The 68643-nt window shown below is 67.7% G+C and overlaps 4 protein-coding genes across 12 annotated transcripts in view; 1 reads left to right on the forward strand and 3 right to left on the reverse strand.

The window, feature by feature from the left end:
• The first annotated feature begins 20923 nt into the window (after positions 1-20923).
• LRPAP1 (LDL receptor related protein associated protein 1) lies at positions 20924-25493 on the forward strand. Its single transcript, XM_016194162.2, has 8 exons — positions 20924-21122; positions 21812-21956; positions 23307-23431; positions 23788-23908; positions 24112-24273; positions 24806-24888; positions 24996-25172; positions 25264-25493. Exons 1-8 carry the CDS (start codon positions 20961-20963, stop codon positions 25324-25326), a joined length of 1038 nt encoding a protein of 345 aa, XP_016049648.2. The 5' UTR covers positions 20924-20960; the 3' UTR covers positions 25327-25493.
• Positions 25494-27348: 1855 nt separating this feature from the next.
• DOK7 (docking protein 7) lies at positions 27349-37310 on the reverse strand. 4 transcript variants are annotated; one of them, XM_060184279.1, is made up of 7 exons: positions 36701-37310; positions 36564-36609; positions 31429-31659; positions 30604-30793; positions 29208-29331; positions 28519-28610; positions 27349-28208 (listed from the first exon to the last, which is right to left on the reverse strand). In XM_060184279.1, the coding sequence occupies exons 1-7, from the start codon at positions 37026-37028 to the stop codon at positions 27693-27695; spliced, it is 1527 nt and encodes a 508-aa protein (XP_060040262.1). In that variant the 5' UTR covers positions 37029-37310; the 3' UTR covers positions 27349-27692. The 4 variants fall into 4 exon arrangements, with proteins under 4 accessions (XP_060040262.1, XP_060040263.1, XP_060040264.1 ...); XM_060184280.1 differs by having other exon boundaries at positions 30593-30793; positions 36677-36851; XM_060184281.1 differs by having other exon boundaries at positions 30593-30793; positions 36701-36845.
• A 3468-nt stretch (positions 37311-40778) lies between these two features.
• On the reverse strand, positions 40779-56701 carry HGFAC (HGF activator). The gene is given in 14 exon segments (XM_060184276.1): positions 40779-40990; positions 41455-41603; positions 41740-41880; positions 41960-42099; positions 43501-43750; positions 43919-44004; positions 44177-44255; positions 44258-44347; positions 44809-44919; positions 44990-45121; positions 50738-50860; positions 50989-51068; positions 56079-56175; positions 56278-56701. Coding segments are annotated over 14 exon segments (2076 nt in total). The 3' UTR covers positions 40779-40816.
• Positions 56702-58003: 1302 nt separating this feature from the next.
• Positions 58004-68643, reverse strand: part of RGS12 (regulator of G protein signaling 12) — a 34849-nt gene continuing 24209 nt past the window's right edge. Inside the window, exons 13-17 of one of the 6 annotated variants that reach the window (XM_060184270.1) lie at positions 68540-68643; positions 68348-68427; positions 68082-68235; positions 67230-67559; positions 58004-58244 (exon numbers count right to left, since the gene is read on the reverse strand). The exon at positions 68540-68643 is cut by the window's right edge and continues 8 nt beyond it. In XM_060184270.1, the coding sequence (XP_060040253.1) occupies positions 58072-58244; positions 67230-67559; positions 68082-68235; positions 68348-68427; positions 68540-68643 (841 nt within the window). In that variant the 3' untranslated portion in view covers positions 58004-58071. Of the gene's footprint in view, positions 58245-66552; positions 67560-68081; positions 68236-68347; positions 68428-68539 lie in introns of those variants that run through there. The other 5 variants (XM_060184271.1, XM_060184272.1, XM_060184275.1 and 2 more) reach the window with 5 other exon arrangements.

Raw genomic sequence — 68643 nt, forward strand, 5'->3', positions numbered from 1 at the left:
CACCTGGGGGGAGTCTGATCACCCGGCACCTGGGGGGAGTCTGATCACCCGGCACCTGGGGGAGTCTGATCACTGAGCACCTGGGGGGAGTCTGATCACCCGGCACCTGGGGGGAGTCTGATCACCCGGCACCTGGGGGGAGTCTGATCACCCGGCACCTGGGGGGAGTCTGATCACCCAGCACCTGGGGGGAGTCTGATCACCCAGCACCTGGGGGGAGTCTGATCACCCAGCACCTGGGGGGAGTCTGATCACCCGGCACCTGGGGGGGGGAGTCTGATCACTGAGCACCTGGGGGGAGTCTGATCACTGAGCACCTGGGGGGAGTCTGATCACCCAGCACCTGGGGGGAGTCTGATCCCCTGGCACCTGGGGGAGTCTGATCACTGAGCACCTGGGGGAGTCTGATCACCCAGCACCTGGGGGGAGTCTGATCACCCAGCACCTGGGGGGAGTCTGATCACCCAGCACCTGGGGGGAGTCTGATCACCTGGCACCTGGGGGGAGTCTGATCACCCGGCACCTGGGGGGGGGAGTCTGATCACTGAGCACCTGGGGGGAGTCTGATCACTGAGCACCTGGGGGGAGTCTGATCACCCAGCACCTGGGGGGAGTCTGATCACCCGGCACCTGGGGGGAGTCTGATCCCCTGGCACCTGGGGGAGTCTGATCACTGAGCACCTGGGGGAGTCTGATCACCCAGCACCTGGGGGGAGTCTGATCACCCAGCACCTGGGGGGAGTCTGATCACCCAGCACCTGGGGGGAGTCTGATCACCTGGCACCTGGGGGGAGTCTGATCACCCGGCACCTGGGGGGGGGAGTCTGATCACTGAGCACCTGGGGGGAGTCTGATCACTGAGCACCTGGGGGGAGTCTGATCACCCAGCACCTGGGGGGAGTCTGATCACCCGGCACCTGGGGGGAGTCTGATCCCCTGGCACCTGGGGGAGTCTGATCACTGAGCACCTGGGGGGAGTCTGATCACTGAGCACCTGGGGGGAGTCTGATCACCCAGCACCTGGGGGGAGTCTGATCACCCGGCACCTGGGGGGAGTCTGATCCCCTGGCACCTGGGGGAGTCTGATCACTGAGCACCTGGGGGAGTCTGATCACCCAGCACCTGGGGGGAGTCTGATCACCCAGCACTTGGGGGGAGTCTGATCACCCAGCACCTGGGGGGAGTCTGATCACCTGGCACCTGGGGGGAGTCTGATCACCCGGCACCTGGGGGGGGGAGTCTGATCACTGAGCACCTGGGGGGAGTCTGATCACTGAGCACCTGGGGGGAGTCTGATCACCCAGCACCTGGGGGGAGTCTGATCACCCGGCACCTGGGGGGAGTCTGATCCCCTGGCACCTGGGGGAGTCTGATCACTGAGCACCTGGGGGAGTCTGATCACCCAGCACCTGGGGGGAGTCTGATCACCCAGCACCTGGGGGGAGTCTGATCACCCAGCACCTGGGGGGAGTCTGATCACCTGGCACCTGGGGGGAGTCTGATCACCCGGCACCTGGGGGGGGGAGTCTGATCACTGAGCACCTGGGGGGAGTCTGATCACTGAGCACCTGGGGGGAGTCTGATCACCCAGCACCTGGGGGGAGTCTGATCACCCGGCACCTGGGGGGAGTCTGATCCCCTGGCACCTGGGGGAGTCTGATCACTGAGCACCTGGGGGAGTCTGATCACCCAGCACCTGGGGGGAGTCTGATCACCCGGCACCTGGGGGGAGTCTGATCCCCTGGCACCTGGGGGAGTCTGATCACTGAGCACCTGGGGGAGTCTGATCACCCAGCACCTGGGGGGAGTCTGATCACCCGGCACCTGGGGGAGTCTGATCACTGAGCACCTGGGGGGAGTCTGATCACTGAGCACCTGGGGGGAGTCTGATCACCCAGCACCTGGGGGGAGTCTGATCACCCGGCACCTGGGGGGAGTCTGATCCCCTGGCACCTGGGGGAGTCTGATCACTGAGCACCTGGGGGAGTCTGATCACCCAGCACCTGGGGGGAGTCTGATCACCCGGCACCTGGGGGGAGTCTGATCCCCTGGCACCTGGGGGAGTCTGATCACTGAGCACCTGGGGGAGTCTGATCAACCAGCACCTGGGGGGAGTCTGATCACCTGGCACCTGGGGGGAGTCTGATCACCCAGCACCTGGGGGGAGTCTGATCACCGGGCACCTGGGGGGAGTCTGATCACCCGGCACCTGGGGGAGTCTGATCACTGAGCACCTGGGGGGAGTCTGATCACCTGGCACCTGGGGGGAGTCTGATCCCCTGGCACCTGGGGGAGTCTGATCACTGAGCACCTGGGGGAGTCTGATCACCCAGCACCTGGGGGGAGTCTGATCACCTGGCACCTGGGGGGAGTCTGATCACCCAGCACCTGGGGGGAGTCTGATCACCGGGCACCTGGGGGGAGTCTGATCACCCGGCACCTGGGGGAGTCTGATCACTGAGCACCTGGGGGGAGTCTGATCACCTGGCACCTGGGGGGAGTCTGATCACCCAGCACCTGGGGGGAGTCTGATCACCCAGCACCTGGGGGGAGTCTGATCACCCAGCACCTGGGGGGAGTCTGATCACTGAGCACCTGGGGGGAGTCTGATCACCCGGCACCTGGGGGGAGTCTGATCACCCGGCACCTGGGGGGAGTCTGATCACCCGGCACCTGGGGGGAGTCTGATCACCCAGCACCTGGGGGGAGTCTGATCATCCAGCACCTGGGGGGAGTCTGATCACCCGGCACCGGGGGGAGTCTGATCACCCGGCACCGAGGGGAGTCTGATCACCCAGCACCTGGGGGGAGTCTGATCACCCGGCACCTGGGGGGAGTCTGATCACCTGGCACCTGGGGGGAGTCTGATCACCCGGCACCTGGGGGGAGTCTGATCACCTGGCACCTGGGGGGAGTCTGATCACCCGGCACCTGGGGGGGGGAGTCTGATCACTGAGCACCTGGGGGAGTCTGATCACCCGGCACCTAGGGGGGGGAGTCTGATCACTGAGCACCTGGGGGAGTCTGATCACCCGGCACCTGGGGGAGTCTGATCACCCGGCACCTGGGGGGAGTCTGATCACCCAGCACCTGGGGGGAGTCAGATCACCGGGCACCTGGTGGGAGTCTGATCACCTGGCACCTGGGGGAGTCTGATCACCGAGCACCTGGGGGGAGTCTGATCACCCAGCACCTGGGGGGAGTCTGATCACACGGCACCTGGGGGAGTCTGATCACTGAGCACCTGGGGGGAGTCTGATCACCCGGCACCTGGGGGGAGTCAGATCACCCGGCACCTGGGGGGAGTCTGATCACCCAGCACCTGGGGGGAGTCTGATCACCCAGCACCTGGGGGGAGTCTGATCACCCGGCACCTGGGGGGAGTCTGATCACCCGGCACCTGGGGGGAGTCTGATCACCCAGCACCTGGGGGGAGTCTGATCACCTGGCACCAGGGGGGAGTCTGATCACCCGGCACCTGGGGGGGGGAGTCTGATCACTGAGCACCTGGGGGGAGTCTGATCACTGAGCACCTGGGGGGAGTCTGATCACTGAGCACCTGGGGGAGTCTGATCACCCGGCACCTGGGGGGAGTCTGATCACCCAGCACCTGGGGGGAGTCTGATCACCCAGCACCTGGGGGGAGTCTGATCACCTGGCACCTGGGGGGAGTCTGATCACCCGGCACCTGGGGGGGGGAGTCTGATCACTGAGCACCTGGGGGGAGTCTGATCACTGAGCACCTGGGGGGAGTCTGATCACTGAGCACCTGGGGGAGTCTGATCACCCGGCACCTGGGGGGAGTCTGATCACCCAGCACCTGGGGGGAGTCTGATCACCGGGCACCTGGGGGGAGTCTGATCACCCAGCACCTGGGGGGTACTGATCACCTGGCACCTGGGGGGAGTCTGATCACCGGGCACCTAGGGGGGGGAGTCTGATCACTGAGCACCTGGGGGAGTCTGATCACCTGGCACCTGGGGGGAGTCTGATCACCCAGCACCTGGGGGGAGTCTGATCACCCGGCACCTGGGGGGAGTCTGATCACCCGGCACCTGGGGGAGTCTGATCACTGAGCACCTGGGGGGAGTCTGATCACCCGGCACCTGGGGGGAGTCTGATCACCCGGCACCTGGGGGGAGTCTGATCACCCGGCACCTGGGGGGAGTCTGATCACCCAGCACCTGGGGGGAGTCTGATCACCCAGCACCTGGGGGGAGTCTGATCACCCAGCACCTGGGGGGAGTCTGATCACCCGGCACCTGGGGGGAGTCTGATCACCTGGCACCTGGGGGGAGTCTGATCACCCGGCACCTGGGGGGGGGAGTCTGATCACTGAGCACCTGGGGGGAGTCTGATCACTGAGCACCTGGGGGGAGTCTGATCACCCAGCACTTGGGGGGAGTCTGATCACCCGGCACCTGGGGGAGTCTGATCCCCTGGCACCTGGGGGAGTCTGATCACTGAGCACCTGGGGGAGTCTGATCACCCAGCACCTGGGGGGAGTCTGATCACCCAGCACCTGGGGGGAGTCTGATCACCCAGCACCTGGGGGGAGTCTGATCACCTGGCACCTGGGGGGAGTCTGATCACCCGGCACCTGGGGGGGGGAGTCTGATCACTGAGCACCTGGGGGGAGTCTGATCACTGAGCACCTGGGGGGAGTCTGATCACCCAGCACCTGGGGGGAGTCTGATCACCCGGCACCTGGGGGGAGTCTGATCCCCTGGCACCTGGGGGAGTCTGATCACTGAGCACCTGGGGGAGTCTGATCACCCAGCACCTGGGGGGAGTCTGATCACCCAGCACCTGGGGGGAGTCTGATCACCCAGCACCTGGGGGGAGTCTGATCACCTGGCACCTGGGGGGAGTCTGATCACCCGGCACCTGGGGGGGGGAGTCTGATCACTGAGCACCTGGGGGGAGTCTGATCACTGAGCACCTGGGGGGAGTCTGATCACCCAGCACCTGGGGGGAGTCTGATCACCCGGCACCTGGGGGGAGTCTGATCCCCTGGCACCTGGGGGAGTCTGATCACTGAGCACCTGGGGGAGTCTGATCACCCAGCACCTGGGGGGAGTCTGATCACCCGGCACCTGGGGGGAGTCTGATCCCCTGGCACCTGGGGGAGTCTGATCACTGAGCACCTGGGGGAGTCTGATCACCCAGCACCTGGGGGGAGTCTGATCACCCGGCACCTGGGGGAGTCTGATCACTGAGCACCTGGGGGGAGTCTGATCACTGAGCACCTGGGGGGAGTCTGATCACCCAGCACCTGGGGGAGTCTGATCACCAGGCACCTGGGGGGAGTCTGATCACCCAGCACCTGGGGGGAGTCTGATCACCCAGCACCTGGGGGGAGTCTGATCACCCAGCACCTGGGGGGTACTGATCACCTGGCACCTGGGGGGAGTCTGATCACCGGGCACCTAGGGGGGGGAGTCTGATCACTGAGCACCTGGGGGAGTCTGATCACCTGGCACCTGGGGGGAGTCTGATCACCCAGCACCTGGGGGGAGTCTGATCACCCGGCACCTGGGGGGAGTCTGATCACCCGGCACCTGGGGGAGTCTGATCACTGAGCACCTGGGGGGAGTCTGATCACCCGGCACCTGGGGGGAGTCTGATCACCCGGCACCTGGGGGGAGTCTGATCACCCGGCACCTGGGGGGAGTCTGATCACCCGGCACCTGGGGGGAGTCTGATCACCCAGCACCTGGGGGGAGTCTGATCACCCAGCACCTGGGGGGAGTCTGATCACCCGGCACCTGGGGGGAGTCTGATCACCAGGCACCTGGGGGGAGTCTGATCACCCAGCACCTGGGGGGAGTCTGATCACCTGGCACCAGGGGGGAGTCTGATCACCCGGCACCTGGGGGGGGGAGTCTGATCACTGAGCACCTGGGGGGAGTCTGATCACTGAGCACCTGGGGGGAGTCTGATCACTGAGCACCTGGGGGAGTCTGATCACCCGGCACCTGGGGGGAGTCTGATCACCCAGCACCTGGGGGGAGTCTGATCACCCAGCACCTGGGGGGAGTCTGATCACCTGGCACCTGGGGGGAGTCTGATCACCCGGCACCTGGGGGGGGAGTCTGATCACTGAGCACCTGGGGGGAGTCTGATCACTGAGCACCTGGGGGGAGTCTGATCACTGAGCACCTGGGGGAGTCTGATCACCCGGCACCTGGGGGGAGTCTGATCACCCAGCACCTGGGGGGAGTCTGATCACCCGGCACCTGGGGGGAGTCTGATCACCCAGCACCTGGGGGGTACTGATCACCTGGCACCTGGGGGGAGTCTGATCACCGGGCACCTAGGGGGGGAGTCTGATCACTGAGCACCTGGGGGAGTCTGATCACCTGGCACCTGGGGGGAGTCTGATCACCCAGCACCTGGGGGGAGTCTGATCACCCGGCACCTGGGGGGAGTCTGATCACCCGGCACCTGGGGGAGTCTGATCACTGAGCACCTGGGGGGAGTCTGATCACCCTGCACCTGGGGGGAGTCTGATCACCCGGCACCTGGGGGGAGTCTGATCACCCGGCACCTGGGGGGAGTCTGATCACCCAGCACCTGGGGGGAGTCTGATCACCCAGCACCTGGGGGGAGTCTGATCACCTGGCACCTGGGGGGAGTCTGATCACCCGGCACCTGGGGGAGTCTGATCACCAGGCACCTGGGGGGAGTCTGATCACCCAGCACCTGGGGGGAGTCTGATCACCCAGCACCTGGGGGGAGTCTGATCACCTGGCACCTGGGGGGAGTCTGATCACCCGGCACCTGGGGGGGGGAGTCTGATCACTGAGCACCTGGGGGGAGTCTGATCACTGAGCACCTGGGGGGAGTCTGATCACTGAGCACCTGGGGGAGTCTGATCACCCGGCACCTGGGGGGAGTCTGATCACCCAGCACCTGGGGGGAGTCTGATCACCCGGCACCTGGGGGGAGTCTGATCCCCTGGCACCTGGGGGAGTCTGATCACTGAGCACCTGGGGGAGTCTGATCACCCAGCACCTGGGGGGAGTCTGATCACCCAGCACCTGGGGGGAGTCTGATCACCCAGCACCTGGGGGGAGTCTGATCACCTGGCACCTGGGGGGAGTCTGATCACCCGGCACCTGGGGGGGGGAGTCTGATCACTGAGCACCTGGGGGGAGTCTGATCACTGAGCACCTGGGGGGAGTCTGATCACCCAGCACCTGGGGGGAGTCTGATCACCCGGCACCTGGGGCGAGTCTGATCCCCTGGCACCTGGGGGAGTCTGATCACTGAGCACCTGGGGGGAGTCTGATCACTGAGCACCTGGGGGGAGTCTGATCACCCAGCACCTGGGGGGAGTCTGATCACCCGGCACCTGGGGGGAGTCTGATCCCCTGGCACCTGGGGGAGTCTGATCACTGAGCACCTGGGGGAGTCTGATCACCCAGCACCTGGGGGGAGTCTGATCACCCAGCACCTGGGGGGAGTCTGATCACCCAGCACCTGGGGGGAGTCTGATCACCTGGCACCTGGGGGGAGTCTGATCACCGGGCACCTGGGGGGGGGAGTCTGATCACTGAGCACGTGGGGGGAGTCTGATCACTGAGCACCTGGGGGGAGTCTGATCAACCAGCACCTGGGGGGAGTCTGATCACCCGGCACCTGGGGGGAGTCTGATCCCCTGGCACCTGGGGGAGTCTGATCACTGAGCACCTGGGGGAGTCTGATCACCCAGCACCTGGGGGGAGTCTGATCACCCAGCACCTGGGGGGAGTCTGATCACCCAGCACCTGGGGGGAGTCTGATCACCTGGCACCTGGGGGGAGTCTGATCACCCGGCACCTGGGGGGGGGAGTCTGATCACTGAGCACCTGGGGGGAGTCTGATCACTGAGCACCTGGGGGGAGTCTGATCACCCAGCACCTGGGGGGAGTCTGATCACCCGGCACCTGGGGGGAGTCTGATCCCCTGGCACCTGGGGGAGTCTGATCACTGAGCACCTGGGGGAGTCTGATCACCCAGCACCTGGGGGGAGTCTGATCACCCGGCACCTGGGGGGAGTCTGATCCCCTGGCACCTGGGGGAGTCTGATCACTGAGCACCTGGGGGAGTCTGATCACCCAGCACCTGGGGGGAGTCTGATCACCCGGCACCTGGGGGAGTCTGATCACTGAGCACCTGGGGGGAGTCTGATCACTGAGCACCTGGGGGGAGTCTGATCACCCAGCACCTGGGGGGAGTCTGATCACCCGGCACCTGGGGGGAGTCTGATCCCCTGGCACCTGGGGGAGTCTGATCACTGAGCACCTGGGGGAGTCTGATCACCCAGCACCTGGGGGGAGTCTGATCACCCGGCACCTGGGGGGAGTCTGATCCCCTGGCACCTGGGGGAGTCTGATCACTGAGCACCTGGGGGAGTCTGATCAACCAGCACCTGGGGGGAGTCTGATCACCTGGCACCTGGGGGGAGTCTGATCACCCAGCACCTGGGGGGAGTCTGATCACCGGGCACCTGGGGGGAGTCTGATCACCCGGCACCTGGGGGAGTCTGATCACTGAGCACCTGGGGGGAGTCTGATCACCTGGCACCTGGGGGGAGTCTGATCCCCTGGCACCTGGGGGAGTCTGATCACTGAGCACCTGGGGGAGTCTGATCACCCAGCACCTGGGGGGAGTCTGATCACCCGGCACCTGGGGGGAGTCTGATCCCCTGGCACCTGGGGGAGTCTGATCACTGAGCACCTGGGGGAGTCTGATCACCCAGCACCTGGGGGGAGTCTGATCACCTGGCACCTGGGGGGAGTCTGATCACCCAGCACCTGGGGGGAGTCTGATCACCGGGCACCTGGGGGGAGTCTGATCACCCGGCACCTGGGGGAGTCTGATCACTGAGCACCTGGGGGGAGTCTGATCACCTGGCACCTGGGGGGAGTCTGATCACCCAGCACCTGGGGGGAGTCTGATCACCCAGCACCTGGGGGGAGTCTGATCACCCAGCACCTGGGGGGAGTCTGATCACTGAGCACCTGGGGGGAGTCTGATCACCCGGCACCTGGGGGGAGTCTGATCACCCGGCACCTGGGGGGAGTCTGATCACCCGGCACCTGGGGGGAGTCTGATCACCCAGCACCTGGGGGGAGTCTGATCACCCAGCACCTGGGGGGAGTCTGATCACCCGGCACCGGGGGGAGTCTGATCACCCAGCACCTGGGGGGAGTCTGATCACCCGGCACCTGGGGGGAGTCTGATCACCTGGCACCTGGGGGGAGTCTGATCACCCGGCACCTGGGGGGAGTCTGATCACCTGGCACCTGGGGGGAGTCTGATCACCCGGCACCTGGGGGGGGAGTCTGATCACTGAGCACCTGGGGGAGTCTGATCACCCGGCACCTAGGGGGGGGAGTCTGATCACTGAGCACCTGGGGGAGTCTGATCACCCGGCACCTGGGGGAGTCTGATCACCCGGCACCTGGGGGGAGTCTGATCACCCAGCACCTGGGGGGAGTCTGATCACCGGGCACCTGGTGGGAGTCTGATCACCTGGCACCTGGGGGAGTCTGATCACCGAGCACCTGGGGGGAGTCTGATCACCCAGCACCTGGGGGGAGTCTGATCACACGGCACCTGGGGGAGTCTGATCACTGAGCACCTGGGGGGAGTCTGATCACCCGGCACCTGGGGGGAGTCTGATCACCCGGCACCTGGGGGGAGTCTGATCACCCAGCACCTGGGGGGAGTCTGATCACCCAGCACCTGGGGGGAGTCTGATCACCCGGCACCTGGGGGGAGTCTGATCACCCGGCACCTGGGGGGAGTCTGATCACCCAGCACCTGGGGGGAGTCTGATCACCTGGCACCAGGGGGGAGTCTGATCACCCGGCACCTGGGGGGGGGAGTCTGATCACTGAGCACCTGGGGGGAGTCTGATCACTGAGCACCTGGGGGGAGTCTGATCACTGAGCACCTGGGGGAGTCTGATCACCCGGCACCTGGGGGGAGTCTGATCACCCAGCACCTGGGGGGAGTCTGATCACCCAGCACCTGGGGGGAGTCTGATCACCTGGCACCTGGGGGGAGTCTGATCACCCGGCACCTGGGGGGGGGAGTCTGATCACTGAGCACCTGGGGGGAGTCTGATCACTGAGCACCTGGGGGGAGTCTGATCACTGAGCACCTGGGGGAGTCTGATCACCGGGCACCTGGCGGGAGTCTGATCACCCAGCACCTGGGGGGAGTCTGATCACCGGGCACCTGGGGGGAGTCTGATCACCCAGCACCTGGGGGGTACTGATCACCTGGCACCTGGGGGGAGTCTGATCACCGGGCACCTAGGGGGGGGAGTCTGATCACTGAGCACCTGGGGGAGTCTGATCACCTGGCACCTGGGGGGAGTCTGATCACCCAGCACCTGGGGGGAGTCTGATCACCCGGCACCTGGGGGGAGTCTGATCACCCGGCACCTGGGGGAGTCTGATCACTGAGCACCTGGGGGGAGTCTGATCACCCGGCACCTGGGGGGAGTCTGATCACCCGGCACCTGGGGGGAGTCTGATCACCCGGCACCTGGGGGGAGTCTGATCACCCAGCACCTGGGGGGAGTCTGATCACCCAGCACCTGGGGGGAGTCTGATCACCCAGCACCTGGGGGGAGTCTGATCACCCGGCACCTGGGGGGAGTCTGATCACCTGGCACCTGGGGGGAGTCTGATCACCCGGCACCTGGGGGGGGGAGTCTGATCACTGAGCACCTGGGGGGAGTCTGATCACTGAGCACCTGGGGGGAGTCTGATCACCCAGCACCTGGGGGGAGTCTGATCACCCGGCACCTGGGGGAGTCTGATCCCCTGGCACCTGGGGGAGTCTGATCACTGAGCACCTGGGGGAGTCTGATCACCCAGCACCTGGGGGGAGTCTGATCACCCAGCACCTGGGGGGAGTCTGATCACCCAGCACCTGGGGGGAGTCTGATCACCTGGCACCTGGGGGGAGTCTGATCACCCGGCACCTGGGGGGGGGAGTCTGATCACTGAGCACCTGGGGGGAGTCTGATCACTGAGCACCTGGGGGGAGTCTGATCACCCAGCACCTGGGGGGAGTCTGATCACCCGGCACCTGGGGGGAGTCTGATCCCCTGGCACCTGGGGGAGTCTGATCACTGAGCACCTGGGGGAGTCTGATCACCCAGCACCTGGGGGGAGTCTGATCACCCAGCACCTGGGGGGAGTCTGATCACCCAGCACCTGGGGGGAGTCTGATCACCTGGCACCTGGGGGGAGTCTGATCACCCGGCACCTGGGGGGGGGAGTCTGATCACTGAGCACCTGGGGGGAGTCTGATCACTGAGCACCTGGGGGGAGTCTGATCACCCAGCACCTGGGGGGAGTCTGATCACCCGGCACCTGGGGGGAGTCTGATCCCCTGGCACCTGGGGGAGTCTGATCACTGAGCACCTGGGGGAGTCTGATCACCCAGCACCTGGGGGGAGTCTGATCACCCGGCACCTGGGGGGAGTCTGATCCCCTGGCACCTGGGGGAGTCTGATCACTGAGCACCTGGGGGAGTCTGATCACCCAGCACCTGGGGGGAGTCTGATCACCCGGCACCTGGGGGAGTCTGATCACTGAGCACCTGGGGGGAGTCTGATCACTGAGCACCTGGGGGGAGTCTGATCACCCAGCACCTGGGGGAGTCTGATCACCAGGCACCTGGGGGGAGTCTGATCACCCAGCACCTGGGGGGAGTCTGATCACCCAGCACCTGGGGGGAGTCTGATCACCCAGCACCTGGGGGGTACTGATCACCTGGCACCTGGGGGGAGTCTGATCACCGGGCACCTAGGGGGGGGAGTCTGATCACTGAGCACCTGGGGGAGTCTGATCACCTGGCACCTGGGGGGAGTCTGATCACCCAGCACCTGGGGGGAGTCTGATCACCCGGCACCTGGGGGGAGTCTGATCACCCGGCACCTGGGGGAGTCTGATCACTGAGCACCTGGGGGGAGTCTGATCACCCGGCACCTGGGGGGAGTCTGATCACCCGGCACCTGGGGGGAGTCTGATCACCCGGCACCTGGGGGGAGTCTGATCACCCAGCACCTGGGGGGAGTCTGATCACCCAGCACCTGGGGGGAGTCTGATCACCCAGCACCTGGGGGGAGTCTGATCACCTGGCACCTGGGGGGAGTCTGATCACCCGGCACCTGGGGGGGGGAGTCTGATCACTGAGCACCTGGGGGGAGTCTGATCACTGAGCACCTGGGGGGAGTCTGATCACCCAGCACCTGGGGGGAGTCTGATCACCCGGCACCTGGGGGGAGTCTGATCCCCTGGCACCTGGGGGAGTCTGATCACTGAGCACCTGGGGGAGTCTGATCACCCAGCACCTGGGGGGAGTCTGATCACCCAGCACCTGGGGGGAGTCTGATCACCCAGCACCTGGGGGGAGTCTGATCACCTGGCACCTGGGGGGAGTCTGATCACCCGGCACCTGGGGGGGGGGAGTCTGATCACTGAGCACCTGGGGGGAGTCTGATCACTGAGCACCTGGGGGGAGTCTGATCACCCAGCACCTGGGGGGAGTCTGATCACCCGGCACCTGGGGGGAGTCTGATCCCCTGGCACCTGGGGGAGTCTGATCACTGAGCACCTGGGGGAGTCTGATCACCCAGCACCTGGGGGGAGTCTGATCACCCAGCACCTGGGGGGAGTCTGATCACCCAGCACCTGGGGGGAGTCTGATCACCTGGCACCTGGGGGGAGTCTGATCACCCGGCACCTGGGGGGGGGAGTCTGATCACTGAGCACCTGGGGGGAGTCTGATCACTGAGCACCTGGGGGGAGTCTGATCACCCAGCACCTGGGGGGAGTCTGATCACCCGGCACCTGGGGGGAGTCTGATCCCCTGGCACCTGGGGGAGTCTGATCACTGAGCACCTGGGGGAGTCTGATCACCCAGCACCTGGGGGGAGTCTGATCACCCGGCACCTGGGGGGAGTCTGATCCCCTGGCACCTGGGGGAGTCTGATCACTGAGCACCTGGGGGAGTCTGATCACCCAGCACCTGGGGGGAGTCTGATCACCCGGCACCTGGGGGAGTCTGATCACTGAGCACCTGGGGGGAGTCTGATCACTGAGCACCTGGGGGGAGTCTGATCACCCGGCACCTGGGGGGAGTCTGATCACCTGGCACCTGGGGGGAGTCTGATCACCCAGCACCTGGGGGGAGTCTGATCACCGGGCACCTGGGGGGAGTCTGATCACCCAGCACCTGGGGGAGTCTGATCACTGAGCACCTGGGGGGAGTCTGATCACCTGGCACCTGGGGGGAGTCTGATCCCCTGGCACCTGGGGGAGTCTGATCACTGAGCACCTGGGGGAGTCTGATCACCCAGCACCTGGGGGGAGTCTGATCACCCGGCACCTGGGGGGAGTCTGATCCCCTGGCACCTGGGGGAGTCTGATCACTGAGCACCTGGGGGAGTCTGATCACCCAGCACCTGGGGGGAGTCTGATCACCTGGCACCTGGGGGGAGTCTGATCACCCAGCACCTGGGGGGAGTCTGATCACCCGGCACCTGGGGGAGTCTGATCACTGAGCACCTGGGGGGAGTCTGATCACCTGGCACCTGGGGGGAGTCTGATCACCCAGCACCTGGGGGGAGTCTGATCACCCAGCACCTGGGGGGAGTCTGATCACCCAGCACCTGGGGGGAGTCTGATCACCCAGCACCTGGGGGAGTCTGATCACCCGACACCTTGGGGGAGTCTGATCACCCAGCACCTGGGGGGTACTGATCACCTGGCACCTGGGGGGAGTCTGATCACCCGGCACCTGGGGGGGGGAGTCTGATCACTGAGCACCTGGGGGGAGTCTGATCACTGAGCACCTGGGGGGAGTCTGATCACTGAGCACCTGGGGGAGTCTGATCACCCGGCACCTGGGGGGAGTCTGATCACCAGGCACCTGGGGGGAGTCTGATCACCCAGCACCTGGGGGGAGTCTGATCACCCAGCACCTGGGAGGAGTCTGATCACCCAGCACCTGGGGGGAGTCTGATCACCTGGCACCTGGGGGGAGTCTGATCACCCGGCACCTGGGGGGGGGAGTCTGATCACTGAGCACCTGGGGGGAGTCTGATCACTGAGCACCTGGGGGGAGTCTGATCACTGAGCACCTGGGGGAGTCTGATCACCCGGCACCTGGGGGGAGTCTGATCACCCAGCACCTGGGGGGAGTCTGATCACCCGGCACCTGGGGGGAGTCTGATCACCCAGCACCTGGGGGGTACTGATCACCTGGCACCTGGGGGGAGTCTGATCACCCGGCACCTAGGGGGGGGAGTCTGATCACTGAGCACCTGGGGGAGTCTGATCACCCGGCACCTGGGGGGAGTCTGATCACCCGGCACCTGGGGGGAGTCTGATCACCCGGCACCTGGGGGGAGTCTGATCACCCGGCACCTGGGGGAGTCTGATCACTGAGCACCTGGGGGGAGTCTGATCACCCGGCACCTGGGGGGAGTCTGATCACCCGGCACCTGGGGGGAGTCTGATCACCTGGCACCTGGGGGGAGTCTGATCACCCAGCACCTGGGGGGAGTCTGATCACCCAGCACCTGGGGGGAGTCTGATCACCCGGCACCTGGGGGGAGTCTGATCACCCAGCACCTGGGGGGAGTCTGATCACCCAGCACCTGGGGGGAGTCTGATCACCTGGCACCTGGGGGGAGTCTGATCACCCGGCACCTGGGGGGGGGAGTCTGATCACTGAGCACCTGGGGGGAGTCTGATCACTGAGCACCTGGGGGGAGTCTGATCACCCAGCAACTGGGGGGAGTCTGATCACCCGGCACCTGGGGGGAGTCTGATCCCCTGGCACCTGGGGGAGTCTGATCACTGAGCACCTGGGGGAGTCTGATCACCCAGCACCTGGGGGGAGTCTGATCACCCGGCACCTGGGGGGAGTCTGATCCCCTGGCACCTGGGGGAGTCTGATCACTGAGCACCTGGGGGAGTCTGATCACCCAGCACCTGGGGGGAGTCTGATCACCCGGCACCTGGGGGGAGTCTGATCCCCCGGCACCTGGGGGAGTCTGATCACTGAGCACCTGGGGGGAGTCTGATCACTGAGCACCTGGGGGGAGTCTGATCACCCAGCACCTGGGGGGAGTCTGATCACCAGGCACCTGGGGGGAGTCTGATCCCCCGGCACCTGGGGGAGTCTGATCACTGAGCACCTGGGGGGAGTCTGATCACTGAGCACCTGGGGGGAGTCTGATCACCCGGCACCTGGGGGGAGTCTGATCACCCAGCACCTGGGGGGAGTCTGATCACCCAGCACCTGGGGGGAGTCTGATCACCCAGCACCTGGGGGGAGTCTGATCACCCAGCACCTGGGGGGAGTCTGATCACCCGGCACCTGGGGGGAGTCTGATCACCCAGCACCTGGGGGGTACTGATCACCTGGCACCTGGTGGGAGTCTGATCACCCGGCACCTAGGGGGGCGAGTCTGATCACTGAGCACCTGGGGGAGTCTGATCACCCGGCACCTGGGGGGAGTCTGATCACCCAGCACCTGGGGGGAGTCTGATCACCCAGCACCTGGGGGGAGTCTGATCACCTGGCACCTGGGGGAGTCTGATCACTGAGCACCTGGGGGGAGTCTGATCACCCGGCACCTGGGGGGAGTCTGATCACCCGGCACCTGGGGGAGTCTGATCACTGAGCACCTGGGGGGAGTCTGATCACCCGGCACCTGGGGGGAGTCTGATCACCCGGCACCTGGGGGGAGTCTGATCACCCGGCACCTGGGGGGAGTCTGATCACCCGGCACCTGGGGGGAGTCTGATCACCCGGCACCTGGGGGGAGTCTGATCACCCGGCACCTGGGGGGAGTCTGATCACCCAGCACCTGGGGGGAGTCTGATCACCTGGCACCTGGGGGGAGTCTGATCACCCGGCACCTGGGGGGGGGAGTCTGATCACTGAGCACCTGGGGGGAGTCTGATCACTGAGCACCTGGGGGGAGTCTGATCACTGAGCACCTGGGGGAGTCTGATCACCCGGCACCTGGGGGGAGTCTGATCACCCAGCACCTGGGGGGAGTCTGATCACCCAGCACCTGGGGGGAGTCTGATCACCCAGCACCTGGGGGGAGTCTGATCACCCAGCACCTGGGGGGAGTCTGATCACCCGGCACCTGGGGGGAGTCTGATCACCCAGCACCTGGGGGGTACTGATCACCTGGCACCTGGGGGGAGTCTGATCACCGGGCACCTAGGGGGGGGAGTCTGATCACTGAGCACCTGGGGGAGTCTGATCACCCGGCACCTGGGGGGAGTCTGATCACCCAGCACCTGGGGGGAGTCTGATCACCCGGCACCTGGGGGGAGTCTGATCACCGGGCACCTGGGGGAGTCTGATCACTGAGCACCTGGGGGGAGTCTGATCACCCAGCACCTGGGGGGAGTCTGATCACCCGGCACCTGGAGGGAGTCTGATCACCTGGCACCTGGGGGGAGTCTGATCACCCGGCACCTGGGGGGGGGGGGAGTCTGATCACTGAGCACCTGGGGGGAGTCTGATCACCCGGCACCTGGGGGGAGTCTGATCACTGAGCACCTGGGGGGAGTCTGATCACCCAGCACCTGGGGGGAGTCTGATCACCCGGCACCTGGGGGGAGTCTGATCCCCCGGCACCTGGGGGAGTCTGATCACTGAGCACCTGGGGGAGTCTGATCACCCGGCACCTGGGGGGAGTCTGATCACCCGGCACCTGGGGGAGTCTGATCACTGAGCACCTGGGGGGAGTCTGATCACCCAGCACCTGGGGGGAGTCTGATCACCCGGCACCTGGGGGGAGTCTGATCACCCGGCACCTGGGGGGAGTCTGATCACCCAGCACCTGGGGGGAGTCTGATCACCCAGCACCTGGGGGGAGTCTGATCACCTGGCACCTGGGGGGAGTCTGATCACCCGGCACCTGGGGGGGGGAGTCTGATCACTGAGCACCTGGGGGGAGTCTGATCACTGAGCACCTGGGGGGAGTCTGATCACCCAGCACCTGGGGGGAGTCTGATCACCCGGCACCTGGGGGGAGTCTGATCCCCTGGCACCTGGGGGAGTCTGATCACTGAGCACCTGGGGGAGTCTGATCACCCAGCACCTGGGGGGAGTCTGATCACCCGGCACCTGGGGGGAGTCTGATCCCCCGGCACCTGGGGGAGTCTGATCACTGAGCACCTGGGGGAGTCTGATCACTGAGCACCTGGGGGGAGTCTGATCACCCAGCACCTGGGGGGAGTCTGATCACCCGGCACCTGGGGGGAGTCTGATCCCCTGGCACCTGGGGGAGTCTGATCACTGAGCACCTGGGGGAGTCTGATCACCCAGCACCTGGGGGGAGTCTGATCACCTGGCACCTGGGGGAGTCTGATCACTGAGCACCTGGGGGGAGTCTGATCACTGAGCACCTGGGGGGAGTCTGATCACCCAGCACCTGGGGGGGGGAGTCTGATCACTGAGCACCTGGGGGGAGTCTGATCACCCGGCACCTGGGGGGAGTCTGATCCCCCGGCACCTGGGGGAGTCTGATCACTGAGCACCTGGGGGGAGTCTGATCACCCGGCACCTGGGGGGAGTCTGATCACCCAGCACCTGGGGGGAGTCTGATCACCCAGCACCTGGGGGGAGTCTGATCACCTGGCACCTGGGGGGAGTCTGATCACCCGGCACCTGGGGGGGGGAGTCTGATCACTGAGCACCTGGGGGGAGTCTGATCACTGAGCACCTGGGGGGAGTCTGATCACCCAGCACCTGGGGGGAGTCTGATCACCCGGCACCTGGGGGGAGTCTGATCCCCTGGCACCTGGGGGAGTCTGATCACTGAGCACCTGGGGGAGTCTGATCACCCAGCACCTGGGGGGAGTCTGATCCCCCGGCACCTGGGGGGAGTCTGATCCCCCGGCACCTGGGGGAGTCTGATCACTGAGCACCTGGGGGAGTCTGATCACTGAGCACCTGGGGGGAGTCTGATCACCCAGCACCTGGGGGGAGTCTGATCACCCGGCACCTGGGGGGAGTCTGATCCCCTGGCACCTGGGGGAGTCTGATCACTGAGCACCTGGGGGAGTCTGATCACCCAGCACCTGGGGGGAGTCTGATCACCTGGCACCTGGGGGAGTCTGATCACTGAGCACCTGGGGGGAGTCTGATCACTGAGCACCTGGGGGGAGTCTGATCACCCAGCACCTGGGGGGGGGAGTCTGATCACTGAGCACCTGGGGGGAGTCTGATCACCCGGCACCTGGGGGGAGTCTGATCCCCCGGCACCTGGGGGAGTCTGATCACTGAGCACCTGGGGGGAGTCTGATCACTGAGCACCTGGGGGGAGTCTGATCACCCAGCACCTGGGGGGAGTCTGATCACCCAGCACCTGGGGGGAGTCTGATCACCCAGCACCTGGGGGGAGTCTGATCACCCGGCACCTGGGGGGAGTCTGATCACCCAGCACCTGGGGGGTACTGATCACCTGGCACCTGGGGGGAGTCTGATCCCCCGGCACCTGGGGGAGTCTGATCACTGAGCACCTGGGGGGAGTCTGATCACCCGGCACCTGGGGGGAGTCTGATCACCCAGCACCTGGGGGGAGTCTGATCACCCAGCACCTGGGGGGAGTCTGATCACCTGGCACCTGGGGGGAGTCTGATCACCCGGCACCTGGGGGGGGGAGTCTGATCACTGAGCACCTGGGGGGAGTCTGATCACTGAGCACCTGGGGGGAGTCTGATCACCCAGCACCTGGGGGGAGTCTGATCACCCGGCACCTGGGGGGAGTCTGATCCCCTGGCACCTGGGGGAGTCTGATCACTGAGCACCTGGGGGAGTCTGATCACCCAGCACCTGGGGGGAGTCTGATCCCCCGGCACCTGGGGGGAGTCTGATCCCCCGGCACCTGGGGGAGTCTGATCACTGAGCACCTGGGGGAGTCTGATCACTGAGCACCTGGGGGGAGTCTGATCACCCAGCACCTGGGGGGAGTCTGATCACCCGGCACCTGGGGGGAGTCTGATCCCCTGGCACCTGGGGGAGTCTGATCACTGAGCACCTGGGGGAGTCTGATCACCCAGCACCTGGGGGGAGTCTGATCACCTGGCACCTGGGGGAGTCTGATCACTGAGCACCTGGGGGGAGTCTGATCACTGAGCACCTGGGGGGAGTCTGATCACCCAGCACCTGGGGGGGGGAGTCTGATCACTGAGCACCTGGGGGGAGTCTGATCACCCGGCACCTGGGGGGAGTCTGATCCCCCGGCACCTGGGGGAGTCTGATCACTGAGCACCTGGGGGGAGTCTGATCACTGAGCACCTGGGGGGAGTCTGATCACCCAGCACCTGGGGGGAGTCTGATCACCCAGCACCTGGGGGGAGTCTGATCACCCAGCACCTGGGGGGAGTCTGATCACCCGGCACCTGGGGGGAGTCTGATCACCCAGCACCTGGGGGGTACTGATCACCTGGCACCTGGGGGGAGTCTGATCACCCGGCACCTAGGGGGGGGAGTCTGATCACTGAGCACCTGGGGGAGTCTGATCACCCGGCACCTGGGGGGAGTCTGATCACCCGGCACCTGGGGGGAGTCTGATCACCCGGCACCTGGGGGGAGTCTGATCACTGAGCACCTGGGGGGAGTCTGATCACCCAGCACCTGGGGGGAGTCTGATCACCCGGCACCTGGGGGGAGTCTGATCACCCAGCACCTGGGGGGAGTCTGATCACCCAGCACCTGGGGGAGTCTGATCACCCGGCACCTGGGGGGAGTCTGATCCCCCGGCACCTGGGGGAGTCTGATCACTGAGCACCTGGGGGAGTCTGATCACCCAGCACCTGGGGGGAGTCTGATCACCCGGCACCTGGGGGGAGTCTGATCACCCGGCACCTGGGGGGAGTCTGATCACCCGGCACCTGGGGGGAGTCTGATCACCCGGCACCTGGGGGAGTCTGATCACCCAGCACCTGGGGGGAGTCTGATCACCCAGCACCTGGGGGGAGTCTGATCACCTGGCACCTGGGGGAGTCTGATCACTGAGCACCTGGGGGGAGTCTGATCACCCGGCACCTGGGGGGAGTCTGATCACCCGGCACCTGGGGGAGTCTGATCACTGAGCACCTGGGGGGAGTCTGATCACCCGGCACCTGGGGGGAGTCTGATCACCCGGCACCTGGGGGGAGTCTGATCACCCGGCACCTGGGGGGAGTCTGATCACCCGGCACCTGGGGGGAGTCTGATCACCGGGCACCTGGGGGGAGTCTGATCACCCGGCACCTGGGGGGAGTCTGATCACCCAGCACCTGGGGGAGTCTGATCACTGAGCACCTGGGGGGAGTCTGATCACCCAGCACCTGGGGGGAGTCTGATCACCCGGCACCTGGGGGGAGTCTGATCACCTGGCACCTGGGGGGAGTCTGATCACCCGGCACCTGGGGGGGGGGGAGTCTGATCACTGAGCACCTGGGGGGAGTCTGATCACTGAGCACCTGGGGGAGTCTGATCACCCAGCATCTGGGGGGAGTCTGATCACCCGGCACCTGGGAGTGAATTGGGCACCCAGTTCCCCCCTTCTCTGCAGAGGAGGCGGCGGCAGGTGAGGGCACAGCAGACGGCGACAGGGAGCCCTGAGCCCGGGACGAGGATGGCAGCTCCGCCAGGCGACGGGGCGGCCGGGAAGCCGCAGCCGAGGAGTCTGGGGGCGGCCCGCACGCGGCCAGCAACCCCGCGTCCAGGCTCGCGGCGTCCCCGGGCTCCCGCGCGGTCGCCTAGGAAACGAGGCCCCGCCCGGCGCGCTGCCTGCCGGGACTTGTAGTCCTCCGCGTCCGGAGCCGGTTGCGCGGCCGGGGCGTGGACTCCACTTCCCAGGAGTCTACGCGGCGCGGGCGGAGACGTCACTTCCCAGCAGGCCGCGCGACCGGAGCGGCGGCAAGATGGCGGCGCCGGCGCTGCTGCTCCTGCTGTTCCTGCGGCTGCTCGGACCCGGGCCCGCGGCGGCCCACGGCGGCAAGTACTCGCGGGAGAAGAACGAGCCCGCGCCCGCCGTGGAGTTCCGCATGGAGAAGCTGAGCCAGCTGTGGGAGAAGGCGCAGCGGGTGAGGCCGGGCTCGGGGCCCCCGCGGGGCGGGGCGGGGCGGGGCGTCGCCTCACCAGGACCCCAAGGCCGGCTTCACCTTGCCGCGCGGGCAGGGGGACGGGGGTCAGCCGTGGGGTCAGGGGTCAGCCGTGGGACCGGGGGTCGGCCGTGGGTCGGCAGTGGGGTCAGAGGTGGGGCCGGGGGTCGGCCGTGGGGTCGAGGGTCAGCCGTGGGGTCGGGGGTCAGCCGGGGGTCAGCCGTGGGGTCGGGGGTCAGCCGTGGGGTCGGGGGTCGGCCGTGAGGTCGGGGGTCAGCCGTGGGGTCGGGGGTCGGCCGTGGGGTCGGGGGTCAGCCGTGGGGTCGGGTGCCGCCCCAGGAAAGACGGCATGGCTGCCACTGCGTCCGCCCTGCTGCGGGGGGCTTCGGACTCTGGCCCCGCGCCCAGCCAGGCCTGGGGCGCGTCTGTGCGTCTGGGGGCGTCTGTGCGTCTGGGGGCGTCTGTGCGTCCGGGGGCGTCTGTGCGTCCGGGGGCGTCTGTGCGTCCGGGGGCGTCTGTGCGTCCGGGGGCGTCTGTGCGTCCGGGGGCGTCTGTGCGTCCGGGGGCGTCTGTGCGTCCGGGGGCGTCTGTGCGTCCGGGGGCGTCTGTGCGTCCGGGGGCGTCTGTGCGCCCCGCACTCACGGCCGCCCCCGCCTGACCCGCCCCTGCAGCTGCAGCTGCCGTCTGCAAGGCTGTGGGAGCTCCACGCCGACCTGAAGCTGCAGGAGCGCGACGAGTTCCGCGGCAAGAGGCTCCAGGCGGAGGGCCGTGACCTGGACGGACAGGAGGAGGCCAGGCTCAGCCGCCAGCTCCACGGTGCGGACACGTGCTCTGCTCTGCTCTGCGCTGTCCCTCTGTCCCTCTGTCCCTCTGTCCCTCCTGCTCATCCTCCGACTTCCCTCCCCGTCATCCCTCCTCTCCTACTCACACTCTCACACACTCACACTCTCACACAGTAACAAACACACACACTCACAGTAACACACTCTCACATACACACACTCACATACACACTCACACTCACAGTAACACACAGTAACTCACTCACACACAGTAACACACTCGTTTACACACTCACACTCATACACAGACTCACACACACTCTCACACAGACTCACACACACTCACACACACACACACACACACACACACACTCACACACACACACACACACACTCACTCACACACACTCACACACACACACTCACACACACTCACACTCACACACACACACTCACACACACACTCACACACACACACTCACACACACACACACACTCACACACACACTCACACACACACACACTCACACACACACTCACACACACACACTCAGACACATACACTCACACACACACACTCACACACACACTCAGACACATACACTCACACACACTCAAACTCACACACACACTCAAACTCACACACACACTCACACACACACTCATACACACACATTCACACATACACTCACACACACACACTCAAACTCACACACTCAAACTCACACACACACTCACACTCACACACACACACACTCACACTCATACACTCACACACACACTCACACTCACATGCTCACACACACACAGAGACACAGACATTAACACTCGATCACACAAAGTCGCACACATTCACACACAGTAGCACACATGCACTGACACACACTAACACACGCACTAACACACACTCACACGGACTAACACATACACACACTCACGCATTGATACACTCACACTAACACACACACGCACTAACACACTCACACATACACACACTGACACGCACTAACACACTCACACTAACACACACGCCAGAGCCCCTCCCAAACTGCCGCCCCTGGAGCACAAGGCAGGTGTGCGGCCGGGAGAGCTTACTGCACCCTGCCCTCTGCCCTCTCCAACATGGGCATGTGGCCCTGCTCTCAAGGGTGCCCGTCCCCTCAGGAAGCTGTGCTGAGACCCCTCCTCCAGTCCTGAGACCCCCTCCCCAGTCCTGAGACCCCTCCCTCCAGTCCTGAGACCCCCTCCCCCAGTCCTGAGACCCCCTCCCCAGCCCTGAGACCCCCTCCCCCAGTCCTGAGACCCCTCCCCCAGTCCTGAGACCCCCTCCCCAGCCCTGAGACCCCTCCCCCCAGTCCTGAGACCCCTCCCGTCTGCCCTCTAGTTTTGGTGGCCAAGTACGGGCTAGACGGCCGGAAAGATGCCGGTGGGGAGAGCAGCAATGCCATTGATGACACCTCCCTGGACACCGACCTGGAGGACCCTCGTCTGGAGAAGCTGTGGCACAAGGTAACGGCCCCCGCGGCCACCCTGCACGTCTGTGTCCAGCCCCCGAGGGCTCCCCACACGGCTGTGTCCAGCCCCCGCGGCCACCCTGCACGTCTGTGTCCAGCCCCCGAGGGCTCCCCACACGGCTGTGTCCAGCCCCCGCGGCCACCCTGCACGTCGGTGTCCAGCCCCCGAGGGCTCCCCACATGTCTGTGTCCAGCCCACGCGGCCACCCCGCACATCTGTGTCCGGCCCCCGCGGCCACCCCGCACATCTGTCCAGTCCCCGAGGGCTCCCCGCACGTCTGTGTCCGGCCCCCGAGGGCTCCCCGCTGGGCGCTGGACCCGGTCCCCATGGCGGCTGACCCCCGCCCCCAGGCGAAGACGTCAGGCAAGTTCTCGAGCGAGGAGCTGGCCAGGCTGTGGCGGGAGTTCGTGCACCACAGGGACAAGGCCCGCGAGTACAGCGCTCTGCTGGACGCACTGAGCAGGACAGAAGGTGCCGGGGCTTCCTGGGGTGCCGGGGACGTGGCCGCCGTGTATTTAGTGAGAGGTGCAGATGGACACCAGAGCTCGGCAGGGTGGTGGTGCTGGGGCTCGAACCCAGGGCCTCGGAGCCTCAGACGGGAGCCTGTTGCGGCCCCTGTGCCGTCTCGGGCCCACCGGGAGGGACCGTCACATGCTAACCGCCCCCGTCCCCAGAAATGCACGAGAACCTGGTCGGCCCGCTGGACGGTGGGCTGCCGGAGGAGGAGGCGCTGAGGAGCCGCCACGCCGACCTCAAGGACCGTCTGCGCTCCCTGAACCAGGGCTTCGACCGGTTGCACAAAGTCAGCCACCAGGGCTACGGCGCCCAGCCCGACGGTGAATGCAGACGGGGGGCAGGGGGAACGGGACACGGGGATCCGGCCATGGAGAGGGGACGGGTACACGGGGGACAGGCCGGGGGGATGGGGACATGGGGACAGGCCTGGGGGGTCGGGGATATGGGGTGCAGGCAGGGGGGACGGGTACACAGGGGACAGGCCTGGGTGGGATGGGTACATGGGGGACAGGCCTGGGGGGGTGGGGACATGGGTACAGGCCTGGGGGGACGGGGAAATGGGGTGCAGGCAGGGGGACGGGTACACGGGGGATAGGCTTGGGGGGGTATGGGGACATGGGTACAGGTTGGGGGGGCGGGGACACGGGACAGGCCTGGTGGGGGACAGGGACATGGGGTATCTTCCGGGGGGGGGGGACAGGGCGTCGGCTCCAGCCCTCTGGTGAGTGCTGGACCCGGTGGTGGGTCGAGTTCAGGATACGGGGGACAGGCCTGGGGGGTCAGGGACAAGGGGGACAGGCCTGGTGGGTCGGCTGCGGCCCCGCGGCACAGACGCCTCCCTTCGTCCCACAGAGTTTGAGGAGCCCCGTGTCCTGGAGCTGTGGGAGATGGCCCAGGCTGCCAACTTCACCCCGAAGGAGCTGGAGGCGTTCCGGGTACGGCCGGGTCCACCCCACCCCGGTTCCGGCTGGGGCTCGGGGTCGGAGCTGGGCTCCGAGGTCGGGCGCGGGGTGTGGGCGGTGACGGGCGTGGCGTCCTGCAGGAGGAGTTGAGGCACTTCGAGGCCAGGGTGGACAAGCACAGCCACTACCAGAAGCAGCTGCAGCTGTCGCTGGAGAAGCTGCAGCACGCAGAGGGGCTGGGGGACCGCGGGCACGTCAGCCGCAGCCGGGAGCGCCACGCCCAGCTGCAGGAGAAGACCAGGGAGCTGGGCTACAAGGTGGGCACCCTCACGGGGCGGCACTCGGCATGGGCTGGGGGCCCAGTGGGCAACCCTCAGGTCCATCTCTCCGTCTGTCCGTCTCCCCCAGGTGAAGAAACACCTGCAGGACCTATCGGGACGCGTCTCCCGGACGCGCCACCAGGAGCTCTGAGCCGGCGGACCCCGCCGGAACCCTGCACGGAGGCCGCGCCTCTGCCGGTCAGCAGCCTGAGCCCGCCGGCCCTGTGGACTCGAGCGGGGCCCCCGGCACCCAGCGTCCCTGTCGGCCACGCCCCGTGCGCAGGGCCCCCAATACACCCAGGCTCGGCGCCCGTCGCGTCCCATGTCCCGTCTCCTTTGCTGGGATCTGCCTGCCTGCGTGTGTCCGCCCATCTCTGCCCTGCTGGCCTGGGCTCTGCCCTCTGGGCGAGAGTCTGGGGGATGGCGCTGCCAGCCAAAGCTGGAGAGAAGGCGCCCTGCCGCACCTCGCCGTGCCCGTCCGGAGAGCGCGAGCCCGCTGCGGGAGGCCTGGGCAGGTCTCCGGGGAAGCTCAGTGCCAGCACAGAGCAGCATCTGGTCACCTCGTGGGGCCCCGGCAAAGAAGCCTGCCTGGCTCTGCCCACGCTGGGGTGGCTCCGGGCAGGACGGTCACGCCGCCCTCGGGGTCACTGTGGGGGTGGCAGCTTGACTCACCACACTGGCACTGAACGCCTGACCACAGCTCATGGGGGGCTGGGGCTGGACCCCGGCGATGGAGGGGTGCCAGGGCCTCCGGGACACGGGGAAGTGGCAGAGAGCCCAGCAGCAGAGGCCTCCCCCTGCAGACGGCAGGCCCTGAGCCCCCGACACCTGCCCCTAGGTGACCTGAGCGGCCCTGCTGCAGGAAGGGGCGCGTCCATCCCCACTCACCCGCCCTGTCCTGAGAGCCCAGATGCTGACCCCAGGGTGAGGCCGTCCCCAAGATGAGGGTGGACTGGGGTCACCCTTTGCTCGGGAGTGAGGTGCAGGGACCGTCCTCAGAACTGGCCCTACCCCTGCCGTGCAGGGCCACACCCACTGTCCTGGCGTGCTTAGTGGGCCATCCTGCTGCGGACTGAGGAGGGTGGCTTGGGAAGGCTTGAATCCACCTGGCTCAGGACCCGGTGGCTGGCACAGGTATGTCTGGGGTCAGGGGCATGAACCCCAGTCCCTGAGCCCGGGACCTGCCTGGCCTTTGATCTCTGGCACACAAGGCCTCTGTGCCCCCATGGGACCCTGCCCAGTCAACCCTGGAGGTGAAGCACCTGGCGGCCGCCCCCACCGTATCCCCTCCCGGGACGGGGCAGGGGTCCCTCTGGGCATCTCTCCTGGCAATGGGCAGGAGGCCAGGAGCACATGGGGGTGTTGGCAGGGGCTGTGTGGCCAGCCGGACCCCAGCCCAGCAGCGAGGGACCCCGTTCCATTCCCAGCACCCCGGGCTGCAGCAGGGCACTGGGGCATCTACAGGCGGGACCCACCTCCCTCCGCATGTGGCCCTCGTAACTTTTTGGTTTTGTTAAAGGAGAAATTGAGGGAGGGGTGGTGGCACACCTGGTTGAGCTATTGTCTTACGGCGCAAAAGGACCCGGGTTTGAGCCCCCTGAACCCCACCTGCAGCGGGGAGCAGGTCTGCAGGTGTCTCTCCGTCTCCCCTCACTCTGGCTGTCTCTATCCAATAAAGTTTTAAAAAAAAATTGAGGGAGTCGGGCGGTAGCACAGTGGGTTAAGAGCACATGGCACAAAGCGCAAGGACCGGTGTCAGGATCCCGGTTCGAGCCCCCGGCTCCCCACCTGCAGGGGAGTCGCTTCACAGGCGGTGAAGCAGGTCTGCAGGTGTCTGTCTTTCTCTCCCCTCTCTGTCTTCCCCTCCTCTCTCCATTTCTCTCTGTCCTATCCAATAACGAATGACAATAATAACTACAACAATAAAGGGCAACAAAAGGGAATAAATGAAATAAAAGATCTTTTAAAAGGAATTGAGACGGGAGGGTGAGACAAGGAGAGAGACACCCACATCCAGCTTCAGCACTCCTGAATCTTTGCCCCAGGGAACAGGGGCTTGAACCTGGGTCTTTGTGTGCATGTGGCTCTACTGGGTGTGCTGAGCCAAGGGTCCCGGGTTCAAGTGCTGCCCCAGGCTCCCAGGAGGGGCTGAGGATGGAGGAGGATGAGCTCATAAGAAAACGGGGCTTTATTTCCAGGCTAAGGACATGATACAAACAGACCCCACGTGTGCAGGGTGGCCCAGGCCTCCAGCCAACGGGGGGGGGGGGGGGGGGGGAGGGGGGGACGGGACGGACAGACGGACGGTCTCTGCACCACCCCGCCTTCCGGCTCAGCCAGGCGGCCATGGGGGCCCTGCTGCCCGCTCCCTGTTCCCAGCCAAGGGTCCTGGGCCTGCTTCCTGGACGGTGGCCAGCCCCTGCAGGGCTGCTGGGCAGGGGCTGTGGAGCCAGTGCCACACCCCCACGGGCCGGTCCTGTCTGCAGGCGCCACCAGCTGCCGCTCAGGGTGGGGGGTTCACCTTGAGCCCCCCGCAGACTGGGCAGGCCAAGGAGGGGGCGGGGGGGTCGCCCGAGTCCCGGGGCTGGTGGCAGGACACGTCCTCACCCGCCGGGGGGTCCCTGGGCAGCTGGCGCAGGCTGCGGGGCGTGTCATAGTGTGGCCGGGGTGCGCCGGGCACCTGGTACTCGGAGGCGGGCGGGCAGGCGCACGGGGCGGGCGGGCGGGCGCACTCCTCGGCCCCGCGCCACACGTCCAGGCTGCTCCCCGCGCAGGACGAGCAGCTGCCGGTGGCGATGCCGCTGTCGGAGGAGCCCTGCCGCCCGGCCTCCTGCAGCTGCCGCGGGGGCCGGGGGGGCCGGGGCGGGGGGCGCGATGGGCCGGCAGCCTCCCCCGGGGCCTGGGCACCCAGCCCCTCCTGCGATGTGGCGGCCGAGGAGGACGACGCCTCCGGCCAGGCCCCGAGCCGGCTGCCGGCGCTGACGTCCGAGTGGCTGGCCTCCGAGGACGAGCTGGACAGGCTGCGGTCGTCCCCTGGACGGAGGGCTGCAGTCACCCAGAGCGGGGCTGGGGTGACCCAGGGCGGGGCCCCAGGGACGGGAGGGTCTCCCCGGGTGAGACGTCGGGGGGCTGAGACTTGGGGACCCTCCTGGCGCCGAGGGACTGAGACCCAGCGACGACCCCGCCCAGGGCAGCACCCCACGCTCACCCGTCAGCTACGCACCCCTCCCCATCCCCACACCTGTGCTGCCCATCCCGCAGCCCCCTCCACGTCCTGTCTCTATCCCCCATCCATCCCAGTCCCAGATCCCCGTGTCCATCCCCGTCCCTGCCCCGTCCCCACCTGGGCAGCCCGTTGCCCCCTGGGCCAGCAGGCTGAGTCTCTTCTCCAGCTGCAGCATCTCCAGGTCCTCTGTGGCAGCCGGTGCCCCCGGGCTCGGGTCTGCAGAGAAGCAGGAGAACAGGGCCTTGGCCACGGGCACCCTGGACAGCCAGGTGGACGCTGACCTGTGACCCCAGAACCAGCCTCCCCCAAGGGACTGTGCCCAACCTCTGGATGCACCTCAGGAACCAAGCCAGGCCTGGCCCCTGCACCCCCTACCCCGCCCACAGCACTCCCACCTACTCCATGCACCCCTACCCCGCCCCCTGCACTCCCACCTGCTCCATGCACCGCTGCCCCGCATCCCCTGCACCCCCATACCCCGCCCCCTGCAACCCTCCTGCCCCCCCACCCGCACCCCCAGCCAGCCTGGGAAGCTAAGCCTGCCCTGCACTCCTGGCTATCTGCCCCCCCAGGTCTGGGGACAACCCTCAGGTCACTCGGTCCCCATGTGGTGGTGACAGGACTGCCCCCGCACACAGAGCTCCCCCCCCCCCGCCCGACAGGACAGCCAGACGCCAGCAGGGGCCGTTGCCCCACCCTGCAGAGCCCCCGTGGCCCGCGTCCAGCTACACAGACATCCCTCGTCCAGCTCTGGGCTCCCGCGGACGCCCAGCCGCCCGCACAGGGTCCCCCCCCCACCCCGGCACTCACCTGGCAGCACCGGCCGCAGCCCAAAGGGGCCCCGGGAGGGGGAGACGCCGCGCACGATGCAGTCCACCAGGAAGCTGATGTGCTCGCCCTCCGCCGTGGACAGGAAGAAGACCCCAGCCCCTGGGCACGGACAACGGGGCCACCGCTCAGCCGCCCACAGGCCACGACCCAGAGCAGTGACGGCCCTGCCGAGGGCCACGCCGCTGAGCGCCCAGGATCCCAGACGCCCCCAGGGCCCCCCCAGAGTGGCAGGAGCTGGGGACCCCCAGGCCAGGGCAGCAGTGGGGGGACAAGCATCCCCAGGGCAGGGGGCTCCCCTCCCCCTGGAGCAGACAAACGGGGAGGGGGCTGCTGGAAAGAGGAGTTCACACCCCAAAGGCTGCTGGCACCCCACCTCCACCCCCCGGCCGTGGGGTCCCAAGCACAGGGACCACCTCCAAGTCCCCAGCAGGACGGACAGCACCCCAGTGCCCCAGGGATGGACCAAGGGCTGGGTGTGGTGGAGGGGGGCTCGCTGTGAGGCAGGGCTTCTGCCGTGGTGGGGGTGGGCGGGAGGGTCTAGGATGGAGGAGGAATTTGGGCAGGGGGCCTCGGAGTCTGAGGAGGGGGAGGTCCTGGGGGGCTGGGTTGGGGAGACCTCTGGAGGCACCTGTGGCCAGGGGCATTGGGGTCCGGGGGGCTGTGGGGAGAGGTGTTGGGAAAGGATCTGGTGGGGGGTCTCAAGCTGGGGGTTGAGGGTTCCTGCCCTGGGCAGGAAGGTGGGATGGGGTGGGGGACTCAAGGAAGGCCCTGACGGGGGGGGGGTCTCCTGCAGGTGGGGTCTCCTGCAGGTGGGGTCTCTGGCATTGGGGGCTCAGGGGCGGCTGTGACGGTGGTTGGGGGTGGGTTGTGCCCTTCCCGGGTGCTGGGCCCTCAGGGTGAGTCAGCAAGCCCTTGTCACGGTGCCCAGGGCTCTGGCCAAGGCCTCTCTCGGGACAGCGGGCGGCGGTCAGGCCGGCCGGCGCCGGCTGGCGTCAGGGCTCAGGAATCTCCGGCCCTCTGCCCGGCGGGCGGCGGTGTCCCGGGCACCCCGAGGCCGGACGCTCATGCCCGCTGCCCGCAGAGACGACGCCCAGCACGGGTCCCCAGCCACGTCGGCTGCCACACCTGACGGGGCTTCGCGGGGTCACTGCCTGGGCCCCGGACCCCCGGCCGGTCCCTGGGCAGAGCCGTCACCCGTCCCAGTGTGGGGGCCGGGGCACCCGACCCTTGACCCCGATCCTCGACCCTGACCCCAGGCCTCGACCCCAGCCCTGGCTGTGAACTCTAGCCTTGACCCCCGACCCCCAGGCCTGACAGCATCCCCTGCCCCCGCCCGCCCGCCCGCCCCGCCTGTACTCACAGTAGCCGCACCTGGTGCCGCCCTCGAAGATGAAGCCGCCCGGCACAGCCCCGAACCGCCGCAGGTCGGGCAGCCGCCACCGGCCGCTCACCACAGGAGGCACGTGCCTGGCCACGGCCAGCAGGTCGTTGCACAGGTGCAGGGTGGCGGGGCCGCCGTCCAGCCGGGTGCCGGGGGCCACCGTCACGGGGAACCTGTGCACTGAGGGGCCGGGGAGGCAGGGGTGAGGCCGGGGACGGGGCGAGGGGCTCGCACGGGGGCGCTGCGGCAGGGCGGGCTCCCCCAGCCCGGGCCTCACCCCACAGGCCCTACCCTCCTCGGCCTCGCCCCTCCCCAGCCTGAACCCCCCCCCCCCCGCCACGTGCTGGGACCCTTCCCCTCCCCTCCCCTGGCACTCCTCCACTTCCCCAGCACCCCTGTCCCCCGGCCCCGGACCCTCCACTCCCCTCTCACAGCCCTTTCCCGCACCCACTCACCCTCCCCGCACCCACTCACCCCTCCCTGAGTCCCACTCCTCCCCAATAACCCTCCCCGCACCTCACTCACCCTCCCAACGCCCAACTCACCCCTCCCCACTCCCCACCCCTCCCTGCACCACACTCACACTTCCCGCGCCCCACTCACCCTCCCGACGCCCCACTCACCCCTCTCCAATAACCCTCCCCACACCCCACTCAACTCTCCGACACCCCACTCACCCCTCCCCACACCCCATTCACCCCTCCCCGCGCCCCACTCAGCTTCCCAATGCCCCACTCACCCCGCACCCCACTCACCCTCCATGCACCCATTCACCCTCCCCGCGCCCCACTCACCCCCCCTCGCGCCCCACTCACCCTCTCCGAGCGCCTGGCGCAGGCGGGCGTCCCAGGCGCACATGGCTTCGCGGCTGTCGAAGCCCAGCAGCACGGCCTGCGCGGGGCAGAGCAGGGCCAGCGTGTGCGCCAGCCCGTCGTACGGCAGCCCCGGCTCCAGGCCGCACAGCTGCTCCAGCGTCAGGCTGCTGAGCTCCCGCAGGCCGCGGGCACGTTCCGCGCGGTCCTTGTAGGCCAGGAGCAGCAGGCAGTCTGCGGGCACAGATGCCGCCGGCGTGACGCCCCCCGCGGACAGCCGCCTCACCCCTGCAGCCACACAGACCCCCAACCTCTACAGCCACCTCACCCCTGCAGCCACACAGACCCCCACCTCTACAGCCACCTCACCCCTGCAGCCACACAGACCCCCACCTCTACAGCCACCTCACCCCTGCAGCCACACAGACCCCCACCTCTACACCCACCTCACCCCTGCAGCCACACAAACTCCCAACCTCTACACCCACCTCACCCCTGCAGCCACACAGACCCCCACCTCTACAGCCACCTCACCCTCAACCCTGCAGCCACACAGACCCCCAACCTCTACAGCCACCTCACCCCTGCAGCCACACAGACCCCCACCTCTACAGCCACCTCACCCCTGCAGCCACACAGACCCCCCACCTCTACAGCCACCTCACCCCTGCAGCCACACAGACTCCCAACCTCTACACCCACCTCACCCTCACCCCTGCAGCCACACAGACCCCCAACCTCTACACACCACTCTCACCCCTGCAGCCAGCCAACCTCTACACACCCACCCTTACCCCTGCACCCACCCTCACCCTGCAGCCAGACAGCCAACCTCCCCTCTAAACACCACCCACACCCTGCAGCCACACAGCCAACCTCCCCTCTACACACTCACTCTCACCCAACACCCACCCTCCCATACACCCAGACACGCCAACCTCACCTCTACACACCCACACCTCACCCCTACACCCACTCTCACCCCTACACACCCACCCTCACCCCTACACACCCACCCTCACCCCTACACCCAGACCTGCCAACCTCACCTCTACACCCACACATCACCCCTACACCCACCCTCACCCCTACACCCAGACACGCCAACCTCACCTCTACACACCCACACTCACCCCTACACCCACCCTCACCCCTACACACCCACCATCACCCCTACACACCCAGACAATGTACCCTCAACCCTACACCCAGACATGTCCACTCTCACCTCTACACATCCACCCTCACCCCTACAAGCCCAGACACACCCACCCTCACCCCATACCACCAGACACGAACCCTCACCCCTACATACCCAGAGACGCTCACCCTCACCCCTACACACCCAGAGACGCCTACCCTCACTCCTACATCTCCAGACACTCACACTTTGACCCCTACATGCCCATCATCACCCTTACATGCCCAGACACACCCACCCTCACCCCTACACTCCCAGACACACCCACCCTCACCCCTATATGCCGCTCCAGACACAACCACCCCTCCCCTGCCCCAGCACCCTACAGTCTGCCCTCCCTCACCTCCCTCTGAAGAAGTGAGACCTTATCATTAGCACAACAAACAGCAGTCAGGGAGCACAGAATAGAGCACATGGGTGAGGACCCGGGTTCAACCCCCCCCATCCCCACCTGCAGGGGGAAGCTTCACAGGCGGTGAGGCAGGGCTGCAGGCGTCGCTGTCTCTCTCTCCCTCTCCTCCTCCCTCTTGATTTCTGGCTGTCTCTCTCCAGTAAGTAAAGATAATGAAAACAACCAAACTTTGTTTTTATCTTCTGTCATTTCTAAACACTGTTATTTCAACTTAACCACTATTGCCCTTCTCCTCACTGTGTCGCCTCCTGTGTTGCCTCCTGGGTCATCGCTGGGCCTTGGCGTCTGCACGAGCCCACACACCACCAGCAGCAACTGTTTTTCTGTTTCAGAATCAGAGACATTCACCACTTGTGAAGCTTTCCCCCTGCAAGTGGGGACCAGGGCTTGAACCCAGGTCCTTGAACACTGTAACACCTGCGCTCAACCAGGTGCGCCACTGCCTGGTCCCCTTGAGTATTAACTTTAAATTTATTCACATAGATGGGGGGATGGGTATCACCCTGGCACAAGGGACACTGGGGATCAAACCTGGGGCCTCGTGATTCCCAATTCAGCACTTCACTGCCAACTCTAGGGCTCAAAAAAAAAAAAAAAACCGCCCTGGGGCGGGTTAAGCGCACGTGGCGCAAAGCCCAAGGACCGGCGTAAGGATCCCGGTTCAAGCCCCCGGCTCCCCACCTGCAGGGGAGTCGCTTCCCAGGCGGTGAAGCAGGTCTGCAGGTGTCTGTCTTTCTCTCCCCCCTCTGTCTTCCCCTCCTCTCTCCATTTCTCTCTGTCCTCTCCAACAATGACGACATCAATAACAATAATAATAACCATAACAACAAACAACAAGGGCAACAAAAGGGAAAATAAATAAATATGTATTTAAAAAAATAGAAAAGAAAATAGCCCTGAGGGGCTTGAGGAACCAGCCTCCTGCGCTCCCGGTCTGGGGTCGGGGAGGGCGGCAAGGCACCTGCAGGGCCGGCTCAAAGGTGGGGCGAAACGGACATCAAGTCAGAGGGATCCAGGGTGCCCTTCCCTGCCCCCCGTCACCCCAAGGGTCTCCAGCCGTGGGTGTCCCCAAGGCCCTGGTGGGAGGCCCTCTCCTCCACCCACTCCCCTGCCAGGAACCCAGTGTCATGGACAGACACTCCCAGTGACCCCTCTACTGGCCCCCAAAGGTCCCTGGAGAGGAATGGGGCCTCTGCACGGGAGCCTGGGCACGGACAAGGGGGGACCCAGCCCAGATTGGGGGGGCGAGGCAGGATGTGGACACACCCACAGGGCAGGCCTGGCTGCCACCCAGGCCGAGAAGGTGCCCCCACACACCAGAAGCACAGCCACCCGGCGTCCGGAAGTCTGGGCGCCCCACACGTGCGGACAGCGCCCACAGCCCACTTCCGCAGGACCCCGCTGGGCGCCATGCGACCACCTGCTCCCAGACAGCTGCACCAGGCAGCCACGCCCGGCCTCCCAGCGGCGCCCGGCCCAGAGCCCCAGCTGGCCAGGTGGGGAGCAGGGGCCTCTTCCTGGAGCTCGACCCTGGACGGCGGAGCCCAAGGCCACTGGGGGCCACCAGGCATGCGCAGCCACCCCCCCAGGCCTGAGCACAGCACCCCCATCCTGGCTTCCGGGGGGCTCCCTGCGGCCCGGGCAAGGCCGGGCCATGCTGGACCAGGCCCAGCCTGACCCCCTGCCCTGAGGGCTGGTCCCGTCCCCAAAGCGGGGTCTCCCCCATGGGGCCGGCGCCCCTGAGTGCCCGCCCGCCTGCCCGCTGCTGCCGGCTTCTCTGGTTACAGCGCCCGCCTTGGTGTCGCTGGCTATTTCTGGTGAGCTGGCCCTGCGCCCTCCCCGCGGACAGCCCAGGGCCAGGCCCTCCCCCCCAGGGGCCTCCAGTCCATGTTGCACCCCAGCCCCTCACCCCTCTCAGCTTGCACCGGGCCCCACACTCAGCACCCAATTCCTGAGCCCCGTGCTCTGAGCCCCCAACACCATGCCCAGCCCTCCCTGGGCTCCATTCACCTAGCTACCAGCACCCCAGCCAGGCCCCCTCCAGGCCCCGTCACGCACCTACTCCCAGGTCTCAGTCCCAGCCCCCAGCTCAGCCCCCAGGCCGCATGCAGCCAGCACCCCGGCCTGCAGTCCCAGCATGGCTCCCCTCACCACCACCGGCTCCCCGACCTCCAAGACAACACCGCCAGATAGCTTTTCCATCCTCCTCCTGTGTCCCCAGCCCCTCGAACCCTGGCCCGAGGCCACTGGTCCCCAGGCTCCTGGCACCCCTGCACCAGCATCAGCACCCCAAACCCTGCGTGCTCCACTGACGCTTCACCCACAGACCCCAACCACTTCTGAAGCCCGACCACAGTGCCCCGTGGCCGCCGCCCCACACCCCAGCCCCTCGGCTCAGCCCCTGCCCCCAAGCACAACCCTGGTCACCCTTCCTCCTGCTCACTCTATCCTCAGCCCACGCCCCTGCATCCCAGGTCCCTGGGCTCCTGACCCACTGACCATGACCCCCCAAGTCCCCGTAACCCAGGCACCTGACCCCAGGCCCCGGCCCCCAACCCCAAGCCCCTGACCCCAGGCCCCTGCAACCCCAGGTCCCTGACCACCAGCCCTCAACCCCAGGCCCCTGAACCTCAGGCCCTGGCACCCCCAGGTCCCCAACCCCATGCATCTGACCCCAGGCCCCTGCACCCCCAGGTCCCTGACCAACAACCCCCAACCCCAGGATCCTGACCCCACAGCCCCCAACCCCAGGATCCTGACCCCACAGCCCCCAACCCCAGGATCCTAACCCCACAGCCCCCAACCCCAGGCCCCTGACCAACAGCCCCCAACCCCAGGCCCCTGACCAACAGCCCTCAAGCCCAGGATCCTGACCCCAAGGCCCCTGACCCTCAGGCCCCCGACCCCAGCACCCCCAGGTCCCTGACCAACAGCCCCCAACCCCAGGATCCTGACCCCACAGCCCCCAACCCCAGGTCCCTGACCAACAGCTCCCAACCCCAGGATCCTGACCCCACAGCCCCCAACCCCAGGCCCCTGACCAACAGCTCCCAACCCCAGGATCCTGACCCCTCAGCCCCCAACCCCAGGCCCCTGACCAACAGCTCCCAACCCCAGGATCCTGACCCCTCAGCCCCCAACCCCAGGCCCCTGACCAACAGCCCCCAACCCCAGGATCCTGACCCCAACAGCCCCCAACCCCAGGATCCTGACCCCAACAGCTCCCAACCCCAGGATCCTGACCCCAACAGCTCCCAACCCCAGGATCCTGACCCCTCAGCCCCCAACCCCAGGCCCCTGACCAACAGCCCCCAACCCCAGGCCCCTGACCCCACAGCCCCCGACCCCAGGCCCCTGCACCCCCAGGATCCTGACCCCCGGCCCTCAACCCCAGGATCCTGACCCTCAGGCCCTGACACCCCCAGGTCCCCAACCCCAAGCCCCTGACCACCGATCCCCAGCCCCCAACCCCAGACCACAGCCCCCAGCCCCGGCCCCCCCGCACCCCCACCCGCACCCGCTCACCTGCCACTGGCGACGGCCTGCGCAGCACCAGCCACCTGGTCTTCCACTGCGGGGACAAGCCGGTGAGCCCCGCCCCGCCCGCCCCGCCCCGGGCGCCCCCGCCCAGCGCCCACCTTCTTGCCGTCCCGCAGCTTGACCTGTCCCTCCACCAGCGCCGCCTCGCTCATCTTGCCGCCGCCCTGGCCGACCGGTCACTTTCACCACAGCGCCGCCCGGGCGGCCTCGGGGCGGGTCGGGGGGGCGGGGCCGGGCCGGGGTCCGCAGCCCGCGGGGCGGGGGGCCGGGGGCGGGGGGCGGGGGGCTGGCACCCCGGGGGCCCCCAGATCCCGCCGGCGGGCGGTGAGCACCTTGGAGGGCCCCCGCCCCCGTCCCACACCCGGCCTCGGACCCTGGGCCGCCCCGGGTGGAGGGTGAGGTGGGCGCCGGCCCCCCGGGGGAGGAGGTCCAGGGGCGGGCAGGGGCCATCTCCCCACTCCGCGGTCCCTCTCGGACAACCTGGCCTGGCCCGCTGGCACCTGTCCCCACCCCCGGGCTGTCACCAGACACCCTGGCAGCGGGCTGACCCTGGGGTGACCCCACGCCACACTCCGGCCTCCCCCCAGATGGAGGGGCTCAGCAGGCTCTGTGGGCAGGGACCCCCGAGCCCCCCAGCCTGAACCCCCGTCCCCACACACCTGTCCCCACCTGTGGGGGCCTCCTACACCCAGGCATGGGGACCCCAAAGCGCCCCGCCCTCAGGGTGCTTCCCCCGGGAGGAGGGGGTGTCCTGTCCACGGAGCCCGGCCCCTGGTGGGCGCTGGCCCTCGGAGACTCTGGGGGGACGGACCTCTGCTCGGTCACCTGCAGGTGGGCACAGACGGAGCCCACCCTTCCCCAGACCTCCCCACCCCACCCCCACCCCGCGCGGGGGCCTGGGGACCTGGGGCTTCGGGCCTCTGGCTGGTGACAGGCTTCCTGTGCTGTCACCCTGCTGTGTGGCCGGGCAGGGTCCCAGCAGCCTGAAGGAAGCGGCTCTGCCCCGCCCCCGCGTCACCTGTGCCCCAGCCGCCTCCTGGAGCAGCTGGCGGCCAGAGTCCCATTCATGCTCCCTCGCCACCGGCTGTCCTGGAGGGAGCGGCCGTGCCCACCACTCCCCACACTCCTGGCCTCTGTCCCGGCTCCCCCACGCCGCGTGCACCTGCTCCAGCCGCCCAAGGCCACGGCCGGCCAGACGGACCACGTGCCACCCCGGTGGGGGGACAGGGTGACCCTGGCCTGCCCGGCCCAGCCTCGGTCCTGCTCCCACCCCGGCCTGTCCTCAGGGTCCCACGTGGGTCCCAGCACCCATCCGGACACCGCACGGCGGGTCACCACCACGGTCACAGGGACACCGGGACACTGCTGCTGCCAGGGGACTCCATAGCCTCAAGGCGCCGTGTCCTCCCGCTCCCTGCCACCGCAGCTGCCATAGCGGCCTGCTGCCAGCCGGTCCCCACCACCCCCAAGCCCCCCAAAGTGGACCCACCCCTCACAGGCCTCTTGGCCTCAGGAGACCATGCGTGTGGCCCAGGGCTCTGCAGACACCCGCAGACGCGCACTAGGCCTCTCCGCCTCCCCGCCTCCCCGAAGCCCTGGTTTGGGGGCTGTGGGGGGAGCGCTGGCGCCCAGTGCCTCCCCCATCCTCTGTGACACGCACGTGGAGGCTGGGCGGTGCCGTCAAGACTCAGGGGCTGCCCTGTGCTCACAGCTGCGTTATTCACAACAGCCGCAGAGTGGAGGCGGCCTCCACGCCCAGCAGCAGATGGCTGGGTAGAGAAGTCACAGGGTCGGGGCCGGCGGGGGTGCACCCGGCTGAGCGCACGTGTCACAAGGCACAAGGACCCGGGTTGAAGCCCCCGGTCCCCACCTGCAGGGGGAAAGCTTCACGCGTGGTGAAGCAGGGCTGCAGGTGTCTCTTTGTCTCTCTATCACTGTTCCCACTCGATTTCTGGCTGTCTTTATCTAGTAAATAAATTTTAAAAGCATTAAAAGGCAGGAGTACAGCATAAGGGTGATGCAAAGAGACTCTCGTGCCTGAGGCTCTCTAGTCCCAGGTTTAATCCCCTGCACCACCATAAGTCAGAGCTGAGCAGTGCTCTGGTAATAATAATAATAATAATAGGGAGTCAGGCGGTAGCGCAGTGGGTTAAGCGTACTTGGTGCAAAGCACAAGGACCAGCATAAGGATCCGGGTTCGAGCCCCCGGCTCCCCACCTGCAGGGGAGTCGCTTCACAGGCGGTGAAGCAGGTCTGCAGGTGTCTGTCTTTCTCTCCCCCTCTCTGTCTTCCCCTCCTCTCTCCATTTCTCTCTGTCTATCCAACAACAACGACATCAGTAACAACAACAACAACAACTACTACAAGGGTAACAAAAGGGAAAATAAATAAATAAAATTTAAAACAAAATTAAAATCATCATCATGATAATATTTAAAAAGAGAGAGAAGTTACGGGATAAGGGGCTGAGTGTTGGTGCACCTGGTTGAGCACATGTTACAGCGCCCTGAGTTCGAGCCCCCAGTCCCCACCTGCAAGGGGGAAGCTTCATGAGTGAAGCAGGGCTGCAGGTGTCTCTCCGCTTCTCGATTTCTGGCTGTGTATATCTAATAAGTAAATAAATACAATTAAAAGAGAGATGTTATGGGGTATATTCACATATATTCCATGAAATACTACTCTACCATCAAAAAAGAGAATATTGTGTCCTTTGGGACAAAATGGATGGAACTGGAGATGCTGCTGATACTTAGAAAAATAAAGAGACGAGGGCTGGGCGGTGGCTGAGCACACGTCACAGCGTGCAAGGCCCCGAGTTCAAGCCCCCGTCCCCTCCTGCAGGGGGAAAGCTTCTCAGCTGAAGGAGCAGGGCTGCAGGTGTCTCTCTGTCTCTCCCTTTCCTCTCGATTTCTGATTCTACCCAATAAATGAATACAGATAATTTTAAAAAGCATTAAAAAAAGGGAGAGAAAAGGCGTCTTGTTAGCGCAGTAGGTACCGCGTCAGTCTCATAAAAAAAGAGAGAAATGGAGAGATGAAAGGTGCCCGACAGAGGGCTCCGGTCAGTGGAGCTGGAGGCCTGGCACGCAGTCTGCAAAGAGCCGGCCGCCTGGGAGCCTTGCGAGAACTTGGCGGTTTCTCTGGGAGGTGGCAGGGTGGGGCACAGAGCTGGGATGGCGGGCGGGCGGGCAGGCGGAGCCAACCTCACCAGCACGATTCAGCACGGACGAAACATGAACAGGCCTCAGCCGCCACCCGCTGGAATCAGGAGGGGGGTCTCTGGGGAGATGACCAGCCTCAGCCCCCTCCCCCTCCTGCCACCCGCCACCCCCCCCCGAGTCCCTGCCCTCTGAAAGGTGCCAGCTCGGAGAGGGAACAGCTCTAGTGCTGCCCGTGCCCCAGCCCAGCCCCGCCGGTGGACAGTGAGAGCCGTCACCCCACAGCCGGCCACCCCCGGCTACCCCCGGCCACCCCCGGCCCCGGAGGACACTCCGGCCTGGCCCAGCAGCCACGCACGGGGCCGAGCTGCCTCCAGGCCTGAGTGCCGAGGTCATGTGTGACAGAGGGCTCTGAGAGGCAGGGGTGGGAGTCACGTGTCCCTGGGCGGCAGGGGGAGTGTGTGACCGGTGGCCCTCGGGGAGGGTGTCGTCGCCAAGCCTGTGAGCTGAGCCAGAAGCCAGCCCTGCAGAGAAGATGCCCACAGGCGCCACCCCAAGGCCACCCTGGGACAGCGTTGCACAGAGCCAGGGCAGGAGCCTCAGAGCTGCGGCCGGAGGCGGAAGGCAGCTGGACCCCCACACACACACACACATAGACACCCAACCCCGGCTGAGAGAGCCCAGTAGGTAGAGCGATGACTGCCCAGCCCCACCCAGCCCCTGCCCACTCAGACTCAGCTCTGAAAGGTCACTCTGGACCAAGACTCCGGGTCAGGGGCCCTCGGGGGAGAGCATGGGTGGGGGACTGGATCCTGGGTGTCCGGAGGCAGAGGGGGGGCTCGGCCTGGTGGGGTCAGGGTGGGGCCGGGCCAGGGGTGGGGAACGGCTGACACTCACGTGTCACCACCAGGGTGCAGGGCCGGGCGCTGAGTGGGGGCTGGGGAGGCGCAGACCCCACCCGGACCCCAGGGACCCTGCAAGCTGCCCCGGCTGGGGGTCCCAGGAGTGGGAGGGGGTGCGGCGGGAAGGAGGACGGCAGGGAGGCTGCTGGGGCGCATCTGTAATTGGGGTACGGGAGGCTCAGGACGGGCGCCTGGGAGGACGGATCTTGTCGGTGATCCAGTCCACGTAGTGGTCCACGCGGGTGTAGACGCCAGGCCTGTTGAGTCTCCCGCAGCCGTCGCCCCAGCTGATGATGCCATACAGGTAGGCCACCCCGTCCTTCTCGCAGGCTAGGGGTCCGCCCGAGTCCCCCTGGGGGCGGCAGCGTCAGCACCAGGCTCACAGGACCCCGAGGGGCAGAGCCCAGAGAGACACGCCGCACCCACCCCAGGACCGGTGACTAAGGGTCTCCCGAGGACTGTGACCTCACTGTCCCTTCCCCACAGCCCCCGGAGCACCCCAGCCAGCACCCCCACGCCCCCAGGTGGACGTGACCCCCTGGTCGTGATAAGCGCCCCTCTTCCAGGCAGCCCTCCAGGATTCTCTCTGCACCTGCTGCTGGCATCGGGAGCCCTAGAGACGCTGGGCTCCGTCTGGTGCAAACAGCTCCCCTAACAGCTCAGGTGTGGGGTGTGTGGTGGCCGTGGGTCGCTTGGCCACAGGCAGGGCTGTCTAGGCTGTGTGCGCCCCACCCCCACCCCAGCCCAGCCTCAGTCTCCTCAGGAGGCCGCCCAGCTAGGCCCCCAGAACCCTGAGTGCGGCCACCCGGGCCCCACCTGGCAGGCGTCTGCCTTGCAGTCGAAGTAGCCGGCGCAGAGCATGTTGGGGCTGAGGTCTGCCCCGTACACCTCGGGGCTGCTGCACTTGTGGTCTGCCACCAGGGGCACCAGCGTCTCCCGCAGGCTGGGCGCGTAGCCACTCTGCCCTGGGGTGGCACCGCCAGCGGGTCACTGCCCTCCCTGCCGCCCTCCCTGCCGCCCTCTGCCCTCCCTGCTGCCCTCTGCCCTCCCTGCCGCCCTCCCCACCCCCCTCTGCCCTCCCCCTGCCCCCCAGCCCCTCACCCTCGGCCTGGTGGCCCCAGCCGGCGATCAGACACTTGTGCCCGGCGGGGAAGGGGCTGGCGCGCTCGGGCAGGCAGATGGGCTGCACAAACTGGGAGCGCACGGCGCAGCGGTCACCCTTCTTCTTCAACCGGATCAGGACTGGGCGGGAGGGAGAGTTACCCGGGGGGCAGGTGGGGCCCCGGGTGCGGTCGGGGGTCGGGGGCGGGTGCTCGCTCACCCAGGTCGTGGTCGCTGGGGCTGAACACGGAGTAGCGCGGGTAGGGGACGTACTTCTCCACCGCGAACGTCTGGGTCACGGCCGTGGTCCGGTTGAAGAAGTGCTGACCCAGCACCACCGACACGCGCTCCCGGGCCGGGCTGTGCGGGCGGCCGGGCGGCGTCCAAACGCGCAGGAGCAGCCGGGGTCGCCCGGGGCCCCCCGCCCGCCCTGCCCTGCCAGGGACCCCCGCCCGGGACCCCCACCCCCGCCCCGTCCCGATACCCCTGCGTGGCGGGTGACAGCCCTGGGTACTGGGTGCTGAGTCCCGGGCTCTAAGCCCAGAGCTGGGCCCTGGGTGCTGAGAGCTGGGCCCTGGGTGCTAGGCCCTGGGTACTGAGTCCCGGGCTCTAAGCACTGATGCTGAGCACTGGGACCTGTGCTCTGGGCCTTGGGTGCTGAGAGCTGGACACTGGGTGCTGGGCCCTGGGTACTAAGTCCCGGGCTCTAAGCACTGATGCTGAGCACTCGGACCCGCGCTCTGGGCCCTGGGTGCTGAGAGCTGGACACTGGGTGCTGGGCCCTGGGTACTGAGTCCCGGGCTCTAAGCACTGATGCTGAGCACTCGGACCCGTGCTCTGGGCCCTGGGTGCTGAGAGCTGGACACTGGGTGCTGGGCCCTGGGCGCTGAGAGCTGGACACTGGGTGCTGGGCCCTGGGCGCTGAGAGCTGGACACTGGGTGCTGGGCCCTGGGTGCTGAGAGCTGGACACTGGGTGCTGGGCCCTGGGCGCTGAGAGCTGGACACTGGGTGCTGGGCCCTGGGCGCTGAGAGCTGGACACTGGGTGCTGGGCCCTGGATGCTGAGAGCTGGACACTGGGTGCTGGGCCCTGGGTACTGAGTCCCGGGCTCTAAGCACTGATGCTGAGCACTGGGACCCGTGCTCTGGGCCCTGGGCGCTGAGAGCTGGACACTGGGTGCTGGGCCCTGGGCGCTGAGAGCTGGACACTGGGTGCTGGGCCCTGGGCGCTGAGAGCTGGACACTGGGTGCTGGGCCCTGGGCGCTGAGAGCTGGACACTGGGTGCTGGGCCCTGGGTGCTGAGAGCTGGACACTGGGTGCTGGGCCCTGGGTACTGAGTCCCGGGCTCTAAGCACTGATGCTGAGCACTGGGACCCGCGCTCTGGGCCCTGGGCGCTGAGAGCTGGACACTGGGTGCTGGGCCCTGGGTACTGAGTTCGGGCTCTAAGCACTGATGCTGAGCACTGGGACCCGTGCTCTGGGCCCTGGGTGCTGAGAGCTGGACACTGGGTGCTGGGCCCTGGGTGCTGAGAGCTGGACACTGGGTGCTGGGCCCTGGGTGCTGAGAGCTGGGCCCTGGGTGCTAGGCCCTGGGTGCTGAGAGCTGGGCCCTGGGTGCTAGGCCCTGGGTACTGAGTCCCGGGCTCTGAGCACTGATGCTGAGCACTCGGACCCGCGCTCTGGGCCCTGGGTGCTGGGCCCTGGGTACCGAGTCCCGGCTGTAAGCACTGAAGTGAGCCCTGGGTGCGGACCCTCCCTCACCTGGCGGAGAAGCAGTGGGCCGCAGACAGCACCCAGCAGGTGTGCACCAGGCTGCCGGCGCAGAAGCCGTCCCCGATGTAGATGGCGGCCAGCCAGGGGTGGGAGCCGGGCAGCGCGGCCGAGCCCCCCAGGATGCGGGGCCGCAGGAAGAGCCTCTTCTTGTGCCGCCGGCCGCAGGTGGGGCGCGCGGGGCGGGAACCGGGCTCCGGGGGCGGCACCCGGGGTGCGGGCTGCGTCCTGCCGAGGGGCTCTGGGCGGCCGGGGGTCACTCCCGCGCTCCCCCCTGGCTCGGGCGGGGCTGGATCCCGCGCGGGGCACCCTCGCACCCAGCTCCCAGCACCCACCCACCTGGGGAGCCCTGGCCCGTGTCCACCCGTCCTCGGACCCCGCCCGCGTGGGGAGGAGCCCAGGTCCGCACCGCAGGCCTCCAGGACGCAGTATTCCCAGGACAGGACCCCCGCCCGGACCACGTAGCACCAAGGCCGCTCGTCCTCATCGGGGTTGCTGGGGTGCGGGGCGGGGGCTCAGCCGGGCGGGACTCCGCCGCCGCCCGCACCCGGGACTCCGCCGTCTCCCGCACCCGGGACTCCGCCGCCGCCCGCACCCGGGACTCCGCCGCCTCCCGCACCCGGGACTCCGCCGCCGCCCGCACCCCGCCCGCACCCGGGGCCCCGACCGGCAGTAGTTGTGGGCGCCCAGCCCCAGCAGGGCGGCGTCGGCCACCGCGTCCGCGTGCAGCTCCTGGTCCAGCAGCTCGAGTCCCAGGCCAGGCAGCTCAGCCCCGCAGCCGCACCTGCCACGCCGCGGAAGTCCGCGCCCGAGCCCCGGAAGCAGCGCTGCGCGGGGTCTGCGGGTGCCCGGGTCAGGCGACCACACCCCTTCGCGTGACCCCCGCACCCCTTCTCGGGACCCCCGCACCCCTTCCCAGGACCCCGCATCCCTTCCGGGGACACCGCACCCCTTCCTGGACCCCGCACCAGAGACCGGCCCGGGACCCTGCACCCCTTCCCGGGACCCTGCACCCCTTCCCGGGACCCCGCACCCAGAGACCCGCCCGGGACCCCGCACCCCTTCCCGGGACCCCGCATCCCTTCCGGGGACACCGCACCCCTTCCCGGGACCCCGCACCCAGAGACCGGCCCGGGACCCTGCACCCCTTCCCGGGACCCCACACCCATTCCCGGGACCCTGCACCCCTTCCCAGGACCCCGCACCAAGAGACCCACCCAGGACCCCGCACCCAGAGACCCGCCCGGGACCCCGCTTCTCACCCCGCCCCGTGGCCCCATACTCGGCGCCCGGACTCACTGATGTTGCAGACGCGGCCGGCCAGGCCCGGGGGGCAGGAGCACACGGGAGTCCCGGAGGCCACTTCCAGGTGGCAGGTGCCGCCATTGAGGCAGGGGCTGCGCAGGCACTCTGGGGAGGGGGCGTCAGGCCGGGGGTCTGTCTCCTCCGCCGCCGGCCCGCCCGCCGCGCCCGCACCTACCTGTGTGGCGCGTGTCCTCGCAGGTCACCTGGCCCCCTACGCACAGGCACTGCTCCACCCGGCCCCCGCGAGCGCGCGTCCAGCGTGCCCCGTCCTCCAGGTGCTCCCAGCGCGTCTCGTCGAAGCAATTCTCTGGGGAGGGGCAGGGTGACACCGCGACACGCAGACCAGCCCCACCAGGGACCCCCAGCGCCCCAGGCCCCCACAGATCTCAGTCCTCCCCACAGACCCCAGTCCTCCCCACACGCCCCAGTCCTCCCCACACGCCCCAGTCCTCCCCACAGACCCAAGTCCTCCCCACAGACCCCAGTCCTCCCCACACACCCCAGTCCTCCCCACAGACCCCAGTCCTCCCCACAGGCCCCAGTCCTCCACACACGCCCCAGTCCTCCCCACAGACCCCAGTCCTCCCCACACACCCCAGTCGTCCCCACAGTCCCCAGTCCTCCCCACAGTCCCCAGTCCTCCCAAGGCCCCAGTCCTCCCCACAGTCCCCAGTCCTCCCCACAGTCCCCAGTCCTCCCACAGGCCCCAGTCCTCCACACACGCCCCAGTCCTCCCCACAGGCCCCAGTCCTCCACACACGCCCCAGTCCTCCCCACAGTCCCCAGTCCTCCCCACAGTCCCCAGTCCTCCCACAGGCCCCAGTCCTCCACACACGCCCCAGTCCTCCCCACAGGCCCCAGTCCTCCACACACGCCCCAGTCCTCCCCACACGCCCGTCCTCCCCACAGACCCCAGTCCTCCACACACGCCCCAGTCCTCCCCACAGACCCCAGTCCTCCCCACAGACCCCAGTCCTCCCCACACACCCCAGTCCTCCACACACGCCCCAGTCCTCCCCACAGGCCCCAGTCCTCCCCACAGGCCCCAGTCCTCCCCACACGCCCCAGTCCTTCCCACAGGCCCCAGTCCTCCCCACACGCCCCAGTCCTCCCCACAGGCCCCAGTCCTCCCCACACGCCCCAGTCCTCCCCACACGCCCCAGTCCTCCCCACACGCCCCAGTCCTCCCCACACGCCCCAGTCCTCCCCACACGCCCCAGTCCTCCCCACACGCCCCAGTCCTCCCCACAGACCCCAGTCCTCCCCACACGCCCCAGTCCTCCCCACACGCCCCAGTCCTCCCCACAGACCCCAGTCCTCCCCACAGACCCCAGTCCTCCCCACAGGCCCCAGTCCTCCCCACAGGCCCCAGTCCTCCCCACAGGCCCCAGTCCTCCCCACAGGCCCCAGTCCTCCCCACAGATCCCAGTCCTCCCCACAGACCCCAGTCCTCCCCACAGACCCCAGTCCTCCCCACAGTCCCCAGTCCTCCCCACAGACCCCAGTCCTCCCCACAGACCCCAGTCCTCCCCACACACCCCAGTCCTCCACACACGCCCCAGTCCTCCCCAAACGCCCCACTCCTCCCCACACGCCCCAGTCCTCCACACACGCCCCAGTCCTCCCCACAGGCCCCAGTCCTCCACACAGGCCCCAGTCCTCCCCACAGACCCCAGTCCTCCCCACAGACCCCAGTCCTCCCCACACGCCCCAGTCCTCCACACACGCCCCAGTCCTCCCCACACGCCCCAGTCCTCCCCACAGACCCCAGTCCTCCCCACAGACCCCAGTCCTCCCCACACACCCCAGTCCTCCACACACGCCCCAGTCCTCCCCACACGCCCCAGTCCTCCCCACAGTCCCCAGTCCTCCCCACAGACCCCAGTCCTCCCCACAGACCCCAGTCCTCCACACACGCCCCAGTCCTCCCCACACGCCCGTCCTCCCACAGACCCCAGTCCTCCACACACGCCCCAGTCCTCCCCACAGGCCCTTGTCCTCCCCACAGGCCCCAGTCCTCCCCACAGACCCCAGTCCTCCCCACAGACCCCAGTCCTCCCCACACGCCCCAGTCCTCCCCACACGCCCCAGTCCTCCCCACACGCCCCAGTCCTCCCCACAGACCCCAGTCCTCCCCACAGAAATCAGTCCTCCCCACAGGCCCCAGTCCTCCCCACAGGCCCCAGTCCTCCCCACAGGCCGCAGTCCTCCCCACAGATCCCAGTCCTCCCCACAGACCCCAGTCCTCCCCACAGACCCCAGTCCTCCCCACAGTCCCCAGTCCTCCCCACAGACCCCAGTCCTCCCCACAGACCCCAGTCCTCCCCACACGCCCCAGTCCTCCACACACGCCCCAGTCCTCCCCAAACGCCCCACTCCTCCCCACACGCCCCAGTCCTCCACACACGCCCCAGTCCTCCCCACACGCCCCAGTCCTCCCCACACGCCCCAGTCCTCCCCACAGACCCCAGTCCTCCCCACAGACCCCAGTCCTCCCCACACACCCCAGTCCTCCACACATGCCCCAGTCCTCCCCACACGCCCCAGTCCTCCCCACAGTCCCCAGTCCTCCCCACAGACCCCAGTCCTCCCCACAGACCCCAGTCCTCCCCACACGCCCCAGTCCTCCCCACACGCCCCAGTCCTCCCCACAGGCCCCAGTCCTCCCCACACGCCCCAGTCCTCCCCACAGACCCCAGTCCTCCCCACACGCCCCAGTCCTCCCCACACGCCCCAGTCCTCCCCACAGACCCCAGTCCTCCCCACAGACCCCAGTCCTCCCCACACACCCCAGTCCTCCCCACACACCCCAGTCCTCCACACACGCCCCAGTCCTCCCCACACGCCCCAGTCCTCCCCACACGCCCCAGTCCTCCCCACAGACCCCAGTCCTCCCCACAGACCCCAGTCCTCCCCACACACCCCAGTCCTCCACACACGCCCCAGTCCTCCCCACACGCCCCAGTCCTCCCCACAGTCCCCAGTCCTCCCCACAGACCCCAGTCCTCCCCACAGACCCCAGTCCTCCACACACGCCCCAGTCCTCCCCACACGCCCGTCCTCCCCACAGACCCCAGTCCTCCCCACAGACCCCAGTCCTCCCCACAGACCCCAGTCCTCCCCACACGCCCCAGTCCTCCCCACACGCCCCAGTCCTCCCCACAGGCCCCAGTCCTCCCCACAAGCCCAAGTCCTCCCCACACACCCCAGTCCTCCACACACGCCCCAGTCCTCCCCACAGACCCCAGTCCTCCCCACACGCCCCAGTCCTCCCCACACGCCCCAGTCCTCCCCACAGTCCCCAGTCCTCCCCACAGACCCCAGTCCTCCCCACAGACCCCAGTCCTCCCCACACACCCCAGTCCTCCACACACGCCCCAGTCCTCCCCAAACGCCCCACTCCTCCCCACACGCCCCAGTCCTCCACACACGCCCCAGTCCTCCCCACAGGCCCCAGTCCTCCACACAGGCCCCAGTCCTCCCCACAGACCCCAGTCCTCCCCACAGACCCCAGTCCTCCCCACACGCCCCAGTCCTCCACACACGCCCCAGTCCTCCCCACACGCCCCAGTCCTCCCCACAGACCCCAGTCCTCCCCACAGACCCCAGTCCTCCCCACACACCCCAGTCCTCCACACACGCCCCAGTCCTCCCCACACGCCCCAGTCCTCCCCACAGTCCCCAGTCCTCCCCACAGACCCCAGTCCTCCCCACAGACCCCAGTCCTCCACACACGCCCCAGTCCTCCCCACACGCCCGTCCTCCCACAGACCCCAGTCCTCCACACACGCCCCAGTCCTCCCCACAGGCCCTTGTCCTCCCCACAGGCCCCAGTCCTCCCCACAGACCCCAGTCCTCCCCACAGACCCCAGTCCTCCCCACACGCCCCAGTCCTCCCCACACGCCCCAGTCCTCCCCACACGCCCCAGTCCTCCCCACAGACCCCAGTCCTCCCCACAGAAATCAGTCCTCCCCACAGGCCCCAGTCCTCCCCACAGGCCCCAGTCCTCCCCACAGGCCGCAGTCCTCCCCACAGATCCCAGTCCTCCCCACAGACCCCAGTCCTCCCCACAGACCCCAGTCCTCCCCACAGTCCCCAGTCCTCCCCACAGACCCCAGTCCTCCCCACAGACCCCAGTCCTCCCCACACGCCCCAGTCCTCCACACACGCCCCAGTCCTCCCCAAACGCCCCACTCCTCCCCACACGCCCCAGTCCTCCACACACGCCCCAGTCCTCCCCACACGCCCCAGTCCTCCCCACACGCCCCAGTCCTCCCCACAGACCCCAGTCCTCCCCACAGACCCCAGTCCTCCCCACACACCCCAGTCCTCCACACATGCCCCAGTCCTCCCCACACGCCCCAGTCCTCCCCACAGTCCCCAGTCCTCCCCACAGACCCCAGTCCTCCCCACAGACCCCAGTCCTCCCCACACGCCCCAGTCCTCCCCACACGCCCCAGTCCTCCCCACAGGCCCCAGTCCTCCCCACACGCCCCAGTCCTCCCCACAGACCCCAGTCCTCCCCACACGCCCCAGTCCTCCCCACACGCCCCAGTCCTCCCCACAGACCCCAGTCCTCCCCACAGACCCCAGTCCTCCCCACACACCCCAGTCCTCCCCACACACCCCAGTCCTCCACACACGCCCCAGTCCTCCCCACACGCCCCAGTCCTCCCCACACGCCCCAGTCCTCCCCACAGACCCCAGTCCTCCCCACAGACCCCAGTCCTCCCCACACACCCCAGTCCTCCACACACGCCCCAGTCCTCCCCACACGCCCCAGTCCTCCCCACAGTCCCAGTCCTCCCCACAGACCCCAGTCCTCCCCACAGACCCCAGTCCTCCACACACGCCCCAGTCCTCCCCACACGCCCGTCCTCCCCACAGACCCCAGTCCTCCCCACAGACCCCAGTCCTCCCCACAGACCCCAGTCCTCCCCACACGCCCCAGTCCTCCCCACACGCCCCAGTCCTCCCCACAGGCCCCAGTCCTCCCCACAAGCCCAAGTCCTCCCCACACACCCCAGTCCTCCACACACGCCCCAGTCCTCCCCACAGACCCCAGTCCTCCCCACACGCCCCAGTCCTCCCCACACGCCCCAGTCCTCCCCACAGGCCCCAGTCCTCCCCACACGCCCCAGTCCTCCCCACAGACCCCAGTCCTCCCCACACGCCCCAGTCCTCCCCACACGCCCCAGTCCTCCCCACAGACCCCAGTCCTCCCCACAGACCCCAGTCCTCCCCACACACCCCAGTCCTCCCCACACACCCCAGTCCTCCACACATGCCCCAGTCCTCCCCACACGCCCCAGTCCTCCCCACAGACCCCAGTCCTCCCCACACGCCCCAGTCCTCCCCACACGCCCCAGTCCTCCCCACAGACCCCAGTCCTCCCCACAGACCCCAGTCCTCCCCACACACCCCAGTCCTCCCCACACACCCCAGTCCTCCCCACACGCCCCAGTCCTCCCCACACGCCCCAGTCCTCCCCACAGTCCCTTGTCCTCCCCACAGACCCCAGTCCTCCCCACAGACCCCAGTCCTCCACACACGCCCCAGTCCTCCCCACACGCCCGTCCTCCCCACAGACCCCAGTCCTCCCCACAGACCCCAGTCCTCCCCACAGACCCCAGTCCTCCCCACACGCCCCAGTCCTCCCCACACGCCCCAGTCCTCCCCACAGGCCCCAGTCCTCCCCACACGCCCCAGTCCTCCCCACACACCCCAGTCCTCCACACACGCCCCAGTCCTCCCCACAGGCCCCAGTCCTCCCCACAGACCCCAGTCCTCCCCACAGACCCCAGTCCTCCCCACAGACCTCAGTCCTCCCCACAGACCCCAGTCCTCCCCACAGACCTCAGTCCTCCCCACACGCCCCAGTCCTCCCCACAGGCCAAGTCCTCCCTCACGCCCCCGCCTCACCAAAGCCGCAGTCAGGACCCGCGAAGGCGGCCGGGCAGCTGCAGCTGAAGGCCAGGGCGCCCGGGGTACTGGAGCAGGAGCCCCCGTGGAGGCAGGGGTGCGAGGCGCAGGGATCCGGGGGCGCTGGGTGCGGGACGGGGTGAGGGTGGCGGCCCAGGTCAGGCCTGAAGGCAGGCGTCGCGGCCCGTCCCTCATCCCGCCAGAGCCCCTCTGCCTCCCCTCGCACCCGGGACCAGCCAGGCCACGCTCACCTGGGCCGCCCCGCGTCGTGGACGCCTGAGCGCAGTAGCCCCAGGCCCGGTCCCGGTCGTAGTTGTGGGTGGTGGCGCACCTGGGGCAGCGAGGGACCCGTGCCCAACCGACCCTCGCCTCAGCCTCTCCCTCACCTCCTCTCCCTCGGCCTCTCCCTCACCTCCTCTCCCTCGGCCTCTCCCTCTCCTCCTCTCCCTCGGCCTCTCCCTCACCTCCTCTCCCTCGGCCTCTCCCTCACCTCCTCTCCCTCAGCCCTCTCCCTCACCTCCTCTCCCTCAGCCCTCTCCCTCACCTCCTCTTCCTCGGCCTCTCCCCTCACCTCCTCTCCCTCAGCCCTCTCCCTCACCTCCTCTCCCTCGGCCTCTCCCTCACCTCCTCTCCCTCGGCCTCTCCCTCACCTCCTCTCCCTCGGCCCCTCCCTCACCTCCTCTCCCTCGGCCTCTCCCTCACCTCCTCTCCCTCGGCCTCTCCCCTCACCTCCTCTCCCTCAGCCTCTCCCCTCACCTCCTCTCCCTCAGCCTCTCCCTCACCTCCTCTCCCTCGGCCTCTCCCCTCACCTCCTCTCCCTCAGCCCTCTCCCTCACCTCCTCTCCCTCGGCCTCTCCCTCACCTCCTCTCCCTCGGCCTCTCCCTCACCTCCTCTCCCTCGGCCCCTCCCTCACCTCCTCTCCCTCGGCCTCTCCCTCACCTCCTCTCCCTCGGCCTCTCCCCTCACCTCCTCTCCCTCAGCCTCTCCCCTCACCTCCTCTCCCTCAGCCTCTCCCTCACCTCCTCTCCCTCGGCCTCTCCCCTCACCTCCTCTCCCTCAGCCTCTCCCTCACCTCCTCTCCCTCAGCCTCTCCCTCACCTCCTCTCCCTCAGCCTCTCCCCTCACCTCCTCTCCCTCAGCCCTCTCCCTCACCTCCTCTCCCTCGGCCTCTCCCTCACCTCCTCTCCCTCGGCCTCTCCCTCACCTCCTCTCCCTCGGCCCCTCCCTCACCTCCTCTCCCTCGGCCTCTCCCTCACCTCCTCTCCCTCGGCCTCTCCCCTCACCTCCTCTCCCTCAGCCTCTCCCTCACCTCCTCTCCCTCAGCCTCTCCCTCACCTCCTCTCCCTCAGCCCTCTCCCTCACCTCCTCTCCCTCAGCCTCTCCCTCACCTCCTCTCCCTCGGCCTCTCCCTCACCTCCTCTCCCTCAGCCTCTCCCCTCACCTCCTCTCCCTCAGCTTCTCCCTCTCCTCCTCTCCCTCACCTCCTCTCCCTCAGCCCTCTCCCTCACCTCCTCTCCCTCAGCCTCTCCCTCACCTCCTCTCCCTCAGCCTCTCCCTCACCTCCTCTCCCTCAACCCTCTCCCTCACCTCCTCTCCCTCAGCCTCTCCCTCACCTCCTCTCCCTCGGCCTCTCCCTCACCTCCTCTCCCTCGGCCTCTCCCTCACCTCCTCTCCCTCGGCCTCTCCCTCACCTTCTCTCCCTCGGCCTCTCCCTCACCTCCTCTCCCTCAGCCTCTCCCTCACCTCCTCTCCCTCAGCCCTCTCCCTCTCCTCCTCTCCCTCGGCCTCTCCCTCACCCCCTCTCCCTCGGCCTCTCCCTCACCTCCTCTCCCTCAGCCTCTCCCTCACCTCCTCTTCCTCAGCCCTTTCCCTCTCCTCCTCTCCCTCAGCTTCTCCCTCACCTCCTCTCCCTCAGCCCTCTCCCCTCACCTCCTCTCCCTCAGCTTCTCCCTCTCCTCCTCTCCCTCACCTCCTCTCCCTCAGCCCTCTCCCTCACCTCCTCTCCCTCAGCCCTCTCCCTCACCTCCTCTCCCTCAGCCTCTCCCTCACCTCCTCTCCCTCAGCCCTCTCCCCTCACCTCCTCTCCCTCAGCTTCTTCCTCTCCTCCTCTCCCTCACCTCCTCTCCCTCAGCCTCTCCCTCACCTCCTCTCCCTCAGCCTCTCCCTCACCTCCTCTCCCTCAGCCCTCTCTCTCACCTCCTCTCCCTCGGCCTCTCCCTCACCTCCTCTCCCTCGGCCTCTCCCCTCACCTCCTCTCCCTCAGCCTCTCCCTCACCTCCTCTCCCTCAGCCCTCTCCCTCACCTCCTCTCCCTCAGCCCTCTCCCCTCACCTCCTCTCCCTCAGCCTCTCCCTCACCTCCTCTCCCTCAGCCCTCTCCCTCACCTCCTCTCCCTCAGCCCTCTCCCTCACCTCCTCTCCCTCAGCCTCTCCCTCACCTCCTCTCCCTCAGCCCTCTCCCTCACCTCCTCTCCCTCAGCCCTCTCCCTCACCTCCTCTCCCTCAGCCTCTCCCTCACCTCCTCTTCCTCAGCCCTCTCCCTCTCCTCCTCTCCCTCAGCCTCTCCCTCACCTCCTCTCCCTCAGCTTCTCCCTCACCTCCTCTCCCTCAGCCCTCTCCCCTCACCTCCTCTCCCTCAGCCTCTCCCTCACCTCCTCTCCCTCAGCCTCTCCCTCACCTCCTCTTCCTCAGCCCTCTCCCTCTCCTCCTCTCCCTCAGCCTCTCCCTCACCTCCTCTCCCTCAGCCTCTCCCTCACCTCCTCTCCCTCAGCCTCTCCCTCACCTCCTCTTCCTCAGCCCTCTCCCTCTCCTCCTCTCCCTCAGCCTCTCCCTCACCTCCTCGCCCTCAGCTTCTCCCTCACCTCCTCTCCCTCAGCCCTCTCCCCTCACCTCCTCTCCCTCAGCTTCTCCCTCACCTCCTCTCCCTCAGCCCTCTCCCTCACCTCCTCTCCCTCAGCCTCTCCCTCACCTCCTCTCCCTCAGCCTCTCCCTCACCTCCTCTCCCTCAGCCCTCTCCCTCACCTCCTCTCCCTCAGCCTCTCCCTCACCTCCTCTCCCTCGGCCTCTCCCTCACCTCCTCTCCCTCAGCCTCTCCCCTCACCTCCTCTCCCTCAGCTTCTCCCTCTCCTCCTCTCCCTCACCTCCTCTCCCTCAGCCCTCTCCCTCACCTCCTCTCCCTCAGCCTCTCCCTCACCTCCTCTCCCTCAGCCTCTCCCTCACCTCCTCTCCCTCAACCCTCTCCCTCACCTCCTCTCCCTCAGCCTCTCCCTCACCTCCTCTCCCTCGGCCTCTCCCTCACCTCCTCTCCCTCGGCCTCTCCCTCACCTCCTCTCCCTCGGCCTCTCCCTCACCTTCTCTCCCTCGGCCTCTCCCTCACCTCCTCTCCCTCAGCCTCTCCCTCACCTCCTCTCCCTCAGCCCTCTCCCTCTCCTCCTCTCCCTCGGCCTCTCCCTCACCCCCTCTCCCTCGGCCTCTCCCTCACCTCCTCTCCCTCAGCCTCTCCCTCACCTCCTCTTCCTCAGCCCTTTCCCTCTCCTCCTCTCCCTCAGCTTCTCCCTCACCTCCTCTCCCTCAGCCCTCTCCCCTCACCTCCTCTCCCTCAGCTTCTCCCTCTCCTCCTCTCCCTCACCTCCTCTCCCTCAGCCCTCTCCCTCACCTCCTCTCCCTCAGCCCTCTCCCTCACCTCCTCTCCCTCAGCCTCTCCCTCACCTCCTCTCCCTCAGCCCTCTCCCCTCACCTCCTCTCCCTCAGCTTCTTCCTCTCCTCCTCTCCCTCACCTCCTCTCCCTCAGCCTCTCCCTCACCTCCTCTCCCTCAGCCTCTCCCTCACCTCCTCTCCCTCAGCCCTCTCTCTCACCTCCTCTCCCTCGGCCTCTCCCTCACCTCCTCTCCCTCGGCCTCTCCCCTCACCTCCTCTCCCTCAGCCTCTCCCTCACCTCCTCTCCCTCAGCCCTCTCCCTCACCTCCTCTCCCTCAGCCCTCTCCCCTCACCTCCTCTCCCTCAGCCTCTCCCTCACCTCCTCTCCCTCAGCCCTCTCCCTCACCTCCTCTCCCTCAGCCCTCTCCCTCACCTCCTCTCCCTCAGCCTCTCCCTCACCTCCTCTCCCTCAGCCCTCTCCCTCACCTCCTCTCCCTCAGCCCTCTCCCTCACCTCCTCTCCCTCAGCCTCTCCCTCACCTCCTCTTCCTCAGCCCTCTCCCTCTCCTCCTCTCCCTCAGCCTCTCCCTCACCTCCTCTCCCTCAGCTTCTCCCTCACCTCCTCTCCCTCAGCCCTCTCCCCTCACCTCCTCTCCCTCAGCCTCTCCCTCACCTCCTCTCCCTCAGCCTCTCCCTCACCTCCTCTTCCTCAGCCCTCTCCCTCTCCTCCTCTCCCTCAGCCTCTCCCTCACCTCCTCTCCCTCAGCCTCTCCCTCACCTCCTCTCCCTCAGCCTCTCCCTCACCTCCTCTTCCTCAGCCCTCTCCCTCTCCTCCTCTCCCTCAGCCTCTCCCTCACCTCCTCGCCCTCAGCTTCTCCCTCACCTCCTCTCCCTCAGCCCTCTCCCCTCACCTCCTCTCCCTCAGCTTCTCCCTCACCTCCTCTCCCTCAGCCCTCTCCCTCACCTCCTCTCCCTCAGCCTCTCCCTCACCTCCTCTCCCTCAGCCTCTCCCTCACCTCCTCTCCCTCAGCCCTCTCCCTCACCTCCTCTCCCTCAGCCTCTCCCTCACCTCCTCTCCCTCAGCCTCTCCCTCACCTCCTCTCCCTCAGCCTCTCCCTCACCTCCTCTCCCTTAGCCCTCTCCCTCACCTCCTCTCCCTCAGCCCTCTCCCCTCACCTCCTCTCCCTCAGCTTCTTCCTCTCCTCCTCTCCCTCACCTCCTCTCCCTCAGCCTCTCCCTCACCTCCTCTCCCTCAGCCTCTCCCTCACCTCCTCTCCCTCAGCCCTCTCCCTCACCTCCTCTCCCTCGGCCTCTCCCTCACCTCCTCTCCCTCAGCCTCTCCCTCACCTCCTCTCCCTCAGCCCTCTCCCTCACCTCCTCTCCCTCGGCCTCTCCCCTCACCTCCTCTCCCTCAGCCTCTCCCTCACCTCCTCGCCCTCAGCCTCTCCCTCTCCCCTCACCCCTCACTCCTCAATCCTGACCTCTCACCCTTCACCCCTCACCCCTTCACCCTCTGTCCCCTCACCTCTCCCCTCAAGCTTCAACCCTCCCCCCACCCTTCACTCTCCTCCCCTCACCCCTCCACCCCTCACCCCCATGGTGTCCTCGTTCACCCAGCCACCTGCCTGGCTGCCTCCGCCCCGAGAAGGGTCAGGAGGAGGGGGCTGTGCCCCTGCGACCCCACCGCCGAGACCCCTCCCCACCCACCACGTCCGGCGGGCGCCGCCCTCCAAGGTGCAGGCGTGGAGCACGCGGCCTCCGTAGCGGAAGGGGAACCTGCAGGGCCGCCCGTCCTCCGTGAGCACTGCGGAGGGTGCGGTCACACTGTGCGAGGGCCACCCGCCCCCCAAGCCGCCCCGGGGTCGCCCCCAGCAAGTACCCCAGCCCGCCCCCTGGGGCCTCTTGCCTCCACCTCCAGGAAGCCCTCCAGACCCACCTGGGCTGCTGTCGGAAGGAGCCGCTCTGGACAGGGGTCTGAGCCCCCCCCCATGGGGCCCTTCCGTCCCTGCAGCGCCCGTGGGGGCCACCGAGGCCGCAGGGGTCCAGGGGGGCCCAGGGGTCGCCGAGGAGTTCTGCTCCGGGAGCTCGGTCTGGTTCTGGGGGCCGACAGAGCCGACACAGTGCCGGGGCCCCTGCTCCAGACGCCCCACACCTGCCTCCAGGTTGCCCGGGGCCCCCGACCCCAGCCCCCGCCGGACGCCCAGGCCTGCGACCGTGCTCACCCAGCCGGCCGGTGTCCCCGGCGTCCCGGCCCCCGGAGGCGCCCCCAGCGGCAGCAGCAGCAGCCACAGCCCGGCCAGGGGTCCCGCGCCCCAGACCCCGCATCCCATCTTGTCCTGGGCTAGTGCTGGGCGGACCGGCCCGGCCGGGGGTCAAGGTCCCCTGGAAATGGTTAACCTGCCTGGCAGGCACCCCGGGGCTGCCCACGCCCCGCCCACCTGACCCTGGCCTCCCCGGGCCCAAGCTGGACGCCTCCTGCAGCAAGTCTTCCAGGCTGGCCTGATGTGGCCGGCAGGGACCCAGCACTCAGACCCCGCACAAGAAGGGCCGACGGGGACCCTCATGGGATCGAGGTGCGAGCTGGGTGGCACGCTGCCGTCCACAGGGCCTCCCCTGCCTCTCCTGGACAGGCCTGGTCACCACCTCCGGGAAGCCTTCCAGGCCCAGACTGCCACGGCCTCTGGGGCCCTTGCGCCGACCCCACACTGAGCCTCGGGGAGCTGGGCAGGCACCCAGGCGTCCAGTGCTGGGTGGCGCGGGCCCTGCCAGGCCTCTAGCTGCTGCCCATCGGCGTGGGTGGCCCCTGACCCAGCGGCATGGGAGGGCGCCTGACTCAGCGACCCCGGGAGGAGGGCCGGGTCTCCGCCGGGCACCCACCCACCAGGGCACCCTGCGGCTCCAGCTCAGCACGGGCAGCAATGGGCAGGGCAGGGGCTGGGTGCCGGGTGCCGGGTGCCGGGTGCCGGGTGCTGGGACAGGGCCTTTCTGCTCCCTCTGCCCGCCGCAGCCCAGGGCCTCCTGACACCTGAGGGAGGACCCCCACCCCGAGGAGGAAGGACAGGCTGCCCCCAGACTGAGCTCCACCGCGGCAGCCAGCACTCCTGAGGGCCAGCCCTGCCTTCCCCCAAGCCAAGGCCAAGGGGTTGCGATCACGACGCCCAACGTCTGTCCCTGAGGGGGGCTGGACCCCCGGACCACAGGTCAGCCACGTCCAGGGGTGGCCGAGGGTCAGCGCCCCAGGCCACATTCTGCGCCCACCTAGGACTGACCGTCCACACGCTGACAAGAGACCCAAGACCCACCTCCATCCCCGGGGTCCTCCTCCCCCACCCCCTGGGTCCCCCTCCCCCACCCCTGGGTCCCCCTCCCTCACCCCCTGGGTCCCCCTCCCCACCCCCTGGGTCTCCCTCCCCCACCCCCTGGGTCCCCCTCCCCACCCCCTGGGTCCCCCTCCCCCACCCCCTGGGTCCCCCTCCCCCACCCCCTGGGTCCTCCTCCCCCATCCCTGGGTTCTCCTCCCCCAACCCCTGGGTCCTCCTCCCCCAACCCCGAGGTTCTCCTCCATCTGCAAGGACTTCAAGAAAGCTTTATTGTGGGTGTGGCCGTGGGTGACACGGGGGTCTGGGGTTGAGGGTGGGGTGTCCCCAGCCTGTTGCTCCCTCCCCAGGGTGCTCTCTGCCCCCACGTCCCTCCTCCAGGCTCAGACAAAGGTGGCGTGGTGGCGACCGGCCCCGGGCCTGGCGGGGGGCTGCGGTGGGGGGTCCTTGCCGGGGCGCCACCTCCAGGGCGCCGTGTGCGCCCCCCACCCGGGTGCTGAGCCGGCTGCGTGGTCCCCGGTGATGGAGAAGCCGCCTTTGCCTCCACGTGCCCTGCCTGTGGAAGAAGAGACCGTCACCAGACCGCGAGGACCCCCGACCCTGCCGGGCCGCCCCAGCCCCAGAGACCCAGGCTGCCAGGACTGCGCGGAAGCTTCCAGATCCTGGGCGGTGGCCCGCCTCAGTCTGGGCAGATGGGTGGGGGCGCTATGGGGGTCAGCACACCAGGGCCTCACCTCTGCACCCCAGGACCCAGGGACACACCTCTGCACCCCAGGACCCAGGAACCTCACCTCTGCACCCCAGGACCCAGAACCCTCACCTCTGCACTCCAGGACCCAGGACCCCATCTCTGCACCCAAGGACCCAGGACCCTCACCTCTGCACCCAAGGACCCAGGACCCCATCTCTGCACCCAAGGACCCAGGACCCTCACCTCTACACCCCAAGGACCCAGGACCCTCACCTCTGCACCCCAGGGCCCTACCTCTGCACCCCAAGACCCAGGGCCTCACCTCTGCACACAAGGACCCAGGACCCCACCTCTGCACCCAAGGTCCCAGGACCCCACCTCTGCACCCAAGGACCAGGGCCCCACCTCTGCACCCAAGGACCCAGGACCCCACCTCTGCACCCCAAGGACCCAGGACCCCACCTCTGCACCCCAAGGACCCAGGACCCCACCTCTGCACCCCAAGGACCCAGGGCTCCACCTCTGCACCCCAAGGACCAAGGGTCCCACCTCTCCACCCAAGGACCCAGGACCCCATCTCTGCACCCAAGGACCCAGGGCCCCACCTCTGCACCCCAAGGACCCAGGACCCTCACCTCTGCACCCCATGGCCCCACATGTGCACCCAAGGACCCAGGGCCCCACCTCTGCACCCAAGGACCACGGGCCCCACCTCTGCACCCCAGGACCCAGGACCCCACCTCTGCACCCAAGGACCCAGGGCCCCACCTCTGCACCCAAGGACCCAGGACCCCACCTCTGCACCCAAGGACCCAGGGCCTCACCTCTGCACCCAAGGACCCAGGACCCCACCTCTGCACCCAGGGACCCAGGGCCTCACCTCTGCACCCAAGGACCCAGGACCCCACCTCTGCACCCCAAGGACACAGGGCCTCACCTCTGCACCCCAAGGACCCAGGGCTCCACTCTGCACCCAAGGACCCAGGGCCCCACCTCTGAACCCAAGGACCCAGGGCCCCACCTCTGCGCCCAAGAACCCAGGGCCTCACCTCTGCACCCAAGGACCCAGGGCCCCACCTCTGCACCCCAGAACCCAGGACCCTCACCTCGGCACCCCAGGACCCAGGACCCCATCTCTGCACTCAAGGACCCAGGACCCTCACCTCTACACCCCAAGGACCCAGGACTCTCACCTCTGCACCCCAGGGCCCTACCTCTGCACCCCAAGGACCCAGGGCCCTCACCTCTGCACCCAAGGACCCAGGGCCCCACCTCTGCACCCAAGGACCCAGGACCCCACCTCTGCACACAAGGACCCAGGGCCTCACCTCTGCACCCAAGGACCCAGGACCCCACATCTGCACCCCAAGGATCCAGGACCCTCACCTCTGCACCCAAGGACCCAGGACCCCACCTCTGCACCCAAGGACCCAGGACCCCATCTCTGCACCCAAGGACCCAGGACCCCACCTCTGCACCCAAAGGACACAGGACCCCACCTCTGCACCCCAAGGACACAGGACCTCACCTCTGCACCCCAAGGACCCAGGACCCCACCTCTGCACCCCAAGGACACAGGACCCCACCTCTGCACCCCAAGGACCAAGGGCCCCACCTCTGCACCCAAGGACCCAGGACCCCATCTCTGCACCCAAGGACCCAGGGCCCCACCTCTGCACCCCAAGGACCCAGGACCCTCACCTCTGCACCCCATAGCCCCACATGTGCACCCAAGGACCCAGGGCCCCACCTCTGCACCCAAGGACCCCAGGCCCCACCTCTGCACCCCAGGACCCAGGACCCCACCTCTGCACCCAAGGACCCAGGGCCTCACCTCTGCACCCCAAGGACCCAGGACCCCACCTCTGCACCCAAGGACCCAGGGCCCTCACCTCTGCACCCAAGGACTCAGGGCCCCACCTCTGCACCCAAGGACCCAGGACCCCACCTCTGCACCCAAGGACTCAGGGCCCTCACCTCTGCACCCAAGGACCCAGGACCCCACCTCTGCACCCAGGGACCCAAGGCCTCACCTCTGCACCCAAGGACCCAGGGCCTCACCTCTGCACCCCAAGCACCCAGGACCCCACCTCTGCACCCAAGGACTCAGGACCCCACCTCTGCACCCAAGGACCCAGGACCCCACCTCTGCACCCCAAGGACACAGGGCCTCACCTCTGCACCCCAAGGACCCAGGGCTCCACCTCTGCACCCCAAGGACCAAGGGCCCCACCTCTGCACCCAAGGACCCAGGACCCCATCTCTGCACCCAAGGACCCAGGGCCCCACCTCTGCACCCCAAGGACCCAGGACCCTCACCTCTGCACCCCATGGCCCCACATGTGCACCCAAGGACCCAGGACCCCACCTCTGCACCCAAGGACCCCGGGCCTCACCTCTGCACCCCAGGACCCAGGACCCCATCTCTGCACCCAAGGACCCAGGACCCTCACCTCTACACCCAAGGAACCAGGACCCCATCTCTGCACCCAAGGACCCAGGACCCTCACCTCTACACCCCAAGGACCCAGGACCCTCACCTCTGCACCCCAGGGCCCTACCTCTGCACCCCAAGACCCAGGGCCTCACCTCTGCACACAAGGACCCAGGACCCCACCTCTGCACCCAAGGTCTCAGGACCCCACCTCTGCACCCAAGGACCAGGGCCCCACCTCTGCACCCAAGGACCCAGGACCCTCACCTCTGCACCCAAGGACCCAGGACCCCATCTCTGCACCCAAGGACCCAGGACCCCACCTCTGCACCCCAAGGACCCAGGACCCCACCTCTGCACCCCAAGGACCCAGGGCTCCACCTCTGCACCCCAAGGACCAAGGGTCCCACCTCTCCACCCAAGGACCCAGGACCCCATCTCTGCACCCAAGGACCCAGGGCCCCACCTCTGCACCCCAGGACCCAGGACCCTCACCTCTGCACCCCATGGCCCCACATGTGCACCCAAGGACCCAGGGCCCCACCTCTGCACCCAAGGACCCCGGGCCCCACCTCTGCACCCCAGGACCCAGGACCCCACCTCTGCACCCAAGGACCCAGGGCCCCACCTCTGCACCCAAGCACCCAGGACCCCACCTCTGCACCCAAGGACCCAGGGCCTCACCTCTGCACCCAAGGACCCAGGACCCCACCTCTGCACCCAGGGACCCAGGGCCTCACCTCTGCACCCAAGGACCCAGGACCCCACCTCTGCACCCCAAGGACACAGGGCCTCACCTCTGCACCCCAAGGACCCAGGGCCCCACCTATGCACCCAAGAACCCAGGGCCCCACCTCTGAACCCAAGGACCCAGGGCCCCACCTCTGCACCCAAGAACCCAGGGCCTCACCTCTGCACCCAAGGACCCAGGGCCCCACCTCTGCACCCCAGAACCCAGGACCCTCACCTCGGCACCCCAGGACCCAGGACCCCATCTCTGCACTCAAGGACCCAGGACCCCACCTCTGCACCCAAGGACCCAGGACCCCATCTCTGCACCCAAGGACCCAGGACCCCACCTCTGCACCCAAAGGACACAGGACCCCACCTCTGCACCCCAAGGACACAGGACCTCACCTCTGCACCCCAAGGACCCAGGACCCCACCTCTGCACCCAAGGACCCAGGACCCCATCTCTGCACCCAAGGACCCAGGACCCCACCTCTGCACCCAAAGGACACAGGACCCCACCTCTGCACCCCAAGGACACAGGACCTCACCTCTGCACCCCAAGGACCCAGGACCCCACCTCTGCACCCCAAGGACACAGGACCCCACCTCTGCACCCCAAGGACCAAGGGCCCCACCTCTGCACCCAAGGACCCAGGACCCCATCTCTGCACCCAAGGACCCAGGGCCCCACCTCTGCACCCCAAGGACCCAGGACCCTCACCTCTGCACCCCATAGCCCCACATGTGCACCCAAGGACCCAGGGCCCCACCTCTGCACCCAAGGACCCCAGGCCCCACCTCTGCACCCCAGGACCCAGGACCCCACCTCTGCACCCAAGGACCCAGGGCCTCACCTCTGCACCCCAAGGACCCAGGACCCCACCTCTGCACCCAAGGACCCAGGGCCCTCACCTCTGCACCCAAGGACTCAGGGCCCCACCTCTGCACCCAAGGACCCAGGACCCCACCTCTGCACCCAAGGACTCAGGGCCCTCACCTCTGCACCCAAGGACCCAGGACCCCACCTCTGCACCCAGGGACCCAAGGCCTCACCTCTGCACCCAAGGACCCAGGGCCTCACCTCTGCACCCCAAGCACCCAGGACCCCACCTCTGCACCCAAGGACTCAGGACCCCACCTCTGCACCCAAGGACCCAGGACCCCACCTCTGCACCCCAAGGACACAGGGCCTCACCTCTGCACCCCAAGGACCCAGGGCTCCACCTCTGCACCCCAAGGACCAAGGGCCCCACCTCTGCACCCAAGGACCCAGGACCCCATCTCTGCACCCAAGGACCCAGGGCCCCACCTCTGCACCCCAAGGACCCAGGACCCTCACCTCTGCACCCCATGGCCCCACATGTGCACCCAAGGACCCAGGACCCCACCTCTGCACCCAAGGACCCCGGGCCTCACCTCTGCACCCCAGGACCCAGGACCCCATCTCTGCACCCAAGGACCCAGGACCCTCACCTCTACACCCAAGGAACCAGGACCCCATCTCTGCACCCAAGGACCCAGGACCCTCACCTCTACACCCCAAGGACCCAGGACCCTCACCTCTGCACCCCAGGGCCCTACCTCTGCACCCCAAGACCCAGGGCCTCACCTCTGCACACAAGGACCCAGGACCCCACCTCTGCACCCAAGGTCTCAGGACCCCACCTCTGCACCCAAGGACCAGGGCCCCACCTCTGCACCCAAGGACCCAGGACCCTCACCTCTGCACCCAAGGACCCAGGACCCCATCTCTGCACCCAAGGACCCAGGACCCCACCTCTGCACCCCAAGGACCCAGGACCCCACCTCTGCACCCCAAGGACCCAGGGCTCCACCTCTGCACCCCAAGGACCAAGGGTCCCACCTCTCCACCCAAGGACCCAGGACCCCATCTCTGCACCCAAGGACCCAGGGCCCCACCTCTGCACCCCAGGACCCAGGACCCTCACCTCTGCACCCCATGGCCCCACATGTGCACCCAAGGACCCAGGGCCCCACCTCTGCACCCAAGGACCCCGGGCCCCACCTCTGCACCCCAGGACCCAGGACCCCACCTCTGCACCCAAGGACCCAGGGCCCCACCTCTGCACCCAAGCACCCAGGACCCCACCTCTGCACCCAAGGACCCAGGGCCTCACCTCTGCACCCAAGGACCCAGGACCCCACCTCTGCACCCAGGGACCCAGGGCCTCACCTCTGCACCCAAGGACCCAGGACCCCACCTCTGCACCCCAAGGACACAGGGCCTCACCTCTGCACCCCAAGGACCCAGGGCCCCACCTATGCACCCAAGAACCCAGGGCCCCACCTCTGAACCCAAGGACCCAGGGCCCCACCTCTGCACCCAAGAACCCAGGGCCTCACCTCTGCACCCAAGGACCCAGGGCCCCACCTCTGCACCCCAGAACCCAGGACCCTCACCTCGGCACCCCAGGACCCAGGACCCCATCTCTGCACTCAAGGACCCAGGACCCTCACCTCTACACCCCAAGGACCCAGGACTCTCACCTCTGCACCCCAGGGCCCTACCTCTGCACCCCAAGGACCCAGGGCCCTCACCTCTGCACCCAAGGACCCAGGGCCCCACCTCTGCACCCAAGGACCCAGGACCCCACCTCTGCACCCAAGGACCCAGGGCCTCACCTCTGCACCCAAGGACCCAGGACCCCACCTCTGCACCCAGGGACCCAGGGCCTCACCTCTGCACCCAAGGACCCAGGACCCTCACCTCTGCACCCAAGGACCCAGGACCCCATCTCTGCACCCAAGGACCCAGGACCCCACCTCTGCACCCCAAGGACACAGGGCCTCACCTCTGCACCCCAAGGACCCAGGGCTCCACCTCTGCACCCCAAGGACCAAGGGCCCCACCTTTGCACCCAAGGACCCAGGACCCTCACCTCTGCACCCCATGGCCCCACATGTGCACCCAAGGACCCCGGGCCCCACCTCTGCACCCCAGGACCCAGGACCCCACCTCTGCACCCCAAGGACCCAGGGCCCCACCTATGCACCCAAGAACCTAGGGCCTCACCTCTGAACCCAAGGACCCAGGGCCCCACCTCTGCACCCAAGAACCCAGGGCCTCACCTCTGCACCCAAGGACCCAGGGCCCCACCTCTGCACCCCAGAACCCAGGACCCTCACCTCTGCACCCCAAGGACCCAGGATCCTCACCTCTGCACCCCAAGGACCCAGGACCCTCACCTCTGCACCCAAGGACCCAGGGCCCCACCTCGGCACCCCAGGACCCAGGACCCCACCTCTGCACCTCAAGCACTCAGGACCTCACCTCTGCACCCCAAGGACCCAGGGCCCTCACCTCTGCACCCAAGGACCCAGGGCCCCACCTCTGCACCCCAGGACCCAGGACCCCATCTGCACCCAAGGCTTCGGGGCCCCACCTCTATACCCCGAGAGTCCAGGGCCCCCAGACCAGCTCCCTGGTTCAAGTGGGCAGGACTGAGCAGCTGCACACCCCTGGGGGGTCTCCCATGGGATCCCCGGTGGTGACGGCCCAGGGACACTCCTGCAGCCAGTGGACTCCATGTCCCCTGTGCCCGAGTCCCGTCGCTGGGCCCAGGCAGCAGAGGACAGGGTGTGTCCCCTAGGGTTGTCGTCAGGGCTGTGTGGGAGGCCTGCAGGCTCGGTGGGGGACCCCGTTTCTGGGGCTCTGCCATTCCAGCTGGCTCTGGCAGGGAGTGCCAGGGCTGTGTAAACCCCTCCCCCACCACTTGGGAGCACCTCCAGGGGCATGGGAGGCCTCCTGTCCTCCCCCAGACACCCTGTCCGGCCGTCCATGGGCCAGCTCCAGGCTGTCTGTCCAGCCTCTGCTCCCTGTGCTCTGAGCCCCAGAGCTCCCTCGGACCCTCCCCGCCATGACTGCGAGACCCTCCCCCGAGGCCTGCTCACTCTGCCCTGCCCCCTAGCTCCCACCCCCTGCTCCAGAAGACTGTTCAGCCTGAACTGTGAGCCTGCCCTGTCACCTCCTCCAGGTAGCCCCCCTGGGAATGCCCCCCCAGAAGTGCCAGTAGCAAAGATGGCATGCCACTGGACAGAAAAGTTGTGGTGGGGGCCAGGAACACACCTCACCCTCCCTCTGAGCCTCCTGGACCCTCTGCCAGCCTCCGCGATGCCCTGGGTCAGGTGAGGGCACCACATATCTGGGTTGGGGCTATGGGGGAGGATGGGAGCAGGTCACAGCGTCCACTGCGGCGGGGGGGGGGGGCAGGACTCAGCAGGAGGGGCTCAGGGGGGTGCACCTGGGGGTCCTGCTCACCTGCTGAGGGATCCCTGGCCTGGGGCTGCCCACCCCCAGCATTGGGGGGTTATTAAGAAAGCCAGGGAGGGGTTCCCAGTGTCCCTAGTGGGAGGGGGCGGGCGGCCTCTGCTGGATGGAGGAGGCCCTGGACAGGCCTGGAGCTGAGGGGACAAGTGGCCGGAGTGGCCGGCTGCCCTCCCCTAGGGCCCAGCTGGTGAGACTCCAGCAGCTATGGGTTCAGGCCATGGAGGGGCTAACCACTGGCAGCCTCTGCTCAGATGCCCCGCCCACTCCGGGAATAAGGCTGGGCTCCCAGTGTCTGCTGGGAAGTGGGGCCCCCACACGCCTGCAGGGACCTGTGACTGGGGAGGGGGTGAGGGGGGCATCACTGTGCTTCTCTCGGGTCCCAGCACCCAGTGGTGTGGCCTCAAGGACTTCCAGGGGGCCCTGACCCCACACGGCCAGGCCTGAGCTGCCGGGGGGGTGGTGTGTGTGTGCATGTGCCCCATTTACCGGCCGGGATGAGTGGGCGCCCCCCCTCCGCAGTCCTGGGGTCTGGGTGAGCCCTCTGCCCGAGCTAGGTGGCACCGTGCACGGCGTGTGCTGGGGGGCCCTACGCCGCCCCCACCAGGTGTCCAGTGACCCCCCCCCCCCCGTCCCCTGGGAGTGCTATACCCACCCTGCAAAGTCCGTCCTGTCTTCTGAATGGAAACAGGTGTCAGTGAAAAAGAGTTTGAAACCAGAGGTGCTGAGACCAAGAGTTTATTGGAGGGACAGAGAGCGGCGCAGGGGGGCACATGCAGCGAGACGCCCCCCAGCAGAGCCCCGTGACGCCCCAAGACGCGGAATGCTCCCCGCCACCCTCGCCCCATCCTGCTGTCCGAGCTCAGAGGACGGGTCAGGGGGAGCTCATGGCATGGCCCCTCAGCCCCACCCAGTAGATCAGTCCCAGAGTGCCGGCCTCACGGAGGGGCTGGGAAGAAGCCCCCCCCCCAGTTGGACGTGCTTATCTGGGGGGGCAGCCTGCACACCTGGCACCTGGCTGGAGCGCTTCCTGGGGGAAGTGAGGGGCAGTCCTCACTGCACCCACACCCAGCACCCGAGGTACTGCCCACCCTTGTCACGCTTAGGCCTTCTGCTCCCTCTGGAGATGGGATAGTCACGCCAGGGCCTGGCTGTGCACTGGACCAGGGAGGGACCTGGTGTCACGCCAGGGCCTGGCTGTGCGCTGGACCAGGGAGGGACCTGGTGTCATGTCAGAGCCTGACTGCACTGGACCAGGGAGGGGACCCGGTGTCACCTGGGCCTGGCTGTGCCCCCCCACCCCGCCTTCCCACCCAGCCCCTTGCTGTTCAGTCCCGTCAGTAAGAACCACAGTGGGCTGGACGCAGGGCGGCGGGCGGCAGTCAGAATGGAGAGGTACCTGGTCTCGGCGGCGCCCCATCCTGCAGGCTGGGGGGTGTCGGCAGCGGGGTGCTGGGGGGGCTGCAGGCGAACCCCTCCCCCGTGGGGGACGGGCTGGCCTGGGCCTCGCGCTCTGGGGAGCCGGGGCTGGGGGGGCCGGGCGGCGAGGCCCCCGGCGGGCTGGCGGATGAGTCGGGGCTGGAGGTGGGGTCGGGGGGGCTGGCGGCGGCGGGAAGGGGCGCGGGGGGCAGCCGCAAGAAGTCGGGGAGCTCCAGGTCTTCCTTCCTCAGCAGCCCGCGCTGGTCGTCGGCCCGGCTGCTCTGAGCCTTGGAAATGAGCTCAAAAAACTCTGCGGGAGAGAGCCCCCCGGGGTGGGGTCGGCGGGCTGCTGGGGGACACCCCCAGACCCGCCATGGCCCGGTGCTGCGGCTTCCAGCAAAGTCTGCCCGGGAGGTGGCCTCCCCGCCGTCAGCCAGGGCGCGGTGGCACTGGTCACCGGGTCCGTGTGGCCAGGCTTCTGCGGGCCCTGCCCCCGTCCACTACCTCCTTCAGCACGGCCCCGGGGAGGACCGGCAGGTGTGGGAGCCCCCCGGGCACAGCGGCGACCCCTCCTGCCTCGCCCGGCAGCCCCTGCCCACCCGCTCTCGCCCTTGGGTGTGAACAGAGGTGAGGGGTGCGGGGCCGAGGCCGGGGCAGCGGAGGTGAGCGTGGGCAGCGGCGACCGTTAGAAGCTTCTGCAAGAGTGAGTGGGGCCTCCTGGCTCCTCCCTCCTGCCAGCCCTGCCAGGGCGCTACGCTGGCAAGTGGCCCCCCGACAGCCCGGCCCGGGGGTCCGGGCGGGCGCACGGCGAGTTAACGAGAGGCACACGTACCCTCCGCTTCGTCCACATTGATTCTCTGACTTTTTTTTCCCCCCATCTTTGCAATGGCTTCTTCTTGCTTTGGAAGCCGCGGTTCCCTAGCACTCTTCCCACGGGCGCCTCTTAGCTTAATAGAATTGGACTTGCCTAGCGGCCTGTCCTCTGCCTGCATCGGAAGGAAAGCACAGTGCCACTGGCGCGCCAGGCAGGGGACACAGCCGCGGCGGGCGGGACGGTGCGGGCGGGGCGGGGCGGGCGGGCACACCCCGGGGCATTACCAGAGCCGAGTGGGTTCTGGAGCTGCAGTTGGCGGCCGGAGTCTGTCTGCCGGGTGCACTGCTCTGTCTCTCTGTGGGGACTGAGCACAGGGGGGTCTGCGGTCACGGGGGTCCCCCACGCTCGAACCCGGCGGCATCTCCGCTGAGGGAGGGCTGCCCCCTTACGGCCGGCGGGTCGGGCGGGGGACCCACCTTTGCCGCGGCTGGGCTCCCTTTCCTCTAGGATGACCCGCTGTCCGTCCAGGCTGGCGATGGGGGCGCCGAGGTCCAGGGGTGTCCTCTCCCCGCTCTGGAGG

The sequence above is a fragment of the Erinaceus europaeus genome, unplaced genomic scaffold (genome assembly GCF_950295315.1).
Source record: "Erinaceus europaeus unplaced genomic scaffold, mEriEur2.1 scaffold_383, whole genome shotgun sequence".
NCBI classification, from domain to species: domain Eukaryota; kingdom Metazoa; phylum Chordata; class Mammalia; order Eulipotyphla; family Erinaceidae; genus Erinaceus; species Erinaceus europaeus.

Coding starts and splice junctions, on each gene's coding strand:
- LRPAP1 (XM_016194162.2), top strand. CDS start 20,961: ATGGCGGCGCCGGCGCTGCTGCTCCTGCTGTTCCTGCGGCTGCTCGGA. Junction 23,432..23,787: donor TGGAGAAGCTGTGGCACAAG/GTAACGGCCCCC, acceptor CCCCGCCCCCAG/GCGAAGACGTCAGGCAAGTT. Junction 25,173..25,263: donor CCAGGGAGCTGGGCTACAAG/GTGGGCACCCTC, acceptor CGTCTCCCCCAG/GTGAAGAAACACCTGCAGGA.
- DOK7 (XM_060184278.1), bottom strand. CDS start 34,764: ATGGGGGAGACCCCGCTTTGGGGACGGGACCAGCCCTCAGGGCAGGGG. Junction 28,611..29,207: donor CGGCCGGTGCTGCCAGGTGA/GTGCCGGGGTGG, acceptor TGCAGACCCGAG/CCCGGGGGCACCGGCTGCCA. Junction 28,209..28,518: donor GGGGGCAACGGGCTGCCCAG/GTGGGGACGGGG, acceptor CCCTCCGTCCAG/GGGACGACCGCAGCCTGTCC.